This window comes from Passer montanus, unplaced genomic scaffold (assembly GCF_014805655.1).
Source record: "Passer montanus isolate IOZ18808 unplaced genomic scaffold, ASM1480565v1 scaffold49, whole genome shotgun sequence".
NCBI lineage: Eukaryota > Metazoa > Chordata > Aves > Passeriformes > Passeridae > Passer > Passer montanus.
This window is the reverse complement of record NW_024369818.1, coordinates 6701377-6771832: the sequence shown is the minus strand read 5'-3', so window position 1 is coordinate 6771832 and position 70456 is coordinate 6701377. Positions and strand designations below refer to the sequence as shown.

Genomic DNA, 70456 nt, shown 5'->3' with positions numbered 1-70456 from the left:
GGATGGGCTCTTTGGAGATGTGGTTTTCCAGAGACTTTTAAATGTGAGGAGTCAGAACTTGGGAGAATGGTGATTTGTGCCAGCGGGGAGCCTGGCAAGCTGAGGCCTGGGAAAAGTGATGCTGAGGCAAAATGTTGCCTTCCAAAAGGAGAACCCAGATCTGGTGGTCAGAAACTTGCGGATTTGTCACATTCATCTTTGGAAGTGGTTAAAGCTGCCAAGTCTCTTGTTGGCCTGGTGGGTTTGAATTCTTCCTGCAGTTTTTATTTCTACCCCCACCCCAAACAGCAAAAAACCCCCCAAACCCTGTTGCTAAATAATTGCTCTGCTCTCACAGGTGAAGCAGCGAAGCTCAATTAATTCTGCTTTGTGAAGTGCTTCTGATCCTCTGATGGAAACATGTAGGGGCAAAACACTTTTATTTTGCAACTTGCAAAGGCTGATAAGAGCGATGAAAACGGAAAAGCCTCACCACTGAGGGGGATTACAGCCCCACGCTTTTTCCACTCGAGATCTTAGAGATGAGTTGATGGCTGCTGCTTTTCATTTAGAAGGGTTTTTCCCCCTCTTTTGAAAGAAACACAATCACTACCAAGTATTCTAGAGGGACTTCATCTTTAAACAAATAATGTTTTTCTTGTTGGGTGTGCACTATTATTTTCTTAATTATTCCTGGATTTATGCCTGTTCCACCAAGAGTTTTCTCAGATGGCAGAAACAATTGGTCCTTTTTTATTACGCTAATAGCAAAAAGTATCCCTAATAAAAAGACTCTGTACATCCCATAAACTCAAATGGGACACATTTTGCCAACAATCACACCTCTTCATTGAGGCATCTTATATGCTGCTTCTTTTTTTTTTTAAACTTTTTTTCCACATTACTATTGTTTACTACTCGGCCTCACTGGCTGGCTAAGTCTTGGTGCCAAAACGAAACGAATCGAGTCATTTATTTAGCACCAGAGCCCTCCCACTCACCCTTAGCATGAATGCTGAGATCTCAGCAGATGTGGTAGGGAATGAATGGGCAAAGAGATTCACCTACACAGAATCACATCTACTTGTGGGTGGCCTCTAATTAATTTGGCTTCGAGGCTCCACTGCAAGGTAGATGGGTTAGGAAGTCTGGCCAGGAGTCATCTGGTTGAATCATACCTATTCTATGGAGAACTTCATTGTGTAGCTGTGTCTGACTCCCACCCTTGTGAGAACTAATTAAAAATTTTTTAAAAAGCGCCCCACACTTATTGGAAGTCAAATATAAATGTCAGCGTTTCGGATGAAATGGTATCTTGGGAGGCTCCTGCACATTTAATCAGCTGGTTGCGCCATGTATATCATGGCCTCAAAAGCTGCAGTGAGAACCACGAAAGGCACTGGCTTAACATCAGCAGAAGTGTTTGCCAAACTTGGATTATGTCACTGCTTTATGATCTTGCTTTGTAAAGGGAGAATACTCTTGGGGAGAAAGGACTCGGCATGCCGGATCTACAGCGAGAGCGAGGAATGAATGCTGCTCACAGAGACCGGGGGGAGGGCGAGGGGTTCTGTTTGCTGGGGTGTTTTTGCAGATGGATGCTGTATGGTTGCTGCTGCTGAGCAGAGATGCACCCCACGGATCACTGGGGCTGAAAACAAAAAGCCCAAAATACCCCAGCAGAGCTGTTTGCTGCTCGCCCTCCCACGGGCACACCTGTGGGGGCCCTGCCTGGGTCCCGTTTGTCACTGTCCCCTGGCTCTCGGGGCATCTCTGTCCCATTCCAGGGAATATGGAGATGCTCTGAGACCCTCTGGTTTTCCCTTGCCTCAGGATACAGACACCCAGCCAGGCTGGGGCTTGTCAGACACTCAGAATGTGATGCCCTTGCGGAGGTGGCAGCCATGGAACTGGTTAAAAAAATAAACATCCCCCACCACACATCTGAAATGTGGCCTGCTGAGATGCTTCTGTTCCCTGTCACAGGGCTGAGCTGTGGCCACTCCTTCTGTGCTGCACGCTGGTGGTAAAGGCAGGAAACTCTTTGAGGAGACCAATTCTGCTTGCCCAGCACCAGCCCAAATGCTGGGCTTGCATCTGCTTCTGTGAGTGCAAGAAGAATAAGGAAAAAAACTTGGAGGTTACCTGTCCTTTGAGGAGGGCTCTTGGTAAGACAAATGACATTGGAGGGGACAAACAGCTGAAGAGAAACACCTCTTCAAAAGCAGCCCCTGGGGTCTGAGAGCTGTGCTGCCATGCTGCCCTTGCTTTCCTGTTGCAGCAAGAGCCTTGGGCAGCCCCCAGTCCCAGCCGGCCTCACTGCCCGAGCATCCTGCCCAGCCTGGAAACTTTCCACTGCTACTGGGCTAATAAATTGCTGCTTCTGGAGGAGTGTCTAGCCAGTCCCTGACTTCATCCTAACACTGGGCTTAGCATGGGCAAGGGGGTCTGTGTAGGGCACAGGGAGTGCAGGTGGGACAGTGGAAAGGACCAGGTGTGGGTCCAGCCACAGCTCCTTGTGTTTGCCAATGAACAGAACCGGGGTTCCTGGTGTGTAGGATGGGGAACAGGGTCTTTTATTTAGTGCATTACCCCTCCAGCACAGTAAACTGAGCTCTGACTTCTGCACTAACCCTTCCTCCAGCCTTTCAGTCCCTTGTGACCAGGCTGAACAGTGGGTTAGTGCTTGGTTTCTTTCCATGTCTCCTTCATCTGCCCTTGTGCACCAGCCCTGGCGTTCCGCAACTCCCCCAGCTCTGTGTGTGGTGTGACAGTCCCAGCCTTGGCTTCCTGGGCCCCGTTGGTGCTCTTAGCCTCCTCAGCCACTCTGCAGTGTGGAAGATGGCTGTGGTGGCCATGCTGGTAGGGTTTTGGCAGCATCTCCCGCCTTCCTTTGGCTCAAAGAGTGCCCGGAGCGTAGCACTGTCTGGACAGGGATTTCACCACCCGCCATCCAGCCTGCCAGTGCAGCCTTGTCATTGCAATTTGTCACACGTATCTGGTGTGAGGATCATGGAATTGCTCCTTGTCTGGCGCGAGGAGCGGCCGGGCCTTGCCGGGCCCACACGCGGCTGTGCCAGGCCTGTGCTCTGCTCTCGAGGTGTGAACCAGTAGCATGACATTCCCTCCCATCAGCCTCCTTCCTTTCACTAGAGAGAAAGAAATTTTTTTCTAGAAAATATGTGGTTTTTATTGAAACACTAATTTTAAAGGATCTTTTTGTTGTTTGGAGATGGAAGCCTTCAGCAGAGGCACCAGCTCCCCAGTCCTCCCCTCCTTGCCTTTGCAGTTATTTGCTGTATTTATTTACTGCAAAATGTGCTGTATTGCCTGACATTTTTTGGTTATCAAAATATTTTGATTATGTGCAGGGGAGGGGGTGGGTTGATAGCACGGCCGACATCTCGATAGAAAACTGCCTGTAAAACATTCTAACTAAATTCAGGGCGGGGAAGAGTGAGATATTCCAGCCTGTCCCAGGCAAGCCCTTGGCACTCTGAACTGGCTGTTCAGAGCCTGGGCTCAGCTCAGAGCCGTTTCCCTCTATATTTCTGACTCTTCTGGGAGCTCTCCCCATGCATGCATCAACTACAGCAAGCATGGAAAGGAGGGCAGGGGAGAAGATGCTGCTGTAGGATTACAACCCAAAATCACTGTTTTCCCATGGAGTCTGAGAGGGGACAGAGGCAGGATACAAAAAGCAGAGGTCAAAGGGGTGAGAGGGAAGTTGCACATCAAGGTCACTCCAGAAAGGGCTGAAGCACTTCCCACTTTTTTCTCTCTGGCAGAAGTGTTGTCTGTGTGAGATGACCATCAGCCTGTTGGCTCTGGAGGTATCTGCTGACTGTCCTTGAGCAAATGGCATCAGCTGAAGATGTCCCAACTCATGAGTGAAGAGCTGCTCACATCTTGAAAGCAATTTTTGCATTTTGATTTGAAATAGCATTGAGCAATTAACTGTTACAGCAGCTCTCCAGCTTCTTCATGCAAAAGTGTTTACAATTTTGAAGATCAATATTTATCAGCACACAATAATTTTGCCTGTTCCTGTGATTGTTCTATATGTAAACAAGCTCCTCTGACTTCCCCAACGCCAGCACGCTTAAAACTTTTTCTGACTTGTGTTACCAAACCTGCAATTTGTCATTGATACAGTGTTCTGTCAGAAATACAGTGTTGTGGGCATGTACATATAAATATTGTACTCTCTTGGCAAAGCCAAATGTCATGATAGGATAATGTGTTATTTAATACAGAGCTGTAGATTAGACAAGGACATTTGCAATACAAACCAGTCCCAACATCAGACAGTTGCAAAAGTTATTGTTATGCTGATACTGTAGGAAAACTGATATTTCTAGCTGAACATTTTATGTATTGTGCTCCGTGACCATCCCATGGACCTCTGCCATGTGACACATAGTCTTAAATTATACTGTCCCAGAGCCATTTTGTATAATTCAAGGCAATAGCTCCAAGAGGAACTCCTTAGACATGCAGGGAGTCTGAAATGGTAGATTAGTGGTTGTCTTTAGATGCCCTTGGCCCTGCTTCTAGGAAAGATGGTCTGGCTCCTACCTTTTCACCTGGAAAATGTATTAATTCCTAAAGCGTAGCTCCTAGAATAGTCCAAAAAAACCCCAAGCAGTGCATTTCAGAGAGATGGGCTGGGCTTGTGCAGGACAGGAACAAGAGTCCAAATGCAGGAGAGAGCCCAGCATACCAGTCCCAAGCTCTCTGACTGCTGCCATTTCCCTGGTTTCCCACCCTGGGATGGAATGGGAAGGCTTTGGGAAGTGTCATGCAGCTCTGTGGCTCTCCAGCCCAAGACCACTTGCTTTGGTGGCTTTGGACCATGCCTAGGGAAAGTTTATCTCAGGAGACTTTGATTGCTTTTGAAAATCCTGGGGTTTGTTGATGATACTCCTGGAAACTGACATTTTTCTGAAGTGAGGTGTTGCTTTCTAATAAGGCATTTTTGAGCTGGTATAACCATTTTGTGCTGATCCCAGCTGCTTGTGCTGTGTTCCGGGGGGGGAAGGAAATCATGGCACTGGGTGTGCAGGTTGGCTGTGCTCCAGTCATCCTATTAGCAGAGTTTTAACAGGAAGACAAGCATTGCTCCTGGGGATATACATTAATTAAGTTTCTATATGGCCAGGGCACAATATACCTTTACACAAGCTTTTTACCCTAAATTGCTCAGGTTTTTTTAATTACTCAATTACCTTGAGTTGCACCTGCTGTACTACAGAGTGTTTTTCATTCTGAGGAGCAGGATGAAGAATTGTTGCTCATACCCTACCATCAATGCTGGCAGAGCTCACAGGGAGGCACTTTGTTCACATATTCCTTTCTTTTAAATGCTTTTAATCTCACGGTGCCTCCAACTAGCATGGAAACTTTGGGGATAAATCTGGAATTTAAAGCCATGCAAGACCTGACTTTCTGTGTAAGACTGCAGGTTTGCACCAGGAATTAGTTCAGCAACTCAAAGTGCAGAAGCAAAACAGGCTTCAAATTGTATTTCTCATATTGTCCTGGGTGCAAAGAGATGTTGTGTGAGCAGGAGGCCAAAGCCTGCATGTAGATTGACTGCTCCACACACTGCTTTGCAAATTCACATACAATTGTGTCTTTTGGGACAGAATATCAGTCACTTAGCTGCCACGCCTGGCCCAATTCCAGTGAATTCTGTTAAGAGCTTTATCCTTGCCATTGAAAATGCAAACTGTAACATTATTTGTAGAGAAGGGAGTAGTATTATATATATGTGTGTGTGTGTGTGTGTGTGTCTGTTTCAATCATCACTGAACACTGTCTCTTGAAAGCTGCAGTCATCCCTGGGGCTTCCCATGCCTTGGTGTGTCTGTACCTGTGACCCACCCTGGCTTCTGTGACAGTGCAGGTGTTCAGAGCACTGTGTGCTGGGGAAGGATGCAACAGCCTGGGGAGATGGAGGGAAGTCCTGCACCCAGTCCAGGGGCAGCCAGCACCCCCAGACACCAGGGCCCAACAGCACAGAAATCCCCTGCAGGGATGGCTGTAGGTGCTGGGAAAGGTGAGAGAGGAGAAAAAGTGTGAGAAAGGGAAGCGGCAGCAAAACCTGTCTAGCCCAAAAGGCAGAACGCCAAAATGAGACCACCCAGAATACGTCTAATTAGTGCTTTTCCTAAATTAGTGCTTCTCTCTGCTCGTCTTTCATTAATTTTTCTCCTTTATGAAATGTCAAGCTTAGTGGGTGTGATAAAGCTCTCATGGGGAACAGGGAGGATGTGCAGGCAGTGGCAGTGCCTCCAGGCTGCCCTCAGGATGGGGTGCAGGATCAGGCCCCGTGCCAGCCCCAAAGCCTGCCCTGCTGGGAATGGTGCTGCTGGGGGCAACTCGAGCAGGTGTGAAGGGACAGAGCAGAGCTCCCTGCAGGAATGCACGTGTGCGTCCCAACACTGTGCACGGCAGAATCCCCACCCACCCTGAGAGCTGCACAGCTTGAAAAGTGTGTGTAATTATGTCTGCCCAACATTATTTATTTCAGCGGGTGCTGAAAACTGCGAAAAATAATTAGTGTCTTTTAATGGAGGGGGCATGGAGAGTGTCTTGTGGGGCAGCTCCTGTTGCTGTGCCCTGGCTGCAGCCCAGGAGAGTGGTGAGATACCCACAGCTGCATGGCAGTCACTGGGTTCCAGGATCAGCTCAGCCCTTCCCAGGAAGCCCATCACCCCAGCAGACACATGAATTGGATGGTCCTGAGTGTCCCAGCTTCGTGGGAGCACACCAAGGGGGCAGGAGACACAGAAACCCAGCAGAGAAGAGCTGTGTAACCCACAGGGGGAAGCCGAGGAGGAAAGCAAGGTGACCTCCCTTCTCTTTTGCAGACTGATTTGTGATTTGGGAGAGTCAGTGATGAGACAGGCTATTGAAGCTGCTGCTGCCTTTTAGTTTAGTATTTTGCACTGAGTACATCTGACAAAGTATTCTAATAAAAAAAATAATTAATTCTCAATTTTTCTTCTGGGAAAAAAAAAATCTACGTTTCTGTACTTCTTGCAGGGAAAAAAATCCAATTTTTTTGCAAGAAAGAGAAATTTCATCCTCTTGGTGAAAATACCTAACTGTAAAGAGACAGAAGAAAAAGCCCAAATTGGTTTCATGATGTCAGTAAATGATACCACGAATTGGGAAATCTATGAGTTTCAGTGAAACCAGTCACGGTTTCCATCTCCCTCTGCCTCCCATCTGCTTCAGAACAGCTCAGTCTTGAGCCTGGAGGAGTGCAGAGGTAGCTAAATATTTCCACATCTGGTTTGGGGAAGATTTGGAAAAATAATTTTGCTGCAGAATTAACAAGAGCTTATGTGTTTCTCTCAGTGTATGGCAATATATTGTAGAACTTCTCCTTGAGCACCTTTGTGCCAGACTGCCCCACTTGGTGTTTACCTACTTACCTATTCTTCAGAGAGGAAAGTTTGCTGCCTCCCTGAGAGATAACAGGGCTATTCTCAATCACAGGAAAACTTTTTCATTTTAGAAAGTTTCACCATCTGAGCCCTGATTCTTCTATGCTTTCACTTACTTTGCCTTTGTGGTTTCATGATATCCTGAAAGGATATCAGCTGTCCATGATACCAAGGAGAATTAACATGGGAGACAACTACATGTGTTTAACTGTTTGTTTGCCCCCAGAAAAACGCTCTCTGGAGGAAGCAGAGGAATCAGTTTTGAAAGATGAGGGATTTTTCTATGGAAAATATTTTGCCTAAAAGTCTGTATGAAGTGAAAGGGTCAGTGCTGATGCTTCACCTGGAGGATGCCCTGTGCTGTAGAACACCAGTTGTGCCTGTCTGGTCCTCTATGGCTCTGCAGCAGTCAGTCAGATGTGGAGTTTCACCTCCTCTCAGGCAAGGACCAACCTGCAAAATGCAGAAGCAGCTGGTTCCTTTTAGCAGCACAGCTCGGGGTCACGGTGGGTGCCTGCACTGATGGGTGGCTGTTCCCTGCCAGTGTTGCCAATGCAGAACAGGACACCCTAAAGGTACTTGGGGTGTGAGGTGGTGGTTAGATGGGAGTAGCCCTGTGATGTGCAGAAACCGACTGTGAGCTCTGCACGAGGAGAAATGTCTGCAGGGCATCACCCAGCACTTGCAGCTGGTGTTGGCAGAAGCACCAGCAGCTCCCCATGAAAGGGCTTCAGCAGAGTGCCCCATGGGCAGGCAGGTGCCTTGGGGCTGGGGAAAAGCAGCAGCTCGTGGTGCTGGTCACCCCTGGGAGCAGCTGCGTCAGTGAAAGGCACTGAGACCTACTGAAACTTCTGTTCAGGTTTTGTTTTCTCCAGCAGTCACAGTTTACAAACTGGAGCCAGCACTCACCTCCTCTCTGCCGCCTCTGCCGTCCCCCCGGGAGGGCGGTGGGCAGAGAGCCACCACGCTCAGGAAGAGCCTTTGTTGCAGGGCTCAGCCATTGAATTCAGTGACTTTCAGAGAACCCCACACTTATTTTAAAGATTTATTGTTTGCTCTGGAAAGCAACTCTCAAATACTGTGTCTGCACCCTCTGAACAGCAACATGCGCTGTTGGGAGCTGCTGGGCTGCCTGTTGCCCTCAGAGAAGGCTGGACTTGGACACTGCATCAAGTTGCCTGGATTCTGGGGTGGTGGTGGCAGAGGCCAGAGTAAAGGCTGTGCCCAGCACTGCCTCCTCAGTCAGTGATGCACAGTGGGTCACTGTGGCTTCCAGAGTGCAGTGGCAGTGCCGGACAGGAGGAGAAGGCTGTGTGAGGATAACAGCATTGTTTTTGTTGTTAATTTTACGTCCTTTTCCTTCCCCCTTGCTTTGGAGTCCCCTTTCATGTTGGGCTGCTCCTGGGGCACAGTGAGTTTAACTTGCTTGGGGCAGGTATTTCTTCCTTTGCTAAGCAGTAACTCCTGTCTGAGTCCCCAGAACCTCAGGAACAGGACCACACCACGGCAGTGAGTGGAGCAGCTAGACATCAGTGCATGGACAGGGATGGGGACACAGCACTTTGACCTGGGGGGGCCGGCTGTGCTGCAGCCTCCCGTGCTGGGTCACTCTCTGAGATGTCTGGCTGAGACGAGGCAGCCTGAGCCATAACCAAGTTATTATGGGGCCTTGGAGAAGGTGTCTTGGCAGCTGCCATTTGCGCCGTGCAGAGTAGCTCCCCCACCTCAGTCCCTTGTTGGCAATAACCGCTAGAAAGCAGCCTTAAAACAACAACCAGCTTTCTAATAAAGCTGGCAAGTAATGCTGAGGCAGAAAGAACAGGAGAACCCCATGCAGTCCTGGAGCACAGCCTGCAAACCAGACCTTGCAGCACAATGTCCTGGCCTGATTTGGTGTGTTCTTGTCCCCTTCAGCAGGCTGGTGTCTGGTGGCCACTGTGCTGAGCTGCAGCCTTTGCTCTGAACTGCTGTCCTCCATCTCTGCTGGTGGCAGGTTGGTGGCCAGCTGTACTTGTACAATGTCAGAGCAGGGCACATCGCCTCTACCAGTGGTGATAGCAACAGTGCAAGCTGTGGAGATGCTGGTGCAAAAAGCTACCCAGTGTTTTTACAAAACTGGGCTGATAAATCCAGTGTCCTCTCTGTGTAACTTTAATTTAACACCGTGATCACTGCAGCCCCAATTCACTCTTTGCTGTCTTCTTCATAGCCATGTCTTGCAGTATGACTCCCGAGAGCACGTTGTAAAGTTTTTATTCTGGACATGCGGATCCCGTCTGGATGCTGGCATGCCCTGCTTGGAGCAGTCCCAGCAGCACCGTCTGTCCGGCTGGCACTGGGACCTCTCCTTCGGGAGACACGCTTAGGGTGCTGCTGGTGCTGGGGAGCCCGGGGGGAAACACGAGGGCTGGGAGGGCCGAGCACAGCGGGGTCTGTGCGGGAGCGGTGCGGGAATGGTGCCGGGCTGAGGACCAGCAGAGGGAGCACAAGAGTGCAGAAATCCCACCGGGAAGCCGGGGATCGAGGGCTCCGGCTGCTCCGGTGTGTGCCGGTGTGGGCGAGACCCTGCTGCCCCATCCCAGAGCCTGCAGGACCGGTGGGGAAGGGTCCGGGTGTCCCACGCAGCCTTCATTGCCCTGGCTCTCCATCAGCAGCCCCCGAGCCGCTTTATCCGGTGAGAGATGCCGAGATAACAGATCCTGCAGTCAGAACACAGCCTGCGAGGACAGTCCACATCCCTCCGCATGGCCGGAGCTCTGCAGTGACTTTGCGGGCTCATCAATTAATATTTCCCCATCTCCTGAAACACAGTCCTTCTCCTCAGGCTGCCGGAGTGAGCAAACCCCTGGCTGGGGCCGGAGGGCAGACAGCGGGTGCGAGCAGTGCCCCAAAGTGCCAGGCTGCCTGCCAGGCCCTGCAAAGGAGCTTTCAGCACCTCCAAGCCCGGCTTGCTTTTGGAGTTCACTATGAAAAAGACACCGTGACAAACCCCAGAGGGTTATTTTTGGCAGAAAACTATATTTGAAAGAAAACAGAGCAGCCATCCTGTTGCAGCCAGCGGAGCCTGGGATATCCCTGCTGCAGCTCAGTGCTGCCTTTCTTGCTGTCTTTTCTCCTGGAGACAAAAATGCCATGAGACTCTGGTTATAACCAGGTTATTCACATGGGAGTATCTGCTCACACTCTAAGTGTCCACAGCCTGCTTGTCCTCATTGAATAAATTTGCAGCTGTCTGAGCAATGCAATGACCCACGTGGGACCTCCTTCAGCACCCTCTGAAGGGCAGTGACAGCAGGGCAGGTCCCTGCACTGAGTAGGCTCTGTCCAGGCCAGGGGATCACAAACTAAAAAGACAAATAATTCACATCACATCGCTGCTGCTGGTGAGGTACCAAGGGCTGGTTTTGCCAAAAAGAGGTGAATTCACCCGGGAGGAATTCACTCTTTGCCTGTGCTAATATTAAAATGTGCTGGATGATTTAATTTTAGGCCTGGTTATCTTTCTCACCACAGAGTTTAACACAATTGTGTGGCAGGATGTCTGCAGCAGTCCGATGGGAATAATAGAGGTGTTAGTCACTCCAGAAAAGGAATTAAATTGCTCTGGGCAGTTTGCACAGTTACTTCTGGTTCTGCCACAGGGAGAACCCCTAGGTCTTGTCCAGCAAAGCTTCAGCATTTTTTTAGGAAAGCACAGCCAGAATTTTTCACATCTTTGTCTGTCTTTCCTAGCAGAGCAGTGTGTCCATGTCACAGCTGCTGTGGGGACTGTCCTGCTGGCGTCCAGGCGCCGAGGGAGGGTCATTGTCCCATTGTGTGGATGGGAAATGCGAGCACAAGGATGCAGAGCTCTGCTTGGAGGCTCTGAGCTCAAGTCTCTGGGGGCCTTGGCCTGAGCTTTAACTACAAAACCATGTTGCACAGTCCTCCATGTGCCGAGCAATGCATTTCAGAGCATCCCCCTCTCTACCCATGACCCTTTGTCAGCAGCTTCCCTGTACTTGCTGCAGGCTGTCCCTCTGGAAACTCAGCCACTCTCTCCAGCTTCGGCAGCAGCATGGATAAACCTCCATCACAAAAGCTTGAGCCCCAGCCAAATTTCCCAGAGACCAGCCAAGCTCCAGCAGAGCAGAGACAGTTCTGGCTTGTCCTGGCACCAATGCCCAGCTCCAAACCCCAGGGGCTGGTCCCTGTGATGTGGGCACAGGTGCCACCATGCATGAGCTCCATGAAGTCACAGGGACCTCATGACCCAAGGGCTCAAGCTGTGGAGCAAAGAGCACATCCTCCTGGAGCCACCATGGAGGAGAGGGACTGAGCAAACCCCAGCAGAGGGGAATGGCAGTTTTGGAAATGTGAATTCACGTTTTGGTCTGACATTCCCGAAAAAGAGGCTGTGCTGGCTTCTTCCACGGGTGACAGGGCTCTGTCAGGGCTCTGGTGGGCACATCCTCACGGGGCTGGCCTCACCACCCTGGGACATCAGACACACAAGAGCAATTGTGGCTTTCTTGCTGTTGGGCAATGAACACTGAATGGTGGGCCTGAATCCTCTTGGGGATTTCAATAAAAAATGCTCTCAGATTGAAATGACCTTGATTACAGCTGGTTGAATAATTTATTGTGAATAAGGTTCAGTGCAAAGTTTGGCATTTTCACATTCATTATGTAGCACTTGGTGATTACATTTTTTTCCAATTTTTATCCTGTGCTGATCTTGATATTAGGCTGAAATGCCAGCAGTGCAATGACAAGAGACAGCATCCATGCCAACATCCTTGCAAACATTCATGCCAGCTCGGGCATTACTTGCTTTTTATAGGTGAGGGACATCAAGCAACCCAGAACTGCTCCTCCCTCAGAAACATACAACCCACTGATGCTCATTTGGCTATTTTTAATTTGATTAAGGGCTCTGCTAGTCCCCTTGGGGGGACGGATGCAAATGGGGAGATGCATTTGTCACTGTGAACAACAACTTTCTGTAAACATATATCCATAGAAACCAATTTATTAAACCAATTTATTCCCAATTTATTCAGCAGTTTATTTTGTTTTCTTTTCCATCATTATGGGATTATGGCTTTAGTAATAAAAACTAGGATGAATAGTCCCTGATAACTACCCTGACAATTTACAGAAGCAGAATTTCTTGCCTTCTATGCAATTTCTGGCAGAAATGTGTCAACAAAATTACTTAACACAATAATAATAATAAGTATCAGTCATTACTCAGAGAAATATTGTGTAGATTCAGTGCATACTTTTACGTGTGATATGGATATAAGGACACACATGGAATTGCACTGATTAAACTACAGATGCAACACTTAAGGTGGGAAAAAACCTATGTGACCACCACCGTGTCTTAGTCTTAAGCTGAATATTAATTTTAATTGTTTGGAAGTGGGTTTTAAGTAAGCCACAAAAAAAAAATTGCTTTAAACCATCAGTCCTGTCTGTACAGGAAGTTGCATCAGTGTCTTTTAGCCAGTGCAAATCTGTGTGCAGACAAACCCCGCGTGCCACGTCCTCCTGGAGGCACATTCCAAACTCACAGCACACTGTACCTTTAGTGCTGACAGGTCAGCACCAAGAGCTAGGGCAGGAACTTAAAAAAATGGGAGATCATTCATTTTTTTCTGTGGTGATCAATGAATCCAAGACAAAAAAAATTGCACTAAGTTATCAGCTTCAGTGAATTAATCACCCAGTATTTGCTGTTCTGCTTCCTCCACTGGGCTTCACTGAATAGTAGCATCCACAGGACCTTCATAGCATTTGTAAAAACTTTATGTTTTAGGTGAAATATGATTTCTTTGAAGGATAACTATGAACTGCAGTCAATAACACCAATGACTTCAAATCCTCACTCTGACTGCCATTGTGGTGGGCTGGCTAACAGGAAGATGAGCCTGTTGGTCTCTGTGTGTGCTCAGGGGCTCTGGGACCTGCTGCTGCTCTGAACCCAGCAATGCAAAGGGGTAGCTCCAAGGATCCACAGGAATCAGGTGAGAAAGGTGTTGCCATAGGTTTTTTAGAAAGGCATCTCCAAGGGACTGTGCTGGCAGGTGAGCTTGTGCCTTCCAGCAAAAAGAGATGGAAACACAGAGCTGGAAGGTGGATTTGCAGCAGCAGAGCCCTAAAAGAAGGGCTTGTCCCATGCAAGAGTGGGAGCTGAGACCCCTCCAGCTTCTCCAGCCAGGACCCAGGGCAGCCAGCTCGGCTGTAAATGTTATTGTGTATTTATAAACAAGAGCAGGCTGGAGGGATGACATGGCTCTGTTTACCCCAGTGGCATGCAAAAGTAAACACCCCAGATGAGCTGATCATTAACTTGCCTCCCCTGCTTTCGTGCCTATGTGAATAGAACATTCCCCCTCTCTCCTTTGCTTGGTCTGGTTTTGTTTGCTCTATCTCCACAGGGCTGATTTAATAGCCCTCCTTGAACTCAGAGAAGGCTATCATTTGCCTGCAGATCAAAACAATGCTGACTGCCTTACATTTGAAAAACCCCCAATTTCTGCTTTATGATCAAGATAAAAATCCTCCTCTCAGTTTCAGAAAACAGGCAGTGAAACTTTGTGTGGTTCAGGACAACCCCACAAAAACCAGGACTTTACTGAGAGGTTGGGAGCAAGCCAATTTGATGCATTAATCCCAAGAAATAAATCACATAAATAAGAGATAAGCACATGTTTCCCCCCAAGCAAATAGAGGCCACTTGGCTGTGAAAGGCACGTCCTTCTCAAATAATGAGTGGGAGACTCTAATTCCAGGCTTGCAGTCAGTATTTCTGTAGGGGCTTGCAGGCTGCGAGCAGAGGAGTAGCTGAGCATTATCAGGCATCTATTGAGAGGGTGTATGTCTGACACAGCTCACAGAGCCAGCAGAAAAGTCAGCACAGATTATTTTCCCACCCACACACTTTCACAAGGAGTCAACGGCGCCACTACTGCACAGGTCTTGTAAAGGGTCAAGGATTTATTTTTCTTGAGTGAGCAACAAACTTCTTTTTCCATCAGCAATAATATTTTGTGACAGTGAGGCACCATCCCCAGGATCCCAGTAGTCTCTGACCCCACCACAGACACTGAAACTGCAGGCACACTGTTGGGTAAGTGCCCAGCATTTGGTGGCTCACAGAAAAACCCCCTTGCACTGGGTGAGATGTCCGAGACAGACACTGGGAAGGTGAAACACCTGAAATGCCCCTGAAATCCTAATTCACCTCCTTCATGTTTCATTGCAATGGCCTCAATAATGAGGGCTTTGCAGGAATGCTGGTTGGGGTGTCAGGAGGGGCACATGGATGAGGCTGGTCCAGCACCAGGCACCAGAGGGGCAGGTCTCAGGTATGGGCTAGTGGGTACAGAGGCAGAGGCTGTCTGGGCTGTGGTACCCAGCATCCACCTTGAGCTGTCTTTTCCATTTGGACAGTGAAAAGCCAGGGAGTTCTGTGTGGAGAAGGCACACATGAGGTCTGGTACAGACTGCATTTGCAATCCTGAGTGCTGTAAGGTGACTGTGGCAGCAAATTTGGGTTAATCTAGAGTTTGGCTTTTGTGGCTCTAGGAGGCACTTCATGAAAACCCGAACCAGCCAAGTCAAATGAACAAACACCCACATCCTTGGTAGCCTGGCTCTACTAAAATTAAATGCCCTCAGATGTGCTTCTCTCATCAGCCCTTTCCTAAACTTGTCTTTATTTCCTTCCCTGTGCAGCAGCCACGAAGCAGGGCAGCCCTGCAGCTCCCCAGGGTCACCCTTCCCCAGGTCCCTCCCAGGCAGTCCCATCTCTGCAGTGTTGCTGAGGTGGCCTGGGCTCTGTTCCTTGGCCCTGGCGTTTCACCTCTCCATCCCCACAGCCCTGTTTCAGCTTTCTCATTTATTCCAGGCCATACTGGCAGCTGGCTTGATTCTTGCAAAGCTACCAAACCACACCTCATGGAGATTGATCACAGAAGCCATTGTTGTCCCGTGGAAAGCCATTTATTTGCTGGTCAGTCCCCAGGGTGTCTCTGGAGGGAGTGAAGGGTCCCTGCTCGGCTCAGGCTTCCTCGGGGATGTGAAACCCCAGCCAGCCACAGTGTGCTTCCACTCAGACATGGGGCTATTTTTAGTGCAGCATTTCAGCTGGGTTCCTGTTCCCTCTGCTCAGAGCCCAAATGTTCTCTCAGGCACTGACTGTTGTGAGTGGCTTGAGGCAGGAGGGTGGCACAGCTCTTTCCTGCAAGCTGGGCAGCAGTTAGGGCTCAAAATCAGGGCAGGTGGCAGATCCAACAGCCTTACCTGCAAAGGGCCCTTCAGGGCCTCCTCTGCTGAGGTCTGGGCTGATAATTCACAGCACAGGACAGGCATCTGCTGCCCTTCTTCCTCTGCTCAGCTCTGTTAAACTCCTGAACTGTGAGTCCTTTGCGCTGGACCTGCGGAACCAGCCGGGTGTGCAGAGCAGGATGTGCTCAGAGATGCTGGAGGGCTGCAAATGACACAGAGGTTTGGCTGCTCTCAGATGCATCTCTCCATGCTGTCAGCTTGTGTCACACCTGCCTCGTGGCAGCTGAGGCATTGCAAAGGGTATAATAGAAAAAAACAAGATCTAAAACCAATGCACCATTGATTGGCATCAACTCTTTTCAGGTTCTTCCCCCACCTGCAGGCAGGGAAGTTCTGGGAAATACTTTGACCTCCTGCTCAGAAGAGCACCCCAACTCCAAACCAGGTCTGTTTTTGCCTCCTAGCCAGCCCAGTATACCTTGCCCTCCTCAGGAGCTTTCCCCATCAGTTGGAGACATCTCCTTGGGACAGTGTCTCTCCTGCTCATGGGGTCACAGGGACAGGAATTATTGGACTGCTGGCTCTGGGACATGATTGTATCCTCCAGGAGAAACAGAAGGAGATAGGAAATAAATACTCTGTTTTACTGACTGGTTATGGAGACAGAGGTCATCACCATAGCAAACAGAGTCTCCTTTGGGGAAAGATGAGGTTGCTGAGCTGAGCTGGGTTCTTTCCACATGCTGTGTGCTCACTGAGATGTTTGGGAAGTGCTTTGTGCCAGTGAGCTCTGCTGTGTGTGCGTGTGTCTGGTTGGGCACAGGGCAGCTCTTCCTGTGCCTGGGCTGGAAACATTTTAAACAGGACACTGAAGAGTAGCAAATAATAAAAACCACACTCCAATCTGAGATTACTGGATGAATAATCACTGGTGTTGAAATACACAAAACTCTGTGAGTCTGGGCTCTCAGTGCTTCCACCAGTACCCAGTGGATGTCCAAACACAAACAATGAGCAACCACAGCAAACACAGAGGGGGGAAGGGGAGTACCAGTTTGTTCTGTCACTGGGCAAGGGGACAGGGACTTGCAGGTCTCTCGGGGGTGCTGTGGCCTCTGTGTGTCTGGGCTCCACAAAGGAGGTTTTGTGCCCAGACCCCCTCCCCAGTTGCTGGTTCCCTCTCCCTGTGCCTGCCTCTTCTGCTGCTGGTGGGCTGCAAACCTGGGTGTGCTGGCTCCAAGGGGCTCCCAGCCACACACAACTGCCCCATCTGTGCCCAAGTGCTGTGTCTAGAACTCACCCAGAGCTTTGTCCATGAAGAAATTGGTCTGGGAGCCCAAGGCCATGGCGAGATGGTTCACACTCCCTCCAATAACCTTTGGAAAAAGTCCATAGCCAGCCGAGTGTCGAGCTGCCAGCTCCAACCAGAGAAGCAGGTTACAAAACAGAGACAGATGGCCAGGGTTTAACTCGGGCACTTTTTCATTACTTCTATCACGACACAGCCATCAGGAGTGCCTCTGCTGCCTTTGGTGTAACTGAAAGTCTGGGCTCCCTCTCACCCCCAGCTCAGTGGCACCCTGTGCCCTTGCTGGATCTGGGGGCAGACCTGATTCTCCCTGCCAGGACTGGAACCAGTCCCTGTATACACAGCCATACTGGGAGTACTGGTGCAGGGGCTGCTCTGTTCAAAGAGGAGGGGAGGGCAGGGTGTCCAACCTGCAGGGTAAGAGCAGTGTCCTGCAGGGATGAGGAAGGAGGTCGGTCAGGCAGGGAGGGATGCAGGGATGTGCTGGAGCTGGTCAGCACTGCCTACACAGGTGTACTGAAGGACTTGGCTGCCAGACTGCACAAAAACCCCACTCCAGGCTGCTGTCTGGGTTTAGGGAGGGCAGCAGAGGGTCCTGGGCCTTGTGGAGCACCCACAGTGTCTGGTCCCATATGCTGCAGGGGATCACTGCACTGCCCATCCCATTGTTCTGCAAACTGGAGCTGCCCACCCCTTGGCCATGCCTGGCTGGATCCCCCCACATCCCCAGTCTGTGCAGGACAAGTCTGCAGTGGGGAGCTGTGCCACTCGTTCTCCAAACCCCACTGCTCCAGGCCAATCCCCCCTCAGTCACACCTGGAGTCAGTTGGACCCTGATTCCAAATCCAAATCATTGTTAAATAAAACCGAGAAGGATGTATCAGTAACAACATGAGAGAGATTAATTCCTTGCACGGGTGGAGAGAAAATACATGCCAGGCAATGTCTGTTTTCTATCAGCAATTTAAATGGCTCTCTGGATGTAAGATGAGTATGTCCCCTTGCTGGGGAGCACCACACTGCACTTGCAGGGCTTTTCCCTCTCTCAAGCCCAGCTCTGCAGAAATACAGGCAGGCAAAATTGTCCAGGGTCAGGAGGCACCAGCACTCAGTTTTTAAATAGTTTGGCTATTTTAAATGCTGGCAGTGTTTGTTGGCTTTTTTGACCACAAACTTTGCCCAGCCTCCCACTCCAGCTCCACCTGAAGCACAGCTGGCCACTGGCACAGACGCTGCTGTGGTGGCACCGTGGTGTGACACATCTGCCCAGGGCACAGCATCACAGCAAATCCTTGTCCAGAGCCCCTCCAAGTGCTGGCTGCTCTCGTGTCCCTGTTGTAGGTGACCCTGAGTGACACCTGGCCACGGGTGTTCCTGGCTGGCACTGGAGCTGCTGGTTTGTGCTGGTCACGGTGCCTGTGCTGGAGTTTTGCCAGCAAACTCCTTGTCCAAACATCAGCTGTACTAAATTTGTGCAAAGCTTTTCTCATGCTGTCCAGATGCCACTGCTTCTAAAAATAGTCCAGTCTAGTCTGTTTTCCCAGATTCTTGCCTTTTATCAGCAATAGTTTTAATAGTCTTTGCAATATTTGAGGAGTCATTTGTCCATGTCAAGCCAGCAACTCCTGGGAATAAGAGTCAATCCCAGTTGTCCCATACTCCCATTCATGCCCTACACAAAAAAAAAAGAAAAAAAAGACCATGAACAAACTTTTTTCACTGGAAGGCAGAAGTTTTTGATGCACACTCAACAGGAGCAGGGTCACATCCAAGCTTTCCCTGCGGAACTGCCAGCACACAAAAGCTGCTGTGGGTCCTTCCCTTGGCACTGGTGCAGCAGCTGGAGTGGGAGCAGGACACCCCGGGGGATCCCATGGTGAGCTGTGCAGTCTTACCAGGACAAGAAGAGCCACAGGATGGGTTTGGATAGGGTGGGAGGAGATAAAGAACATGGTATGACATGAGATTGAGGGGGCTGGGGGTGAGTTGGGATGGGGATGAGGCTGGGGTAGGAGGGGTGCCTGGCCAGCATCCAGGGGCAGTTTTGTCCTGCTGCCAGTTTGGTGGGAGAAGCTGAGGCATACATTCCTGCCTCAGTTTCCCCATTTCTCAGTGGGTATCAGTGTGCTCTTTGAGAGCCTGGCAGCTCTGTCAGGCTGAAGTCACCACATCAGCTGTTTGGAGTGCCAGACACAGACGCTATCTGTGACACTGCTGTCTTGCTATTATTTTATTTCACGGAAAATTTGTGCCATTTCTGAAGCATTTCTGCAAACACAGCTCGTAGCGACCTTGTCATCATTTAAGTATCCAGTGATATGTCCAGTTCTTGAATGTTGTGGCTCTTCCTGTGTTTATTTTTCCCCCCCTGGACCTTTTGCTCAGCAAACAGGCTGGTTTTTTGGGGAGATTTTCTGGCTCTGTCTGCCTGGAGTGAACATCCTAGGAGGAGCAGCATTGGCAGAGCTGGTGCAGGACTGTAGGGGTGGTCACAGGGATACCCAAGGGACCAGAAGGAGTGTGATGGGTGCCTTAAAGAGTGAGTTCAAGGGAAGAACAGGGGCAGATCTTTCCTGAAACCCAACCAGCGTCAGCCTGGCTGGCTCTGCTGTTGCATTCACATTTCAAGGGGTGATGGATCTGAAGAGACAGTTTGGGAGAGAAACACCCCTCCTCTGAATGCTGCACTGGGGTGGTACCTGCGAGCCTCCAGCAGCAAAGCCCTGCCTGTTCTCCGTGCAGAAGAGCCTTTGGGAGCAGCGGCGGGCAGGGCTGCTCTGAGGCTCAGCCGGGTCCCCTCTGCAGGAGCTGCTCCCGTCCTCTGCTGCCCTTTATTCTGCCTCTTCCCGGCTCGGAACAAACAAGCCGGGGAACAATGCTTTCCAGGAACCCCGCGCTTCCTCCGGCAGCGCCGGCTCAGGGCTGCGAGCGCTCTGCGCCCCGGGGAGCCCGCCCAGGGGGAGCAGCCCTCCTGCCAGGGCTTTGGCCACAAAAAATACATTAAAAAAAAAAAGTGAGTGGTCCTCCATCCCCCAAAAGGGCGTCTGGATTCCCGGTGAGAGAACGGGAGCACGGTGGTGTTTCAGAAAGTGCTGATGAAGCATTCGGATTTCGGGAGTTTCAGCTGGAGGGGAACACGCGTGGTGAGAGGCTGGTTCCCACAGCTCCTCTAAAAATAAAATTAAAAAAAAATACATGCATTTTGTGCGTTTGTGGAATGGGCTGCATATAAATTATCCATAAATAAGCTTAACTTTAGTGAGCAGGTGGAGCAGGGCAGGGTTCAGGAAATTATACAAAGAGAGTGGACAAAGAGCCAGGCTGCTTTTGCTCTTTGTGTTGGGGAGCCGGGCTCACTTTGTGCAGTCACAACGAGTTAGTGCGAGGCACAAAGGCGGCAATTTTGGGTTTGATTAAACTCTCTGACAGCATTCATATGTTAAATGATTATGGGCTACTGTCTGCTGCTACAGCGTGCATATCACAGGAGAATCACAAACAAATCTGCTGAGGCCAGACTGCAGTGTCACAGGAGATGTAATTAATAAGCCAAACAAGAGCAGGGTGAAAAAGCAAATTTGTTGTGGCTCTTACTCAATGACCAGGCACATCAAGTCAGGAAGAAATGACTAACATGGAGCAACACAGATGTACGTCCTGGCATTTGAAATTCCAATCCAGATGCAAATATTGTAGTCAGGATCCTGTCTCCCACCTTCAAAACTTCAGACACACAAGAGCTGTGTGGCATTCCTCGTGCCAGCCAGTGCCTGCAGAGCCAGGCCAGGGCTGTGCAAAGGCATTCCCAGCATAGGAATTATTTTGCCTTTATGCTTGCTGTCCATTCAGTCTTTTGTGAGGTGCCACAGGGAATCGAGTGACATTTGAAACAGAAACAAGGATTAGACATGTCCCCCTCTGTCCTGTGGGTCTCACAGTGCCTGGCAAGGTGCTGCCAGGCAGAGCCTCTGCACACCTGGATCACACAGGAGGGGAGAGCAGCCTCGTGTGCTGCCTTCAACCCCTGCCTCCACCCCCCGGTGGAAAGGGGTCTCTGAAACCCTCCCTGGTGGGCAGCAGGAGGTGAGTGGGCAGGTGGTGGCTGCAGAGCCCCAGTGTCCCTGTCCCTGCCATGGCCCATCCTGACTGGCATTGATGTAGGTCTGGGAGCCATCTCGTTTACATTTCAATAACCACAGCTGCCCTGGAGAAACAAGATTGCATGAAACAGCCAGCTCCACACAGGCTGGGGATGCCCAAGTCAAAATTGGGTTATGGGGGCTGTGGAGGAATTGCCCCAGCTCCCAGGGCCCTGGAGCATGGCTGGGTGGCTGCCCAGGGACACTGGAAATTCATGCACCAGTCTTGTTATGCTGGTTGGCAGCTACCAGGTGTGGGTTTTTTGTGGAGGGATTCACCCAGGGCAGGCTTAGAAACATCCTGATCCCCAGCAAGGTGCACAGGGTCCTGCAATGTCACCCTGTCACCACTCCTGGTGGAGGACAGAATCACAGGGTGGTTTAGGATGGAAAAGCTCTCTAAGATCATCCAGTCCAACCATTAACCCAGCACCACTGTGTTCACTGCTAAACCACGTCCCCAAGTGCCACATCCACACACCTTTTGAACGTTCAGGACAACACTCCCCCAAAATCTTTCCATTCCCATTCCCCTATTGCCAACTTTCTTCTCGCAAAGCATTTTCACCTCCCCTCAAAAGAGCAAATTGGAATTCAAGAGTGCACAAAGATTTTTATCTGGAGCCAGAAGGCTTTGGGAGCGTGTCTGCCTGCAGGGAGGGCAGGCTCTGTGGGGAGGGCAGGCTCCGTGGGACCCCCAGCCCTGCAGGGAGCCCTGTCCAGCTGCAGACCTCGGCACAGGGCTGGCCAGGGCTCGCCATGCACCAGACTGCAGAGCAGGGTTTTATTGCCCAGTCAGCTCTCCCGTATCAGGCAGCTATTTGGCTGAAGGGGAGGCGTCCATTCAAAGCCGGTTTACAGCAGAGGTTTTATTTTTATTTTAAAAGCATCTGGAAATTAAAAATCCCCTTTGGCACTCATCCAGTTAGGAGAGAGAGCCAGGCCTGTTGTCTGGCCAAGCAGCCCTGCTCTAGCTGAGCTGGGTGGATCCAGGGCTGGGACATTTTTCTGACTCGAGCAGGAGTGGGGTGTTGATTTTCTTCCAGCAGCTCCACAAACTCCCCATGCCGAGTGTTGGTTTGGTGCTCACACCATGTGTGTCCCACAGTGGGGTGTCCCTCAGAGGCGTTCAGGGTGTGCTGTGCTCCTCCCCAGCCCAGGGACAGCCTTGAGGTGCTGCCTTGGCCAGGACAGAGAGCAATGGGACGGGTGCTGTCAGGTGAAGGGCAGCCATGCAAAACTTGGGTTGTTTATTCCCATTGTGGGATGGCTGCAGGTCTGACAGGTGACTCTGCCCAGAACTGGCTGAACCTGGTGGCAGAGGTGTGCTGAGTTTATAGCAGAGCCCTGGTAAGTTCTCCATGAGAGTGTACACCCTCCAAATCCACAACATTTTATTGAATTTTTCCTTGGCAGGGTCGCAAATCCAAGGTGGGGTCATCCCTTGGGTCAAGGGGTTTTTTGGAGAATGGAAAAAAATAACCCAAGGTCAGTAAATCCAATGCCTGCATGCAGTTGTAGTTGCACAGACCTGGTTTGCATCCTGCAGGCAAACACTGCACTGGAAATCTGCAGCCTGCTCTGGCAGCTGGCACCTCTGGCTGCCCAGCCCCTGTGTCCCTTCACCGTGGCTCCTCAGCAGGAAGGCAGGTTAGTCTGGAACAAGGCAGAGAACAGAGTGATGACAAGGATTTATCCATTCTGTGTCACAGAAAATTGAGAAGCCCCTGTCCAGCAGCTTGGGATTGCCACTGTGGAGACTGAACCTGCTGAGTGCATCAGCTGCAAGCCAGAACAGCATCTTTTATCCAAAAAGTGGGTGAGGTGAGCAAAACAGAGTGCTCAGCCAAGAGCTGAGGATCTCCAGACTCAGCTTTCACCTCCCTCCCGGGGGCCTGGGCTGCCCTCCTGCCCTTGAGCTGGGGCAGCTGCAGCCAGAGGTGTGTTCCCTGCCTGATCCATGCCTGGAGGGAGTGGGGATTCTTGCTGGTGAGTGTCTTTTCTGGCAGGAGAGGAAGGAATACCCATCAGGCTGCGAGAAGGGATCAAACAGGCAAAGAACCACAACCTCTCACCCTATCCCTCCCAGCCTGCCCTGTCCCACTGGCTCCTTCTGCCAGGCACAGCCCCTGTCCCTGCTCCAGCAGGTCAGCACTGCAGGGCAGGGGCTGCCCCTTGTCCCTCCTGCTGCACAGGAGATGAGAAAAACCAATTCCACCACGGGCACAGGCCAGTGAGGGCCAGGCACGAGGAGACACGAGCAGAGACTCTTCTCTAATCTCAGCTAAGCCCTTGCAAAGCCCTGCTGCACAGACACAAACTAGACTTCTTCAGAGCCTCATAAAACTGAAAAAACTCTGGCCAGACCCTTGTTGTATTGTACTCATGGCAATGGCAACACACCCTCTTTAGCACAAAGCCTATCTTCCCACACTGGAGTGCAAGTCCCCATTTCAAAGTATGGAAGCATTACATCTTTGCAAAGAAAGGATTTCCTGAATTATTCTAACACTGAAAAAAAATTAATATATTCTTCCTTGGCTCTTGCAGGCCGTTGAAGTACTTGGCTGAATTTTTTTTCTTAACAAAACCCCAGAAGTCAGAGTCATGACATAAGAACAGGATCTTGTACTTAGAAAGGACATGAACCTCCAGAGCAGGCTGTGCTACCAACTCTGCCTCTAATAATAGCTGCCAACTTTGTGAGCATTGTACATTGTTTAAAGAATCTAATCAAGTTATATATTCCTTTTGAAGTCAGACAACTTTGATTTAACAATGGCTTCGGAGCTTTGAAAAACCCAATCTTTTCTAGTTTGTCTTTCACGATAGTTCCTTACCTGTCTCCCATTGCTGAATAAATCATTATAAACATAAACCAGATGCCTAATGCTAACAATAACTTTAGAGAGCCCTGCTTCCCCCAGGATGTATGGGCAATGACTAACACACTTTTAGCCTCCAGACTTAATTTAAAGCATTCTGGAATTGTGCACTGGTGAGATGAAGGCTGCCCAAGACAATAACTTTTACATTAAATATAATCTCTCTCTTTAGCAGCAACAAAGTCAAGGTTGTTCTCCTTCAGCCCTGGTGTCTCAGCCAGCCATGGGCTCTCTGTGAGCCTGGGGGCACTGCAAAAGGAAGAACAACTTAAAGAAAATGGAGTGTCTGGGGAGCAGGAGCTTATGTGACTTGCAGTGAGCATGCAGCAGCTACTCTCAGTCAACTCAGTGCTGTTTTCAGCAGAGGTGTGACAGGGGACAGTGCTGAGCCTCCAGGTGTGACAGGGGACAGTGCTGGGTCCCCAGGTGTGACCAGGGACAGTGCTGAGCCTCCTGGTGTGACAGGGGACAGTGCTGGGTCCCCAGGTGTGACCAGGGACAGTGCTGGGTCCCCAGGTGTGACAGGGGACAGTGCTGAGTCCCCAGGTGTGACAAGGACACTGCTGAGCCTCCAGGTGTGACAGGGGACAGTGCTGAGTCCCCAGGTGTGACAAGGACAGTGCTGAGTCTCCTGGTGTGACAAGGACACTGCTGAGTCCCCAGGTGTGACAAGGACACTGCTGAGCCTCCAGGTGTGACAGGGGACAGTGCTGAGTCCCCAGGTGTGATAAGGACAGTGCTGGGTCCCCAGGTGTGACAAGGACAGTGCTGGGTCCCCAGGAATGACAAGGGACAGTGCTGGGTCCCCAGGTGTGACAAGGGACAGTGCTGGGTCCCTAGGTGTGGCAGGAGACACTGCTGGGTCCCCAGGAGTGACAGGGGACAGTGCTGAGGCTCCGGACACGCCGTGTCCCTCTGGCAGAGCAGCAAACACTCGAGCTGCCCTCAGCCTGTGCCAGCAGCTGAGCTACAGCACTTTGGAAGCTGGGACTCACCTTGCCTGGAGCCAGATGAGGATGTGGAGCAGTGCTGGGGGAGAGGAGCCTTCCTGACCCAGGGACCTCAGCCTGCAGAGCGCCTGGAGCTAACAGCTGCTCCAGAGCTGCTCCACAGGGAATATATTGCTTAACACAGGAACACATTTAAATGCATTGCTAGCACAGCTAAATTAGTGTCTGGAGATTGAGCTCTGGCAAAGAAACAAAGTTTTGAAAGCTTCCTTCAGTATTCTTTCACTTTCCTATGTCTGTGTACACTAAGCTTGCAATTGGGTTAAACTTGCTGTTTTATTTTCATGGTTGTATCAGCCCTGTTCTACAAGGTTTGCTGTCTTTCTTATTTGAAGCCATAACCAAAAAGTGGAGAGAAGAAGAAAGGATGGGAGGAAATCCTTGGATCTGCCAAAGTTAAGGAAATTAATATTAGATAAACACTTTTATGCCGAGGTGCTTTGCCCTTGTGACGTTGCTGGCACAGCATGGCACAGTGGGAAGCTCAGTACAGAATTTCCTGACACAGACTGAGCTAAAAGGAGCCATTGCTAAAAATATACCAAAAAGCAGGCTCATGGGGAGCTTGATGGGGATGATTTCTCCTCCCTGAACTTCACAGTAAGATCCCTGTTTTTTTGAGGGACCTTTTGTGGCAGTCTCCCAAGCAACCCGGTCACACTGAAGTTCAAGGATGTGTTTGAAACCCTTGTAAAGATACCCCATGAAAAAGAAATGCACCCCAAAACAACCAGAGGGAGATTTTTCCAGAAGTTCAGCCCTTGTATTAAATTCGTGTCACCTTTGCATCACAGCTTAGCCTTTCCTAATTCCCAGCTGTTCTTAAAGCTTCAGCCCTGGGTGGGTTTTTTTCCATTCTAATTTTCAAGTGAAACCTCACCAAATTATTTGATATGGGGGGCAAGGTAGAGCACAGAGTGGCTTGAGAGGAGGAAAGACTCCATACCCAGCATCTCCCAGGAAAATTTTGCCACCTGTTTCACTTTTCTGCTCAACAACAGGAGAGCTCCTTGCCAAACCAGACTCCACCAGCTCTCCAGCCACACTAACAGCACCACCAAATCCATCTTCAGAGGAGGCACTAGGGCATTAGAATATAAAAGGCTGTAATTTATGTACTTTAAGTCATATTTTTGAATATGGTGGATAGCAAGCAAACCCTGAAAATCATCTTTTACAGAAAACATTAATTCTAGATGATGTTTTTCCCTTATAAAGAATGATTTACCTGTCTCTGTGGGGTTGTACTTTTTGTACAATAGAGCACATGTCTGTTCTGGTTCCTTACATATGAGGTACAGATCCCAGGCAAGCAGCTGTCCTGGAGTATTGTGGGGTTTCCATGACAAATGGGAATGCTTTACAGGCAGCTTTCATTTTTTCATCTGCAAGCCTCAGTACATGGCAGTTGTCAGAGTCCTGTGAACTTTCAGATCTATTATGCCTTCACCACTACAAATGCTTTCAAATTAACAACCAGTCACATTTCCTCTCTATGACCAAGCAGGGAAATGAAGAGAAAAGACAGAAATTATTACATTACAGAATACCTTCTCCTCATTCCCACTTAGCAATCACTTTGTAAAGTGATCTGAAAGGTTATTTACACTGGGATACATCTAAGGGGATGAATAAGAGTGAACACTCCAAAAAGGGATCACAGCTGTTTCCTTTCCTGTCCCTGCCTGTCTCTGCTCCCAAGCAATCATCCTCATGCCAGTGTCAGGCAGAATCCTCACAAAATAGTAAGAAACATGCATTTTAAGTAATCTCATAAATACATTTTTATTTCAGTGTTTAGGTTATTGCTTTTTCCAGTTCCTGTTTGCCTTTGAAAAGGGGTATCTTAAATTTGTGCATGGACAAGGGCAGGTGATGCCCTGAGAAGGCTGACCTAGAACAGAGGCTGGACAGAGTTAAAAAATAAAGCAGGTATGTATTAAAAGGCCTCAATGGATCCACCTTGGGCAGCACAAGAGCCCAGCCAGGGCTGCACCCAAGATGAACCAAAATGGTCACAAAATGCACGACTGGTCATGGGGTCTCTCACTTTTGTAAGTTCTGCTCCACTTGCAGATTGGAGTTAATTGTCCAATTACAGCTTTACTTTATGAAGTTCCATTTTTCTTGTTTTTCTCTCTTCAGCCCACTTTGTTTGTGCTCTTGGGCCTGAGATTTGGGTCGGTTTTCCTTGGTCCACAGCTAGAGCAGGAATGGTTTTGTCTCCCTGCTCTGTGCAGAGAGCTCACCATTCTCTGATATGAATCTCAGACCCACACACTAAAGCAGCACAGAATCTGAAAAATAGAAAAGATAAAACCTGAGGCATCACAGGCTCATGGAGAGCAATCCCTTCTGTAGGAGCAGATCCACTGCTGCATTGGCAGTGACAGGAGGAACAGAAAAACAGGAGGAATAGAATAAAAAGCAAGGCAGCACTGCAGGAGGAAAGTTTTCTAGCAGTATATTGCAGAGCTGTCCCACCATTGCTGACACAGGCTGCCAGACATGCACATATGGTGGGATGCACAGGAAAATCTGGAATGCTGGAATCACAGCCCAGCACCTTTTCTGAGAATAACATTGGGGTGCATCTGGAACAACAATCTTACATCTGAAAATAATGAGAGAGATATTCAAAAATTAAGGGCATTCACTATTTCCCAGTCTTTTCTCACGACTTTGAATTCTTCCTGTTAATTTCTCCACCTTTTGACAGTGCCTTTTCAAACCATGATCAACGGCCCCATCTGCTTGGCATGAGAAGTGGAGTCTCAGTCTTTGATGAGGACTTGCAGGGCTCCAAGACCTTCCATGGTCACTGGTGGGAGATCACATTCAGGCAACCCCAGGGATCCTCCTGCTCTGGCAGCCTATGGATAAAATCTGTGTGAGTGACTTAAAAGCCTCAAAAAATTGCCATGGTGAGTAATCCCCTGAGATTTGGTGTTGCCCTCATAAACACAGGCTGTCCTTTTTTATATTTAAACATCAAAGGATGCCATTTGCTTTTATAGTGATGTTTGGTGTTAATATTCTGCTCCTACAGGCCAGTTGGATCATGGGGAGGATGCAGTCATCTCAAAATAAAGGTCTGCTCTGCTGACTGATAGGCTTGAAAAATTGTGCTACAAATGCTGATGCTCAACTCATTTATATGGGACACTAGTGGTGGCAGATAATATTCTGTCCTGGAAATGTGCACAAATGTTTTATTTCTACCTCCACTGAGAACAAAACAGAATGTTATGTTCTTATACTTCTTATAATTTTTCCCTCACCCTGCTTCAGGGTTACAATTTTTCTATTGTGGGAAAATTTTAGTCCTGAAGAACTGCAGTGGGGGAGCTTTCATCAAGGGGTCTCCTTTATGCCACAGGTTCAACCAAAAGGAACTGTCAGGGTGTAGGTTCAGGCCAGATTTTTCTGTCCAAATGGTGATGCAAAAATCAGAAAAGTAGCAAATTTTATTATGCTTGTACTTCTGGGGCAGGCTGTGGTTCTTCCATGACTTTTGATGTCTTGGGGATGAAGCTGCCCGGGCTGCTTCTTCTCATCCCTGTGCCTTGTATGAGAGGAGATCACAGCAGAGAGAAAGGAAGATACAAACCCCTCTTTTCTTAGCCTCTTGGCTAAACTCCAAGTATTTTAAGCATTTCTGGTAGGGGTTGATTCCCCCAACGAGCCCCTGAGCTCTCATCTCTGAGGGCTGTAAATCAAAGGCTGTTCACGGGAGATCAGCACATGCCAATACTGCTTTAGGCTTTATGGCATGCACACTTCATACATCGATAGCAATGGGCCATCCCTCCCTGCAAGCCCTTCAGTGATCCCAGGATTGTGTTTTGATTTAGTGGGCAGGGGAGAAAAGCACAATGAAAGTCGTACAAATGATTACATGCAAAGATCTGTTCGTCTTGTGAGACCCCTTGTAAATAATTTAACAAAGATCTTTAACAAGTCGCCCTCTAAAGGAAAAAGTTGGTCCACTTTAAAGCCTGCTTTTCCAATTTGGATGTTTAAATCAATACTGCAGTCTTTTAAAACAGCCAGACTCTGTAGAAATTGCCACAGAGAGGCAGACGCAGAGCTCTGGTTGCCAAGTGTAAAGGAGAAAAATGTGAGAAACTCTGTAACAGGCAAACACAGGGTAATCTCCCTTCCCCCAGGAGAGCTCATCCAAGCCTTGGAGACTAGTTAAAATATTGAAGCTAGAGGTTTTGCCCTTCCCAAACCACTGTTCACTTGAACTCTGCAGTGATGCTTTTCTCCACAGGAAGATTCAGCAAAGCTTTTGATAATTTTATGGGAACACCTCGTTGCATATTTTAAGTATTCCCTTTACCATCTCTCTTCCAGAAGGACACGAAGCTCTCCAGTAAAACACAGCTGGAGACAGCCCATCTGAAGGCTGCTGGGCTGCTGCCCGTGTGGAGCAGCCTGCAGTGGCACAGCCCTTCCAGGGCTCGTGGATCCTCCCCAGGAGACACCTGATTCCCAGGGAAGGGAGGGCAGGTTAGAGTGTAAAACACTCTAACCAGGCTGAAGAAACAGCAATTGCCCGTGCTGCAACAAAACCAAGTGCTTTATGCGGCTTGAGATGCAGTTGGAGGAATCTGGCTAATCTTCTGCTCTCCTAGTAAATCATTCATTGAGGCCATCTGTGAAATATGAGAGGAGCAGCTTCAACCCAAGATTCCTGCTCAGCCAAGCTCTCACTGGCTTGGCCGGAAAGAAGCTTTCCTGATAAAGCTGATAGCTAGTCCAAGCCCTCACGATTTCCAGAGGCAGTAATCCTGCTGGGGAGATTAGAGAAGCAGCCTTTGGAAGTCCTGAAGTATGGCCGTGCACTCCAGCAGAATAAAGGGAACAAAAAAAGATAAAATCCTCAGCACTCGCCAGGGCCTGGCCCTGATGTGCCCCTCGATGCTCGCGGGCCCAGTGGCCTCTGCAGACAGGTCTGACCAGCAGCCCCCAGACATTCACAGCCTCTCTGGGACACAGCTTTTATGGAGCTCTGGAACAGCATCAGGGAAAATGTCCAGTGCCTTGATGGTCAAGATTGAACTGGGGTTTTCTTCAAGAAGTGTGGATGCCCATCTGAAAAGTGATATTCAGCTGTCACAGCTGAACACAGAACCCAAAATTCCCTGCTTCAGGAAAGTTCGTGCTTGAATCAAATGAGTACAGCGTGAGGTCGTGTAATAATTCATCCAAAACACACCAGGCTGCTTGTCTGTGTCCTTTACCAGACTTGACAGATTTTTAAGAAGCAGTCAGTCTTTCTCCACAGGCATTACTAACTAACTTGGGGATAGAAGGAAGTTCTTGGGCAAATATTTCATATGGCAAAATAAACAAAATTTCAGTTTACAAGAGAAATGGGCTGAGCACCTAAGCAGAGCATTCAAGGACACGAGTTACAATCCACCTCCTCCGGGAATTAAGACAATACAGTTTTTAAAGGCTTTATTTTTTTGTATCTTGTAGCTTCCAAACTCTTAGGATCTGCAATTCCCAGGTGACTCAGTAGCTAGTAGGAACAGAGAGTTTCAAAGTGAAAGACGAGATGCACCAATTCCTAGAGCCAAGAGCTTGAAGGGAAATGAAGCAAAGGCCCAAATAGGAGACAAAATAAGAGCTCAGCAGGGCTGGAGGCAAAAGGCTCCAGTCTCACCTGGAGCTGGACTCTCAGGGAAGGTGAGGTTTGCACACAAGGAGGCTGAGCACATCCCACCTTTGAACTGTGTCAAATCCCTGCTGGATGAATCCAGGCATTTCTGTTGTTTGGGTGCCCTGCAGAACTGCAGCCATGGAAGGGAAAATCCAGCCCCTCCTGCCCTGTGCTTCAGCTGAGCAAAAACCTCCTTGGTTTAGTGCTGAAGTCTTGGTCCAAATTACAGCCCTCCTGATGACCAGGTAAAGTTGGGCAAGTGATTGTGGTTTGGGGGACAAACAGCAGGAGCTGCAGTTCCCAGAAGACAAAGATCCTCTTTGCCATGTGAACTTTAACCAAAGTTTGCTGTGATAATCCATCCATGTTGTGGTTTGTAAGATTTTTACTATTCTTTCTGTTCTTCTTGGCTTCCTGGTGTTCCTTCCACTGATCTTGGGGACAGTGACTCTCTAGAATACACCAAATTTTCTGCTTTCTCCCTAAAATCTCCTCAGATCTAAGTGAAACAGCATCTCATTGACCATTACCCCAGCAAGTTTATTAGAGATGCATTTTCTGCTGTGGAGAGAAACAGGTCAAGACAAGTAAGTCTGGAATTCATTTTATTTTTTTTATAAAAGTGAGAGATTTTTCCTTGCCACTTCCTAAGTATCTAACTGCTGAAGAAAGTATTTCACCTAGTGCATCAGCTGAGGCACTAAGGAAGCACTTCCTCTAGTCCTAATTAAGTGTAATAAGCACTGTAAATGCCCCTTCCTGTAGTGCTGTTTCTGTTCTTAGCACATTCTGCACCACCCCAGGCAGTCAGGGCTGTGGGGGCACAAACTGCAGCTTGGATCACTGAGAACAGAGCCAGTCTGGGAGGAGCAGCAGCAGGGAGAGCAGCTGGCACCCCCAGGGCAGAAGTGAATAAAGGAGCAGGAAGGTGAAAACCAAAGGGTAACAGAGAAGTGCTCAACCTCAGCAAGACCAAGGACTTGGCTGTGGCACTGGACACTGCCTGAGCAAAGCTGCTGGGATGTGCCCCAGCACCCCAGAGCTCCTGCAAGGGGGGATCCCTGTGCCAGCTGGGCTCTGGGATTTTCTGTTTGAAAATCCTTGTGTTGTTCAGCAGAAAGCTGCCCTGGCCTCCCAGGCACAGCAAGATTGGTGCATCCTCCACCTTCCAAATCACACAATGCAGGCTGCAGGAGCATCTGTTATAAATCCTCTTCTCTGGGCAAAGGCAGGAAGCACAACTTTCACAAGACTCTCTTAAACTGGAGAAAGTCATCCAGGCCTTTTCTTTGGAAGTGCTGCACCCCTCCTGGAGCTCTTTGTGATCTAAGTTGTTTAGAAAGTAAATGAAAGGGAGTGAGCCAGAGAGACAGTAATGGTTATTTCTCCAAGAAGAAAAAGCTTAATTTTACCATGGGGATCTTGCCTTTGCCATGACCTCTCCAACAGCTCACAGGAACACTGGAGGAATTAACCAGCAGTGAGGGCTGGTTCATCTTGCAAATTTGTAAAGAGTTTCTTCTTAGTTCTTAACAGCAATCCTTGATCCTGAAAAAAACCCAACAAACAAACAAACAACCTACCCACCCCAAACTCAAATCAACAGCACCTAATCCTCACCTAGATGCACTCAGCTCTTCCATAGCTTATAGCACCCTCCTTTTTCCATCTAACCAAGACAGAATTAGGGCCTGTGACCTCTTTGGAGACTTGTAACATCTTTGGAGATGAGATGGTAGGTGCATGAAGAGCAGTGAACATTTCACAGGCAGCAGCCCTGGAGGGGCTGGTCCCAGAGAAGATGGGAGGACAGGGAGCAGGATGAGGATTACCAGGCTCAGAACCATTTGTGGTTTGCTCAAGGTTGGGACCTGTGAGCTGACTGGTAAATGAGATCAACAGGATTTTTCCATCTAATCTAAGCAAGCAGTTGGGTTTTATTCAAGTAATTCTTCTAAGGGATAATAATGTCTTATTGTGACTAGAGGGCTTATTACTAGAATGCTGCATTAAATTCAATAATCTGAACTCACCAAACATCATCCCTCTTGTGGAAGCTTCAGCTGTTTGAGAAGGAGCCCCAGAGTTGCGTGATCATCCCTAAAACCTTCTCCCCTAAGTTCCAGCTTTGGAGAACAAGTTGTTCATCATATGCTGAATTCAGCCTTGGAGTAACTCCAGTGAAAACAAAAGGAGTAACAACAGGAATGGATTAGGCCCAATTGCTTTCACATTTCTCCAACTTGAATTTTCAATTCCAATACTGAAGGAGGAGTAAAAAAAACCTGACCCAACTGATGGCACAGAGACAAATACACTCCAAAATGTAAGTCTGCTTTGTGATGTGACCTCGTGCCCTTTGGAAGGTGCACCAAGGAGTTCTTCCCAAAGCCTACCTAGGGAAGCAACTCTGTTATCATCTGGCAGGAGCAATATAAATTCCTGTTTCTGCCACTGTGCAGAAAAAATTGTACCAATTTTTGCACAGAATGGTCAAACCCTGCAGTTTTAGGCTGCTATATTTTGACTACTGACCTTACACATGTCTGAAAAAAAACAGTATCTGCCAAGCTGAGATATAGAGTCATGAGGATCTAATTTAATTTCAGAAAAACATACTGGGGAAGATTAAACAGCGTGTTTTCTGCACCAGCCCCATTTTCCAGAGGGAGCTGTGCTCAGATCAGGAGAGGGCACAGTCTCACCTACAAATTCTCATCTGGCAGATCATCACCTTGGCATCTCTTTGGTTAAACAGAAGTGAACAAGAAGAGAGGAAGTGGGATAAGGACAGAGACAGAGAAGCCCAAGCTCCCTGCTGACTGTGGAGCCTTGCTTTCTTGCAGTGCTTGCTGCATCATTCACTCATTGGCTTTTAAGTTCCTTCTAACTTTGACCTGCTGTTTCCTGCCAGGGCTGATGAGCCACGAGTGCAGAGTCTCTTCCTCTGGGCCAGTTCCTCAGAGCACACTTCCAGTGGCTGCCACATGAAGCTAGCTGAAGAAAAAAATGTTGCTCTTGTTTTCACTGGAGTTATTCCCAGTGAAATTCCCAGGCTATTCCAGTGTGTTATAGAGGGGTAACACAATTATCCAGTGATCAAAGAACTAAACTGCAAGTCAGAACTCCTGGGTTCAATTTCTAACTCATATTCAACCAACACTAACCACATGACCTCTCTGTGCCTCCACACACTCGAGGGTTTCAATAATAATAATGATGACACTCACAGCTACTCCTAAACAAGCAAGAAGTTTATGAAACATCACAGAAGCACAAAACACTGAGGCCAGGTTTGACCCGTGAGCTTCACGAGGTGAGTGCAGAGCTTTGTCCAGCTGACAGGCTGGAAGTGGAGGAGTTCAGCTCAGCTGCTATCTAGCTCAGAAATCACTGCACATTGTTTGCAAACTTATCAGGAGTGACTTGAATTGTGAATTAGCTTCAGCAAGGCAGCTGGCAGGCTGCTGAGGCATACAATGCCTGCTGAATCTGCACTTCCTGCTGGAGACGTGCGAAGGAGAAGGCAAACTATGAAAGAGCAGAGAAACTGCTCCCAGCCCAGTCAAACCTACGTGCAGCACAGGCACAACAGGGCCAGCCACGGCTCCAGGGGCCAAACAAGAATTCCCAGCAGCAGCAGTGCTGACAGCACTCAGCACAGCACAGCACTTGCTGTGGGGGGAGCCCAGAGCCCTTTGGGAAGATCATGATGTTCCCCACCTTGCCCCAGCTCCTTTCCAGACTGGGAAAGGCCACAGAGCTGGAGGGCAGCACTTGGACCATCCCAGCCCACACTGTGACCCTGCAGGCAGCTCTGACACACAGCCCAGAGCTGCTGCTGCCCCGTTTTACACCCTGGTTTTCAGTAAATAACCAAATCTGTGTCCAAAGCAGCAGCAGACACCCAGACCCATTGTGGCCAGCCTTACCTGGGCACCCACCTGGCCAGGGCACAGAGCAGGGCTCCATGGCTGGATGCTCTCCATGCAGGCAGACATCCCTGAGTGCTGCAGGTCACAGAGCTGAAGCTGCTGCACATTCTCCAGCATCCAGGTCTGTGTGTGCCCACTCGGAGGAACAACAGGAAGATTCCTGTGTGCGGTCTGATGGGAACACTGCAGCATCAGCACTTGGGAAAAACCCCAGCTTGTACACTGCAGTCCCCTAAACCCAACCAAAATGTGCCACAGCAGGCTCCTGAAAGGCTCCACGGGCTGGGAAAACAGCCAATGTGCAGTGCACTGCTAGGAAAGCTCTCTTACTGGGAGCTATTCACTCATTTCAGGTTGTCAAGTAAATTTGATTCAAGTCCCCTTTAGCATGGGATTGTGTTATCCTTACAGCCACAGAGAACCTTTTTAAAAATCAGTTTTAAGGTTATTAACGTGAAGAAGTCCAAACCCTCACTCTGGGCCAGTAGTGTTGACTCTGAAAGGGAGAGGTTACCTTGTAAGTGAAAAGGAAGAACACATTAGAAGCTTCCAGCACCAGAAGCTGCAGGGTCAGTGCAGTTCAGAGCACTTCAGGCAGCACCACCAAACCCCGTGCTGCTCTTTGCAAGCCGCCAGACGCCATCCCGTGGCCATCCCGATCCCACGAACTCCCCCAGCCGGTCCGGAGCTCCAGCACGGCCAGGGATGCTCTTTGCTGGCACTGAGGCTCGCTCCTGCCCTTCGTGCTCCGTGTTCTGTGTCGCTGATGAAAAGCAAGGCTGAAAAAGTCCTGCTGCTTCCCCCAAAAGCACGCAGAGAGGCTCAGGCTGGAGGATGTGGCCGGGGCAGGTGGCTGCCTGCATTCAGCTCCGCCGTGACCTTTCTCCTTTAGCTTGAGCCTTGTGCTGGCAGCAAGGACAGCCCCGGTGCTCCGCAGGAAAACACAGGGTGTATGCACCAGCCACGGCCCTTCTGCGGCTGACATTCCTGCCCCTGCTCGCTTTATCTGCTGTCCCTCGTCCCCCCAGCTCCCTCCTGCTCTGCCACAGAGCCCGGAGCCTCTGGAGCGCCCGTGTCCCACTCCTGCCCCCTCCATTCCCGTTATTCCTGCTCTGCCCCCATGCAGGACGCATTTTACAGAAGCTGATCATCCCATGTGCTCCCTTCTCAGCTGAAGACACAAAGCTTTGCTTTTGTTGTCCAAAAACCACAACCACAGCCTTTAAGGCTGATGCAAACACCATGTGAAGGGGGTGGTGGGAGGGAAGCTGTGCAATCCCACAGAAATTCAGCTTCATCCTTCCTGGTTGCCCATCCAGCTCGCCCTACCCATGCTCCATTCATTGCTCAGCTGCTGTGCTTTAACACAGGAGGGGAAAAAAAAAAAAAAAAAGAAAAAAAAAAGAGGAAAAAAAATAAGAAGTGACCAGAAGCAAAAAGAGTCCTCAAAGGCAAATGTTTTCTATTACAGCACTGGTTCTTTCAGGGCCTTTGATGTTGCTTCTCCCACACAGAGCTGTTTCTTTCACAGTCTGTTCTTGCACATGAACAAGATGTTACACGTACTCTACATAGCACATCCTCAACCCTTATTCAAAGCATATTTGTCCCAACTCAGTGTACTTTGTAACATTTTTCAAACCAGTACTCATGCATCATAGACACAGAGACATTTTTATTGTAGCTCCCTCTTTTCGTATTTAATTTTCTTCCAAATTCTTGGAGGTTCTGGTCATAAATAGGGAAGTGTTGACATTAACTAGGATTGAAAGAGAGCTGTTAAGTTCATGGTAGTAGATTAATTTTTCCAGAATTTTAGGGGCTTGTAGATCTTTGTCAGAGGCTAGATCCAACATTTATATTTAGATGCTGGATTAGTTAACTTCCATTGCGTTCTTTCTTTTACTTGGGCCCACAGTTTTTATATCACCTGCTTCTTACCTGCCTATCACAAGCCCTAACTTTTGCATACTGAAAACATTGTTGAGCACACATTGCATTGATAAACGATTACAGTTCTCGTGATAAATTTAAATTGCAAATTATTTGGGGGAAGGAAAATATTTTTGTTCTAGCACAATAGGGTTTTCGTAATCTGTGTTATAAACTATCCAAACACAAGTAATAGCTGGGAGCTTCTGCCAACTTACTCAACTTTGGTGGTAGTTCAAAAGTGGTGCCAGAATGTAAGAGGTTTCATTAGGTCATGGAGGGGTTAAGCTACTCATCTTCTGAAAAAAATAATCTCATGTCATTGTCTCCAAGATTCATTTAACTCATGTTGTCAAATAGGACTTTTGCATAAACTACATTCAAACACGTTGCAGAATCAAAACACTATGTATAATTCTTCCAGAAAATATCACATTAGCTGAAAAATAACCAAAAATACCAAACTCTGTTATACCCCAAGATGAGAGACAGGCAAGAGACCACTGGGAATTTTACCACAGCTATTCAGCGAGATAGGCAAATTGTAATAATTAAGAGTAAATAATAATTGTGTTTGTATGAAAGGTAATAAATTTTATGGCCCTCAGAAATAAGCTAAGGAAATGGGAGAGTTTTTGAACTCTTGTACAGTCTAAGATGATGCTTTTTGGAGAGAGAGAGGAACTGCTTGGCAGCCTGGTGTCACTAACTGGCCTGTTGAATCACAGGGACTGTTACTGCAAACTTAGCAGAGACCAAGAGAGATCTGGCCTGGTTGGTTAGAGATGAACAAAACTTGTGGTCTTTCAGTAATAAAGTCTTACTTTACAGTAGGAAGACTTTGGAGGTGGAAGCACATTGGGTTTTGTTGCTGCTACTAAAAATATGCTCAAAAGACTATTGCCTCTGTTTAGAAAAAGAGCCTGGTATCAAACCAGCCAAATTGGTTCACTAAAAATAGGCATTTCTTTTTTCTGTGTTTTCAGGTCTCATTTCTTTTAAACCCCCACAATCTTTTGTGTTCATCCAAGCTAACATGCATTGTTTGTTAATAGCAAGAACCCACCTCCTCCCCATCTCCAAACTTCATAATGCAAGAACAACAAACCAAATTGCTCCAGGTTTAAAAAGAAAATGCTGGCCCTGGCATGATAATCAGAGGCAAGACTCAAACCAAAGGGCTTTAAGATCTAAGAGCAAGTAATAAAAAGCAGCTTGAATGCAAAAAGGGTTTGGATTGAAACAAGAGACTTCCACCAAGTGCCCAGTCCACTCTGAAGGGATAAAGGATAGCCTGGGGCTGCAGGGACCCTTTGCAGTGGCTTCTGTGCCTTTGCATTTGTAGGAGCAGCAGCCCTGTCCCTGCAGCAGGAAGCAAACCCAGCTGCCAGCCTTAAACCAGCTCTGCAACAAAAGTACTGCCTCAGAAAACAGACTTGCCCTAAAAAAAATCTACTTCTGATTTTAGCTTGATGGCAAAGATCCTTGTTGGGAATGAGATAACCAGCCCTTAAGGAAACCCAAACACCAAACCCCTGCCCTCCCCACAACCTGCTGAGAGAATGCTACTCCAGTTCTGATGGGCAAGCACAGCTCCCTCTTTCTGGAGTGGATTAAGCAAAACAGCCCTAGACTTGCCTACAAAGAGCCTTTTCCTCTAAGTCTGATCAGGGCAGACTCCCATGAAAAGTCTCAGTTTTCTGAAAAATGTATTTTTCCTTTGAAAATTATCTGGGTAAGATTAACTCAAGGATAAAACTCTTAACTGATCATTAAGGGAGCACATCACTACTTCCTTCTCACTGGGTCTTCTGGTACCTCCAGTGACCCATCTCACTCTGAATTTGCTAAGGATTAATTAACAAGCCTCAAGAGAGACTAAAATATTCAATGATAGGCAAAGATCTTCCCATCTCCTATGGACAGCTGCCATTCAGGCAATAGCCTTGGAATACGAGGGGCAGTTTGTATAGGTCCAAAAATATTCCTTGGCCTTTACTCCAAAAAAAAAAAAAGCAAATTCAACAGGACTATGACTTCATTAAATTCTTGAACTCATGTTAATGCAAAGCTTTTTTATTATGAAGTTACCAAGAAAATTATATGCTGATGAAATTCCTTCCAGGAAAAACAAGTTCTCATCTTTGTTGTGACACAATGTATTAGCAGGGTCTACAGATAAGAATGTGAATATTTGCACAAAATCATTTCCCTGGGCCAGTCTATTGTGTTTGTGCACCAGGACCTCAGTTCCAAATCTGCCTGAGCCTGCTCAAGTTCCACCTCTGCAAACAGCCCCCAACATGGACCTGCCTGGAGAAACATGCCAAGCTAAAGCCTTACATTTAAAATGTTTTTAGCATTTAGAATTGTTAAAATGAGTTCTCTATTTTTATCATGACTTACAAAATAATTTTTAAAAAATCCCACTCCAGTGTTTTTATGCAGTATAGAGTTCCTTGAGCCTTTCAAGAATGATTTTTCCAATAAAGTCTGCAGGACTCAGATTTACATCCTCACCCACTGACAGTTTAATTACTTCCATTGTAGGAGAAAGTATTTAATCACATACAGTCAGAAAAACAGCCCCTTAAATACAGGCTTTTGGGCCCATGATCCCCCAATTTGAAATTCAATGAAGGAGAATGAAACATGCACACTGTGATCCATTTCCTGATGCAGAACACTTGATATTATCAAAACATACAGAGTTCCACAGCTGACACACACATTTTTCTAACCCATTGGTAAAATCCTTCCAGCATTTTAAGCCCATGAAATGAGGATTCAGAGTGCTCTGGATATGATTTAAAGGCAGGGCTGGTCAATGAGCTGTGCAAAGACCATTGCTGTAATGCTGTGCTAATTAACATATTAAAATTAGTCCATCTAAAATGCTGCTTGAATTACACAGGTATTTTAACTTGGTTCTCAACTATTACAACATTAAAGGTAACTCATCACTGTGAGTCTCAGCAGAAGTTATGCACTGATGATCCCTTTTAAAAAGAAGGAAGTGGGGGAAAGGCAGGAATTCTCAGACACTCATCATGGCAATTCAGCAGCCATGAGTCTGGTGAAGTCATAAAAAAAAATTTAAATGTCAATAGTTATACATTAAAGCTGACTACCAGCACCACCTCCCTTCTTTCCCAACTGGTGTCCCATTCCCTCAGACAAGGCAGGTAACAAATCCAGAAATGCAACTTTCAAAAGTCAGTTTTAGAGTATGCTGCAGTATCAATGAACCCTCCAAGCAGTGGCAACTCAAACGCAGTGAACTGCTCTTTCCCAACTGGTGTCCCATTCCCTCAGACAAGGCAGGTAACAAATCCAGAAATGCAATTTTTAAAAGTCAGTTTTAGAGTATGCTGCAATGAACCCTCTAAGCAGTGGCAACTCAAATGCAGTGAACTGAAAGAATCAATAATCAGCAAATCAGAATGGTTTCAAAACTTGGTTTCAAAATGAACAAGTTGTGCTGGGAGTGTGAAAGAGAACCTGGGCCTGTTGCACAGCGACATCCATTGGCTCTGAAACAACAGACACAGCGAGTGTGGGCATTACGGATATATTTTATAAAAGAGCAAAGTCTTTCACAAGACCTTCCAAGAGTGGGGAACAGCCAGAACACTACAAAACACTGCTGGTAACAGAGTGACTGTTTGTGCGCTCGCTTTATGCAGCTTACATTCGAATGTTTACAGAGGCCAGCACCCACATAGGACTCTCCACTAACAAATCTGGAATACATCAATTGTACAGGTAAATCAGCCAAAATGAAGCAATAGCTATGCTCTTCTCAGGTTTAAGAAAGCATGCAATAGGTTTTCCCCTCCTGCCACCCCTCGGATTCCACATCACAGTACCAGTGAAAGCACGGTAGAAGGGAAGGAGGGCACAGGTAAGGGCTTGGATTTTATCACAGACTCTTTATCAATATTTTGCAAATGGAAAAGCAGCCTTCTGTAAGCACCAAGAAGGCAGAGAAGATACAGGCATTAATAAAAAAATAATTAAGCGACTTAAGACATCGAAAATTCAAGAAATAGCACTGTGCATACACAAACAAAATGAACATTCAATACTGTAGAGCTCATTTAAAAATGGCACCAATGGACAATATTTTACAATATGCACATTTATTTGAAGTGGGGAACTAATGTTCCACAGGTGGAAATGATCATACAAATAATAGTGCCACTGTTGGCCCATTCTGGTACTTCTTACAATTTAATGGAAACACTTTTAAAAATAATCTGGTATGTACATGTCTCCTGGATACCCAACGGCTTCTTCAGAACAGAAAAAACTACAGTTCTCCCCCTCCCTTTTAGCCAGACAGTATTGCCAGAGATTGTGCTCACATCTAAAGCACATAATCTTACTTTAAATTCAGTGCTATTTTCTTTCAGAAAGATCACAAGTTGTACTTTTAGGTAACAAAAGCATTTATGTTACAAACATTCAAAAATGGAAGCTTATGATTCTGGCAGACAATGTTGCGTATTAAATACAAACCAGCCAGCAATTACTGAACATAAAAAACTTATTCAATCATAAAAAAATACTATAATTCATCACCACAGACTTTTTACAGAGTTATAAATAATAAATAGCATAACACAGTAGATTACAAACGGATTTATTTTGCCCCGTTATAGTCTTTAAAAAGTAAAATATCTGTTCCTACCTCAGACTGACCAAGGTACTGTATCAAGACTACTCATAGCTCAAAGGGAACTCCTTCACCAAGCAATTTGCAGAGCTTGAATCCAATCCAAAGCCTTTCCTTAGGAATCCAACATTTGCTGAGCTGTTTGCTCTGCTCATGACCAAGAAAGGGACAAACTGTGCCCCGAGCAGCTGCCAAGGGTCTCACCTTGGCTGCCCCTCAGAGCTGGGGCTGCCCCAGCACCTCCACACCTCAGAAAGGAACACAAAGGGAAGCAGCACCCCCGACAGATTTGGGTAAGCACTCTATAAACAAGCTGTACACAAAGGACTTTCCCCACCCACCCCTCTGGTTTACATTCCATAATTTTGTAACAATGTCCCCTAAGGCACAAAAATACTTATGACCTCAATGCCACAGGAGACATCGATGGTGCCATACATGGTTCTCCTACACAGTAGTTTAATTAACTTAGTTATCTGCACTGTATGTCTTCAATAGAGGTGTGGATTAATTTTTCCTGGCCAAATCTTGCTGAATAATGACCTTATTTCATACAATCTGTAGGACAAATGTTCTGGGAAGAGAACTATGCAGCTCATTTAATTGTTTGCAGAGTATTATTATTTCTTCACTGATGGCAAAAGTGACAGTCATCAGTTATTTTGCTGTGGGGTTTTTAGTTTAATGTAATAGAGTGAGATTTCCACACTCAATGTGGTCTTCTGTAAATGAATTCATAAAAATGACTAGCAGCACTAAGGAAATAAAATATTTTTTTCTCCCTTCCATAAAGGAATCTGAGGCTAGTGACTGAAAAAAAAAAAAAAAGCAAGAGTAATTTTACTCAATAATAGAAGTGCCAGAGAATAAATTAGTATTTTTAAATCCTTCCAAACCAAGTTATTTCCCTAGACATAGCGACCATGATAATGATAGAAGTACATTCCTAAAAATTGCAACACTAATAGGTAGATACCTATTCCTGGAATCAAAAAGTGTATGCAAGTTCCTGAAAGCAAAAGTTAGTATAATATCAGCAGACATCTTGTTTAAAAAATAAATTCGCAAAACCAGACATTAATATGGTCTACAATGTCCATTAAATGGATAAATTAAAAAAAAATCACTGGAAAGTAGCCAAAGATTACAGTAACAACAATTTTTCCTTTTAATAAACCTCATACGAATGGTTCAAGGATCAGAGTTCATTTCTCTGTACAAGTGTACAGGAAGGGGACAGCACAGCCAGACACTGACTCAGGACTTGGTAAAGTCACTTGGGTGAGAAGTCATCCATCAGAATGAAGGAGGAGCAGGAGTTGGAGCACGTCACTGGAGACTCTGTGGTGATGCTGCCTTTAGTCAGGGAATCAGAGGAAGAGCCAACGCTGCTGCTGCTCCCGTCGAGAATATCCGAGGACAGGCTGGGGAAAGGGAAAAGGTCCTTTAGGGCAGGGGCACGAGGCTCTGGACAAAGCTGACGTGCTTCCCCCTTGGACAGGACTTGTAGGAGACCTATACTACCACTCAGTCTTTACTGCAAGACTGGCAGCCCTGAAAACTCCTTGTTTTCTGTAGCATGTTAGAGATATTCATGCTCCTCATGGGGACGAGGAGCAGAATTATTGGGATTTTTTAACATGCAGAATAAATGATGAAGGTGATTTTAACCAGACGCAGAAAGGAGGTGACAAAGCTTATAGTAAAGGAAAAATAATAAATTAATCAGCAACGCAGCAAAGATGTCATTAATTAGCTGGTATGCTCTTTAACATAGCACTACTCAAAGCAAGATTGAGACCTATTTTTCTCACAGAATTCCTGTATTTGGATTTTGAGGTCTAGATAGAATATCCCAGAGGGCACATAAATTGATGCTTTTCCAATTTAGGGGGAAGCAACATGGAAAAAACCATCTAGGCAAGTCTGATGAAAAAAACCATCTAGGCATCTTTCAAGTCTGTAGGTGAACTGAAATTACAGTAATAACAGCTGATATTTTTGAATACTTAGTATCTGACTCAACACAATAAAACCCTTGGCATTTTATGATTATAATAAAGAAAGAGAAGTCTAAAGATCATGAACTTAGGGACTAGAACAATTAAGTACCCTCACACCTCCAAGTATTCAGTGAAGTGCTATAGAACTATATTACCAGTGCCTACAACATATTGTAACAATGAACCAAAGTAACTTTGTTTATGAACCAACAGGGATTTGTAACAATTATATTCTGTGTAAATGCTTTGATACCCAAAATCTGGGCTAGAGTCTGTTCAAGAACTGATCAAAGGAGAATGACCATTGTCACAGGACACTACCACAGGACAGCTTCCATTAATACACATCCACAAGATACACACAAAGTACTTTTTTCCTGGGGAAAAAAAAAAATAGAAAGCTTGTGATAAATGCACATTCCCTGTTTTGGCATTTCAGGGCACATGAAATATTTTACCATGAACTGAGATCTGTCAGATGTGTAACATCTGGAGAAAGCATGTTGGTTGTTCCTTGGAAAAGTCTCTTTGGCTGACTTTCAGTTTCCATTTCACCTAAAGAAAACAGTGCAAATAATCAAAGTCACTTGAGTCTCTGCAATATCCATTTAATATTTGTCTGCTGTAAAAGAGAGGTTTGACCTACAACACTCCAAGGCTGCATTTGTAACACCAATTCTCTAATTCAGCCAACCAAGGCTAAGACATCAATTTGATGACAGCTCTTGTTAGACCATCCAGTCCATCCTTAGCTAAAACTTCAGCAGCATCTGAGGGGCTACAATGATCTCAAAGACATAAAACTTGCTACTTGTACTGCAATCTGACAAAATAACCTAAAGCAAACTAATTACCATGAATTAATTTTAAGTAAACAGCTGGTAACTGATTTAAGAGAGGTAAGTGATTTAAGTCAAAATATGAAGTTTAAAATTGTTCGTGATTATGAAAGTAAGAATGACAGCTGGGTTCAGTTTCACCCTCCCCTGTACAATGAATTCTGATGCATGGGTACATTTTTACAGGGAAGCTGGATGGAATAAATCTGCCATGTGGGAGCACTTCCACTTAGTCATCATGGATCAGACTATCTTTGTACCTGTAACCATCTAGAGACATTAACAGATTAAATATGATGGGGAGAATTCAGGTAATCTGTTTAGTATAATCTCCAGTGAGAATGAGCTGGCTCACTAATAGCTGCTTGACACACGTTTGAAAATATCATGAACTTGAAAATAAATTGAAAAAACCCAAACCCTCTCACCTACAGTATATTTTCATTTTTACTTTGGGAAAAAAAAGCATGAAATGGTAACAAATTTTCTGGCTTTCACCTACACTTTGCAGTAGTTGCAGAGTCAGCTCAAAAACTTGACAGAAGCTGAACATTGTACCAAACCACTCTATACATTCTGCAACAGAATCACACTGCTACATTTTATAGAACACTGGTAACTTCTAAAAGTTTAATTTCCTTCAGCCCACAGGGATACATTCCTATCTTAAGGCAGGGAATAATTGGTTCTAGCAAGCAGAATGGGCAAAAAACATTTATAAAATATTTGGTCTTGCAGAAAAATGAACAAAACACCAACTTAGGTAACACTTCTGCCCCTTAAATTTCACAGAGACAAATCTGCACTGATACAATACATTGCAGAGTCCACCAGTATAAATCCCCTATGGCAGTGAAAACTCTTCAGTTCATGGCTTTCTTTCTACTGTAAATCTATGGCTGAAATCCAGAAAAAATGAGGACCACATACTTAGAAAAAGAAAGTAAGTTAATTTACAAGGATTAGATGTTTCAAAATTAAGCAGCATTTTGAAAATTCCTTGATATTTCAAGTAAGAAAAGGAAAACTCACATCTCCACTTCGTAAAAGATGCTCCATGGGAGCCACATGGATTTGGTGAGGAAAGGCCTTGTCTCTCTACCTGCACTGCTTTTACAATTTGTATAAAGTGTAAGTGTGGATATTTACTCCTTACTGATCATTTAGCTTAATAAATTTTGTTCAAGAAAATTAAAGCCAAGATAGAACTAACACCTATGAGAAAACTTGTCTCTCTCCTCTGTCAAGTCAGTAGCAGTTAAGACAGTGTTCTTTATCTGACAGGACAAGCAGTACTAAAAAAAAAGCAAAACAAAACCAGTAACTTTTCTCAAAGCCTAAATGTAAGTCTTGTACATTAAAAGGACATTTTTGGTGCAGTTAAGAATGCCTAAGTTAAAAAAAAAAAAAAAAAAAAAAAAAAAAAAAAAAAAAAAAAAAACAGAAAGGATAAGCACAGCTAAAGGCACACTAAGAATATCTCATTTTTTACAGTTCTATTGTGGAGATTTGTTTGAGGATGTTACTTGAAAATCTCCAACATGGAACAGTTCCAGGAAAGAATGCATTTTCCCCCTTCAGGAGGAGAGGGCACTGATCTATTCCATTTCTCTAAACACTCACCTTCTGAACTTTCAGAGTGAAAACAAACATTCAGTACTAAGTTTAGAAGATACTGCATGATAAGCAACATTCCTAAGATGATCTGAAGGGTGTGCACTGTTCAGTGGTACTTGGAGGAATGTTATGAACATTTGCAAGCTCTGACATTTAATTTGATGTATAACAAAGTTTGCCTCTGTCAAGCAGTAGCTGTTTTTTAAATTTTTCATTCCTGTGTTTTGGATTAGCTACTTTACATTGTATTTTTGAGTTATGCCTGGCAAATTCCAGTTCACTGTGGATACAAGTACATTATATTTACAGGATAACAAAATATTTCCCAGCTAGGAAACTACATCCATATAGACATCTGGTAAGGTAAATACACATACCTTTTCTTTTAATGGGGCCAAGAACACTGGGCCTGATACAGTTGATTGGACTTTGACTCCTCCTGCTGAAGAGAGAATACTGAGAGTCAGGCCTGTAAAGGTTCCAATTTGCATCAAATCAACACAACCACAGCATATGAAGCATTCTTCAAAGCTATTCCTGCACAACTGGGATTCTTATGGAATCTAAATACATAAATAACAAATAAGGGCTGCCTATTAGAGCAGATTATCTGCCACAAAAAGTTGTAGAAGATTTTCTAAGGTTTTCTCCTTCCCTTAGTGAATCACATCCTCATTTCAATCCTTCTCTAAATTTTGCAGTGTATTTATATAAAAGTAATCTGCTGACAAAGTTAATTTGAAATACCTGAGGACTTTCCCTTTACCAAGTTCACTTTAAAGTTGACACATGCTTTGTAAAAGCACACACATAAAGCTGCCATTGGTAAAAGTTGAACTTTTACAGCATTTTATGTGGCAGTTCTTTGGCAGTTGTAAAACTGAAGTCTCTTTTAATGCCTTAACATCAACTTGAATTAATCTTTGTCTTAAATTCCAGTGTTAGCATGACAGACACTCATTGCTTACTTGCAGAATCGCCTTGTTGGACTGGGAATAGGGCTTGGGGGTAATCCATTACTGCTCACAAACATCTGCAATGATGGTGAAAAACATTGCTGCAGGAAGAAAGTTCAAATGAAGACAGTTTAGAATTTCCTTTAAAATGCTCAGATGTTACACTCCACCCTCCAAAACAAACATCCCCCCTTCTATTCCCTTTTTATTCTTAAAGAAAAGCTAGCAACAGATTATGCAGATTATCAAATATAATCTTACAAGTATTAGAATTTAACTTAAAAAACATACTGGCCCATGCAATTCTGCTCAGATAAAGCTAAAATTGAAACCTACAAGAGAAGTAAAATTGAAATAGACACTGTTCTCTAAATAAGAGAATTGTTTCTGTTCTTTGTTACATTTAGAAACAGCAGTACAGTACTCAGGACTTATTTCTTTCAAGGGGCTTTTTAAATAAACAAGCTGAGTTTACTTAAAATACATCTGACCTGAAAACTGACAATATTCCAGAGTAAAATACAATATTTAGCTCTGTGATTCTCATGGCTTAGCCCATGAATGCTTCTAGATAACACAAAAATCTTTCTGTCAAGTTATCTGCTAGTGCTTTACAGTGAGAATTCCAAAGGTGCAGAACCAGCTGCAGCACCAGTGTTTTCCCAGGAACACATTCACCAGCACTCACAGGCACCAGTCTGGAAGGAGCCCACAGACTGCTCCTTTTTTGTACAAAAGCAGAATCACACAAGAGGGTGCAAACAAGGTCAAGCAGCTCATCTTCAAACCCAGGTGCCAGCTTCTCTCTGCTACACTGCAGTTTTCCAACCCTCACTGGAAAAGCAGTTTATCTCACATCCAGCTCCTTCTCTGGCATCTGCCACCAGTTTTCAGTACAAGTTCAACACACCCAAGTCCTTCTTCAGAGATAACGTATTTTCATCTCTTACCATACAGATCTGCAGTCTAATTTTGGTGTTTCTTCCCCAAAATCCCCCCACTTCTGCACCTGGAGATGCTGTCTGTGACTATTTTCATGACCTCTTCCAGCCTCCCTAGAACCCCAACCCACCCAACACTGCACAAACAGCAGTAACTGAAAACATCCAGTGTTTCACTGCTTAAACTCTGCAGGCTCCCATATGGCAACCTTTTGATTCTAAGAAACCAACAAAATATGGATTTGGCTTTTTTGGTGCTTGTTTGATTGTGTTGTTCAGGTTTTTTTTTTAATTATGGAACAATTTGTGAAGTTACAGATCTTGACAGCTTAGCTTGGTCCACAATTCTGAAATATTGTCTCAGCCTGGTATTTCACTTATCCTACCTTTCCTATTCCTCTTGTAGGTGAAGGTGCAGGTGAAACTGGAACGAAGTCTATTCTCTTTGGGGAAAAAGATTTCTCAGACTTGTCCAAGTCATTGTCGCTCTGTGAATACAAGGTTCAGATTTAACACTGCACACGACATTACCCTGAAACCCAAGGCACAACCTTCTAATGGAAAGTCATTGGGTCAAATGCACAAAGTAGCTAAAGCAGATGGGCTTAAATTCTTCTTAAATTATTTTCACAGTTAATTCCTCTCTTTCCCTTAAATTTATCATTTGAGTGTAAAAGTGGAATTAAATAGGAAACATCTATAAAAAGATTACCAGGCTCAAGCTTTCCTCCCATGACTGGCTTATCTGCATTGCTGTCTGCACTTCCCTAGAATACAAAAAACCCCATCAGTAGCTACAAAGAGGATAACTCTGGCTATTTTATCACCTTCTTTCAATAACACTCACCTTTCATGTGCTGCTTCTCTGTTCATTAAATCCACTCCTTCCTCCTGCAAGAGATAAATGTCATAAGTTTTCCCATAACATTTCATTCATCACAGGTACTTGAAATAACACTTTTGATTCCATTATTTGCCATCAGGATTGAAATATGAACAGCAGAACCACTACACAGAAAGACAGGACAGCCACCAGTCCAGCTCATTGCTTCTCTTAAATGAAATATTTCTAAAATGCAAGGTAGCTTAAACACAACAATAAGCCTTGCAAGGCCTCTTCCTTGTTGAAATTAACTCTTAAGAAATATTCAGTTTTCATTAGTACTTGAAATAGGAGGAAAGAAACCCTCACTGTGCAAGTACTTCAGTATCATAGAGTACTTTTCATTCTGATACTGAATACACAGATAAAAAATCTACTCACCCTTCTGATCTGATGAAGTCGGCTGCTAGGAATACGAATAGGAGATGATGACAAAAACTGGGAAAAAAAAGTGACAGCCACAATGATTAAATCACACACAACTGCTTGCACACACACCATTTACCATCAACTGCATTCTTAGGGAGTTCAAAATGAGCTGCACAACTACACGTGGATGACTCAATGTTGCAAAAAAGCAAACACTGACCTTCAAGAGAAAAGACTTGTTTTACCACTCACAAATTCCTTCTATCACTCAGCAAGTGGCACAGATCTGACTTGCAGGCAGACACTGCTCAGCATCTCAAGCACACAAACAGCTACAGATGCCATTCAGGCAAGGGAGATGCTACAAATGAAACTGTGATTGTTGCACAATTCCCCACTGCCCAGGAGATGACAAACTCCTGCAGACACCCTACTCAACCTGCTGGCTATTGTAAAGGAGGAATCTCAGTGCTTCAGCTCAGTCCTGAACAACACTCCCTAAAGCTTAATTTCTGCAAGTTTTCAGTTCTGTGCAATTTTATGTATCTAATTTCTCTGGAACTCCAACCCCACATAAAAATGGGCCAACAGTTCCCGCCCAGGAGGGGATGAGTCCAGTGTCACACCTACTGACGTGCTCCAAAAGTCTGCATTATTAAGAAGTCTCACAACAGAAGACTTTGAATTAAAAATCCCTGACACCTTTCCTGAACAGAAGACATAGAGGAAACTTATGTCAGGAATTTAAGGTTTTGAGAAAAGCAATGTTTAATCTTCACTATCCTCAGACAAGACAGAAAAATTTCAGTGGAAGGAGCACATAAACCCCTCACCTGACAAGGAGAGGGTAGGAAAAAAGAAATGCAACATCTTTGGAAAGTTAAACAACTGCAGTAGTGTACACTACCAGACTTATAACAGAGGGCAACAAATAAATTCCCCTTCTTCCAGTGATTTTCTGAGGTCCAGTGTTCTGCCTTTGCGAAAAGAGCTCCATGTCAAACAGGTCAACAAAGAACTGTGACACTGTCCATTTTCAGAACTAAAACACCCTTTCAAGACACTTAATTCTGATAGCATTCCACTCTTCTAACACAGGCTTAAATTAACTTTAAAACTGGACTTAATATGGGGAGTCACATAAAACACCAGCCACTCTTGTCTTCTTGGGGACAGTCAACACACCAGTATTATTGCATTACATGTTGCAGTTAGAGGTGAAAAAAATGCTTATTCTGCAGCTTGGAAGCTTGCTAGGATACTTAGTGCAAATAAAAATCAAGCTTAACTTCATTTCTCTGCTCCAATTATTCCCTGTTGTGTGCAAACATGGCATGCTTAAGATTCCTCACCATTCCATGGCGGCTCATAACTGTTGTGCTGTTCCTGCGAGTCCGCAACACGTAAGGCTGAAACACCTGGGAGTTGTCACTGCAGGGGGAGAAAACAAAGTTTGGTGAACAGCTTTTGTGGGTGCGCTTTACTTAAAGCTCCGCAGCGCTGCGACACGCGCTGCAGCCTCCAGAGCGCTGAAAGCATCATTTTATTTGAAGGGGAGCACTGCCGGGAGCCGAGGGGGACGGGGGGCACTGGCGGCCCCGCGGGACACGGGACACGATGCACAGGCCGCAGAGGGAGCGCCGGGCCGGGCCGGGTCCCGGGCACCCCGGGGCTCGATGAGCGGAGGCCCCACCGCGCTCCGCGCCCGCCGCCGCGCACTGCGCCTGCGCGGGGATCGGGGCGCAGGCACCGCCGCCCGCCCCGCACGGCGCATGCGCGATAGCTCCGCACCCCGGCACTGCTTCGCCGGCGGGAGAGCTCCCGACAACGCCCGGGGCCGGTGCGGGCGCTGATTGGCTGCGGGAGGAGCGCGTGTGTGTTTGAAACGCCGCAACGGTCGCTAGGACGCGCGCGCCGCGGGGGCGTGGCCTTGCCGTGACCTGGAGGAGGATCCGGGTTCGAGTCCCACCCCGGCACAAACCCGGCGCCTGTTTCCCGTCTCAGGGGGGAAAAGATCTTACAACCTCCTTCAAAACTAGGCCCTCTCCGGCCTGAGCCGGGAGGAGCGCGTGTGTGTTTGAAACGCCGCAACGGTCGCTAGGACGCGCGCGCCGCGGGGGCGTGGCCTTGCCGTGACCTGGAGGAGGATCCGGGTTCGAGTCCCACCCCGGCACAAACCCGGCGCCTGTTTCCCGTCTCGGGGGGGAAAGCTCTTACAACCTCCTTCAAAAGTAGGCCCTCTCCGGCCTGAAACCCGCAGGCTCTCCCAGTGTTCTCCCCAGCCTTCCCTAGCTGCCGAAACACCTACCAGGGCTTCGGTTGCAATGAGAGTGGGCTGGGCTTTCAGAAATCTGCTGTAAAACTCATTATGAGACCTGATCCTAGATCTTGACAGTGTTCAGGTTTGGACTGACTTGACCAAACCCACTCTAAGTGATCAAAGCATCAAAGTTTGTGCTTATTTTACCGTATTTTTCTGCAGTAACTGTTTCGTCATACATTTATTTCTTACATGCAGAGGGCTTCAGGGTCTTTCCCAGCACCATATTTTAAAAGGTCTTCGTTTTCTCCCAGGATAAAACAGTTATTTTGCCAGAGTGCTAGGTGTTGAAACTGTTAGGATAGAAAAGTCAGGATTTTTCAACATTTCAACTACCTTAGTTGGGAACACACCTAGATGAATTATTCTCTTAAACAATTGAGGGTCAATGCTTCTAGATAACTGATTAGAAGAACTCTTGTTTCTGTACCTTAATATTTATTTTGGTACCTCCTTGCATTTTTTGTTAATCAAGACTGACTTGAATATATTCAATTTTTCTATGTTTGGGGACTCTGTGTCTCATCAACTGTTGTTGATGCTTACATTTCTTTCACTGAAATGATACTACTAATGAAGAACTTTGTGCTGACATGCACAAAGATGCATGGAATTGAGTTAAAAGACCCACAAGATTGCATTTAAAATACTTACAGGATTTTAAAATATGTATTTATATTGAAAAACCCAGAGGAAAAAATCCTTATCTTGTATTACTGCAGAGGAGAAATACCTTTCACAGTCCCGTGCCCCTTACACTATAGCCTCTCACAGCCCATAATGACACCCTCTGTGAGGTGCTACAGAATTGCCATCTCCTGCAAAGACTGAGAACGCAAATATGTAAATCATTTTGCTTAATTTCTAATAATTATGACAGTCTGATTCATTGGAAAATTAGGATCTGCAGCTGTGAAAGGAATATACTGTAAATCACCTTTTGCTGCTGCCATTCTCTAAAAGCAATGCAACACTTTTACAGAACTTGCACCAAAATCCTTGTCTGGTGCTTCAGCACAAGCATTTCACAGCTTGGAACAGCTTCCATACCTTCATTTTCCGTGGCTAGAATTGTCTAAAAGGCAATTCAGGTGAAAGTTCCTAGCAAAACTTCTAGCTCTGAATGGAAATCTACTCACAAATGTGCTGGTTCTCTTAATACAAAAGCCACCTGCAGGATCTGACTGCAGCACTAAACTATGTGGATCTTGCTATTTATTTTTATTGTGGAGTTATTATATTATGTCCTTGCCACCAAGGGCAGCAAGCGGCTTCAAATGCCATGCACCAGGATACTGTTAGGGAAAAAGCCAACAATATCCAAAATGTGGCTGAGAGCACAAAAACATCTGCTCCATGTTCTCAAATTTTCCAGTGCCAGGCACACCATCCTGCTGTCTGACCAGGATTTACTGTAGCCAAGAGAACTTTAATGGGAATATATGTCCAAAGGAAAGTGGAGAGTGTCGGGGTGACCCTCAAAGGGCTGAGGAGGGTAATGAGGGAAAGCTGTGCTGTGGAACAGAACTATGGAAATGAGGAAATCACAAGTTGTTGAGTTAGATAAACAGCACCATGGCAAGAGGGGTTAGGAAAGGAGAGAACGTGTCAGAAAGAGCCTTGGGAGGGTGAAGGATGGGTATTCATAGTGGGGAAACAGAGTCTGGGAGAATGAGATACGTGAGTACAGTGATATGAAGTGGGTGATGATGTGGGAGATATTTAATAGTGTCAGGAAAATATTTCACCTTGTGGGTGAAATAAACACAGCAGACTGGGAGAATGAGATACGTGAGTACAGTGATACAAAGTGGGCATGAAGTGAGTGATGATGTGGGGGGTATTTAATAGTGTCAGGAAAATTCCCCTGTGAGTGAAATAAACACAATCACAAAATGCCATCAGCCTTAGATAAATTAGTAAGCATGGAGCCCATGAAAAAAATGTTTAGCTTTCTACAATCTACCCTCTTTCTCTGGTTATTTCTGTTCCTAAAGACTGCCTGAAACTCTCAGTATAAACAGGCGAAGAGATGGAGCACCTTTTTTTATGAGGAAAGGCTGAGATAATTGGGATTGTTCAAACTGGAGAAGAGAGGCTTTGGGGTGACCTAGCTGTGGCCTTCAGGTCCCTGAAGGAAATTGATAGAGAGAGATTATTTACAACAAAGATGGAGAGAGAGTATTTACAAGGGCCTGGATTGACAGGACAAGGGGGAATGGCTTAAAATCAAAAGCGAGTGGGTTTAGACTGGATATTAGGAGGAAGTTCTCCCCTGTGAGGCACAGGGTGACCAGAGCACTTGTGGCTGCTCCATCCCTGAAGTGTCCAAGGCTGGGCTGGACAGGGCTTAGAGCCACCTGGGATAGTGGAAGATGTCCCTTCCCATGGCAGGGGATGGATCAGAATGGTTTTTAAGGTCCCTTCCAATCCGAACCATTCCATGATTCTGTGGTTAATGCCCTGTTAAGGCAAACCAGATTTCCCACTTCTTCCCAAGAGTTAGGAGCCTCAGCCCTGCCCCCCAGCCAATGTGGCACTGCCCTTCCAACCCATTTCACCACAACTTCCTCTAGGTATCAACTAGGGCCACACGTAGCTGTTAAAGCATTCTGAAAACGTTTGGTTTTATCCTTTATTCCCGGAGCCGCCTGGGCCTGCACAGAACCACCCGCTGCTGTTTCTGCGGGCGGGCACAGCTCGGTGCGTAATGCCCTGTTAAGGCAAACCAGATTTCCCACTTCTTCCCAAGAGTTAGGAGCCTCAGCACTGCCCACCAGCCAATGTGGCACTGCCCTTCCAACCCATTTCACCACAACTTCCTCTAGGTATCAACTAGGGCCACACGTAGCTGTTAAAGCATTCTGAAAACGTTTGGTTTTATCCTTTATTCCCGGAGCCGCCTGGGCCTGCACAGAAGCACCCGCTGCTGTTTCTGCGGGCGGGCACAGCTCGGAGGCGGCATTTTCGCTGCGTGCCGCTCAGCGCGGCGTCCCTCGGCCGCAGAGCTCTGCGGGAGCAGCACGCCCCGCTCCCCTCACGCCGGTCCCCTCACGGAGCCGTGCCCGAGCGGCCGCGGCCCGAGCGCTGCGCATCCACGGGCTCAGGTGAGGGGCCCGGGGGGCTCCCGGCTCGGCCCGGCCGTGCGGGGGCTGCGGGGATGCTCCGCGGCGCCGCGGGGAAAAGTGGGATCCTGAGCGCTGTCCCAGGCTGGGAGGGATTTAGGGAACATACCAACCTATGGAGGGGTGCGAGGAAGCCCGGGAAGACGGGCTTTGGCTTTGCTGAAACGCTTTGTTTTCACCGAGGGCTGCTGTGTGGTGCAGAACACCGTCCGCAACGTCAGAGAGTTGTGGCTGTTCTTATGCATCGAATAACAATCGCGATGATTTCCGTAATGGATCAGGTCTGAACAAAATAAATCACTGCTCTGTGTATGATTACAACAGCAAATGCTTTCGGAACAATCAGGCAAATTTGGTCAGGAAGGGGCATTTCACGGGACCTTGACGAAGTTTTACATTTAGTGTAAAGCGGTGTGTCAGGTGGCCAGGAATTTTCCTGGTGGTTCTAATTTCTGCAGTGTGCATTACTGGGAGAAGTACCGTGTGCTGTGTAGGCAGTTGTGCCTGGATGGTGCCACCAGCCTGTGGCAGCTCTGTTTGCAGCAGGCTTGGGTGTTTGCCAGGTCTGGCTCTCCTCAGCCCACAGGACAGAAAGTGGCAGTGGCAGGCAAGGGCAGGTGAAAGCTTTCAGACAGGTAGGGTTCCTTGCACAGTTTTGTTTGGGTGAGTTTATAGCCCAAAGGGCTGTTGAGAACTTGGGGGATGCCCCATCTGCTACATGCTGTGGCTTCCATCCAGCTGTAAGGTGGTCCATGTGCTGCTGCTGTTAGTAGCATGTCTGCATTTGGGGAAAGGATATTGACAATAAGTTTCATAAACTGTAGTATATTAAATGATAAGTACTTCCTGCTGGATTGATTTTTTTCCCCCTTTCTGTTTCTGTAAGGAACTGGCTATCAAGAGATGAACAAATCTCACATACATCTTTTACCAAAATTGTTAACAATGTCTGACAGTTCAGATGGAATACTACTTCTTGCCTATTCTATTGTGATTTAATGCTAAGTGAATGTAATTTTAATTCTTTTCATAATCACAATGGAACAACTCCCATTTTAAGTTTTGATGCAGTTTGGAAGGGTTGTGTATGGCAGCTCTCCCCTGGGAGGTTTCTGAGTAGGTAAACTAATTGTGTAACTGAGACAAGACATTTTTTAAATCTCAGCCTTTTGTAAACTGGAAATTGTAAGACCCTTGACTCTTAAAAAAAGCCTCGAGCAAATTATTTAGTTCAGGGTTTGGGCAGATAGAAGGGTAAGCCTGAGCTCCTGCCTTGGCACTGTGCACATCCTATGGGTTAGGTGTTCATACAAATAAAACTGAAATGCCATTGAACTAATCTGAGGTGGTTCAGTGGTTTGCCTGTTAGTTTGGAATTTTCCACCAGAATACTGTTTTTGCAAGATTGCAGCTCTTGGCAAGAAACTTCAGTTTTTCCCAGAATGGCTTTGTTGGGTAAACTGAAACAAAAGCTCTTGCTCTTACACAGCTTGCTTTTTCTCCTCTCCCTCCTGTTTTGAGTTCTTCATTTTTTAGTTAGGAACTTGGAAAATGAGTTGCAATAGATCCAGAGAACAGTTATAAGTGGAATATTTTAGATCATAAAAGTTACATTTCACAGAACTTTTAACTCTTGTTTTTATGCCAAATAAAATTGATTTTTAATGGGAACTGTAGTTTTCTGTGAAAAGTTAGTCTGAGATCTGCCCAGTTCTGGTGTTTTTGCAAGGGAGATTAAAGATAGAATTATTGGTAGGTCTTTTTTCTCTCCCTCTCTGCCAGTTAACACTGAGTACTGGACTCAGGCTGTGGGACAGGATTGTTCCAACCTGCTTTCTTGACTCAGACCCTGGATTTCAGGATGTGCTGTTTGTCTTGTGTTTGCATGCCAACCAGTACACTTACACTGAAAAGAATTGTGGCCTCAGCCAAAACTCCTCTCTAAACATCATGTCATGGATCCCTTCAGTTTCTCCTCTTCCACCTCTGTCAAATGGCAGCTGTTTGATCTCTTGTGGGTGTGAGCTGAGTGAAACTTCTTGGAAAATTGGAAATTATGTCTGGTCCCATGTACTTGACATTTTGGAGAAGGAGAGTCTATGCATTTTTCTTGGCAGAAAGTACAATGCCTATGCCAATTGCTGTTGGCTTTTATTTCACAGTATAAATTGTATTTGTTTTATATTTACAGCTAAATAAAAGCTGTCCAAAACTTATGTGTCTAACTGGTGTGTTTGAAACTAGGGGATTCTGACAATGGTGTGTCATGAAAGTGCAGTAGGATTATCAGTCCTTATGGCAAGGTAGTGCTGTGGGTCAGGTTAGTTTTAAATAAATTGTATTTTGGGGGGCTTTTGTTCATCCCAAGTTAGCAGCTGAAACAAAAAGATACAATGTGAATTCTTGTAATTGAATCTTATTACAGTCTCACATTTGGATTTGTTCACCTTTGCAGTTCCTCATTGATTTTTGGGCATGGGGATTGTAGGGTTGTAGCTCAACATTTTTTTATGGTTGCTAGAAAAAAAGTTTATTTCTGCAGTCACATTCATTAAGTGCTGATCATTGGCTGTTGATAACATTGATGATGACATGACCAGTAAAACTTGCTTTAGGAATCAATAGAACTAAAATTGCCTTGAGAAAGAAATTCGTTTTGTGTCGGATAAATAATCCTATACCATTTCAATGGATACATTGCTGTGGGGCCTTAAAAACTGGGTTTACTGTGAGTTTAATTTAACTTCTGCTGGAAAAACGTTCAGAAGATATTAGGTGTGGGTAGTGATAAGATTTATCAAGATGCTGTAATTTTTAATTCTGTTTTATCTGTGGGATTGAAGCTTGTTTCAGTTACTGCTTACCAGCCATTTATACATTTGTTCTGTTGAATGACATTTGAGGCAATTTACAAGCAGCAGCCATTCCAAACATAATAAATCCCCACAGTCTAAACAATTCTTCAATTATTCTGAAGACACAGAATGATTAATTGAAATCATTAATTGAAGTAGCTGGGAATTGGAGGATGAACAAGTTGATTTGCACTCTCTGCCAACAAGCTAAAAGAGTTCTTACCTGCCTGTCTCTGGAGTGCTTTGTCTCGACAGGAGAGCTGTCACAGCACTTGGAGCTGAGCTGATACGAAGAGGTGCTTTGTTGTGCTGCACTAAATACACAGATTCTGACAGTGCTTTTTGCTGGGAAGGAAATGGCTTTTGCATCTGACGAGTGTTCCTCTCCCTCCGCAGCGATAACTGCCAGGTGTTCCAGGCCAGCGTCCTGCGCACCCGCAGGAACAGCACCACGGTCATGAATCGGCACAGCCTGGTAAGGACACTCCCTCACCCAGCCCACAGGTGCCAGGCAGAGCCTGCAAACAGGAATAAACACAATTAGATTGCAGTCTGTGAAACTAATACCACGTGGCTTTCAGAAACGGGGCTCTACACTGTGACATTAATATGCTGTAGCTGCAACGAAATGTTGCTTATAGATCATTGGGCTTAGAAAATGCCTGTATTTCATTGTGATCATAACTTTGCTTGTAAAATAGATGTTCCAAGGTAGAGTGAGAAATGTAACTGCCTAAGAAAACTACTTATATAACTGTACTGTTAACAGTAATCAATGTCTTAAATTATTTCTGATGCTTAAGAAAAAAAGTACAGATAAATACTTCAGCAAGGTTGCATCTGAGCAAAACCAGAATAGTTGCATATAAGAAAGGCTTTTCCACCAATCTTTCTCCTGCTGGGATGAAAAAAACTGAAAGAAAGTGTTATGCTCAAGATTTCTTAATCAAGTCTCTTTCTTCATAATTTTAGGATAGCAGCTTAGTGTAAATCTGTTTGGGCTTGTGGTCAGGCGAGAGGAGAAAAGAACAAAGGCAAAAGCTCAGTTCATTGTATTTACTCCTGAAGATCCTCAGATGTTGGGCTAAGAAGTGCTAATTCAGGATGCCTTGCCCAGAACTTGCTGGGAAGCAGGAGCTAATTCACTGATGGGCTGCTCTTCTGCCTGCCCCTCATAAATGTTGCAGTCTCCTGGACTTAACCAGTGTTTCCATCTTCATGGGATGATGTTCCTAACCCTTCCCCTCACACTCATGTTATTAAAAAGTGTCCTTCTTCTTCACTCCCAACTGACCAGATCCTGACAAAATACATGAAATTTTACTTACACTGAAAATCAAGTTCCCCACTGACTGCTAGATCAGTGCCTTGTCTGCTTTGAAATGCTCCTTTGAGTTATGATCTGGGTTATGGTTCCGTTGAATATGGCAGGGGGGATGGAATTGGAAAGGATCTTGGAGATTCTCGTCCTTCTGTGGCCTTAAACCAGGATCATCCACAGATAAATGATTTTGTGACAGAATTAAGCTTTCAGCATCAAGGACCCTAAGCAACCTTCCCTGGTATTCTTCCTATAGCTAACAAGTACATTTAGTTTTATGATGTTAGAGATAGTCTAAGGAGCTAGATCACATCTACTTTTGTAAATTAAATTTTACATAAGAAGGTGATAAAGTGTATTTCAAAACCCCCTTCTTTGTATTTAAGAAAACTAATCCAAGTTTTACTGCAGTGTAAACTGTAAGAGGGTTAAAAGATTCAGTAACTGAAACTTCTTTATTACAAGCATTTCAAGTACAGCTTAAATTGTATGTTCTTTTAAACTTTGTGAAAAAAAAGTTGATTAGTGGTTGTCTAATCTGTGTGGTGTTCCCTGTCAGGGGAACAGCAGGAGTTACTAAAATCTCTGGTAACTGGAGGTCATACACTATCAACTCCATTTTCAGTGCTGTCCCAGCTGCTCAGCTGAATTCCACATTCTGATTTTGGAGTAGCTTCTCCAAGTGTCAGACTTCAGCTGGTTTATAGTGATGACTGCAAGGGCAGTGGTGCCATTTGGGCTGGGGCTTGATCTGCAGTTCTCTGACACTGCATGTAATTGCCAAGGAAGGGTAACCAGGCTCTGCAGTATCTGCAGTTTATTTTCTTCCAGGAGATACCAGTGAGTAAATGTTTTGGTGTTTTTTTGATTTGTTTTGCACGGCTGGGGTTTTTGTTTTGTTGCTTAAGCGGGGCAGTTGGGTCTGTGGTTAGATGTTTAGGTGCTATTTCAGCAGAAGCTGATGTTAAATTTTTTCTATTTTTTTTTAAGCTGGGTAGCCTCCTGGCTGGGTTCAAGTGTCTGTGCTGCAGGAGGCAGAGGGCACTGCAGGGCAGGGCAGAGGCACTGGGGCAGTCCCTGCTCACCTGGGCAGTGGCTCCTGCCAACCTGGCACTGCTGAAACTTTACCTGCACTGGAGCACAGTGTCTGACACACTGGGGTAGGGGGGAAGGTCATAGCATAATAGTTTGTAATGTTTTTATTAAGCTTTTTGCTCTCTTAAAGCAATGGGGATTTGGGTAGCATAATTTTAATATATGGGTTCAGTTTAACAAGTAGCCTTTGAAAGTGACAGATGTTTCTTTTCACAAGAATTAAACCAAAGGCTGCAAACAGAGCAAAAGTGAGTTTTACACACTGGCAGAGCAAGGGTGATGACTTGTTGGAAATAAGATGTAGGATCCTCAGAGTTGTGTTAGTGCATCAGACCCCGCAGAGGAACACTTAATTGTCTTTTTATATTTTTTGTTTTATACTGCAAGCCACTGTTTTTTTACATATTCTATTAATGTCAAACCTTAAAGTATGTGGATCACAGTCATAAAATTAGAATATAATGAGTGGAACAAATGCATTTCTACTGTGGAATGACAGAGTGAATAGGCAGGAATGCACTATTGTCCAAATCCTTTTCTATGTGTGAGAATCAAGGTCAACTCAAGGTCTGCATTGGCTGGTGCAGCTTGGAGGAATTTTTATTAAGTGCAGAGGATTTTTGGGAGCCCAGTATAATAGTAAAGCTGACCTAAACTGGACCTTAAAATTAGCAAATCAAGATATTATAGTTGCTAGACTTTAGTATTCTATATTATGATGACTAAATTCTGGCACAAATGTTAGTCATCCTCTGTGTGAGCCTGATAGGCAGGATTCTTTTGTGAGAAGCAGGGTGTGATGTCTTCATGTTTGTTTTTTCAGAAGGAGGGTTCTGGATGTGTGAAGCATTAATAGTCTGTGTTAACTTACCCTGCCAGGCAGCAAAATCCTTGTGTTCTCTGTGGCACTGAGTAGAAGATGGTGCAGTAAGAGTTAACTGAATGTTTGTTACTTCTTCAGCTTCAGCATGATGAAGAGCTCTAGTAATGTTTTGTGAAGCAGATGGAGCCTTATAATGAATGAAGTATAAAAACACCTATAATAATGCAAGCCCTACTTGCTGAACACATCTATTACATCCATTTTGAAAAGACACCTTATTTTCTGGAAGGATTGTCATCTTACAGAGAAGTTAAACCTCTATTCAAGGCTTCAGTTTAGATTTTTTGTTCTCTGAATGGCTACTACGTAAATAAACCGAGGGCTGACAATGTGAGGGGTGGGAAATTTATGAAAGAAAATTATATTTTGAGAAAATAATCACTTTAAATTACTCGGTTTTGGATGTGCAGTTTTAGATCATAGCATTCCAGTGAGATCTTGATGCAAAACTGTCAACATTAACAGAAGACCATTTTTAGTGACGTCTTCTCTGATTTCACCCAGATTGGTGAAGCTCTTGAGAAACATAAAGAAAGTGTTTAACTCTTTGTTAGCCTTCTAATAGCTGATTTTTTTCACCTGTCAAAGTACTCATTTATAAGCAGACAACAATCCAGGAACTTTTTGTACAATTTGTTGTTTTGGCTTTGTATTTTAAAGGATCTATTGGGGAGCTTTCTGGACCACTTAAATGAAAATAAATATTCTGAGTCACATAAAGGAAAATATATATGCCAACATACATACTAGGGGTGGTGTGCTAGTGAAAAGCAGCTCCATTCTGTGGGGAAAGCTGTCAGTTCTAGTTGCCTGGAAATGGAATGGAAGCCAGGCTGATACCAATTAGCATCTGTGAGCTTACGAAGCTGTATAATGTGGAAATACATATTAACATGCAAGAATGCATGTTAACATGCAAGAATGCAACCTTCTTGCAAGTAAGTAATGTAGGTTATGTATACACTGAGAATATTATAAATTATATGGGGTTTTTTTAAATTAGTTTCTTTTTAGTTTGGGGCAGCACTAGTTTACTAACATTTCCCTCCCTTCTGCTGTACTTTCAATTGTATGTGACTTTGTTTTGCAGTTTGTGCCATCATCTCCTATCCGTATTCCTAGCAGCCGTCTCCATCAAATCAAACAAGTAAGCACAGATTCTTCTAAAAGCCTTTTTTATAGGTGGCTGGGGTTTTTTGCAGTCGATGTTTAATGTCCTTCAACTGGCTGTAGATTTTATTTTCAAACTGCCTGCCCAGTTCCACGTTTCATGAAGCAAAATGCATCTTATAGCAAGGAGAAGATTTGAGCAGAGAGAGGATTCTTAAAATGGACATTTTAGAAAGGAAACCTTTAATGTAAACCCTTAGGGTAAAGTTTCACCAAGTTTTTGGCAGCAGTGCCAGCATAAATATTCGGGGCCAATAACAAAGTGTTCCTTAACTTGTGTTGGCACAAGACTCTTGTGCAGCCAGAAAATGAGCAGGATAAGGAAGCACACTGGCTGAAAAATAGTGTGTACTCTTCTGGCTGGGCTATTTTTCATCTGTATAATTTTCTTATCCAGATCCCTGTACTTGTGCTGTCACAGCAGGAACGGAGGGGGAAGGGCAGCAGAGCAAACACTCGGGAAGGGGGGTGGTGTGGGGAATATCTGAGCAGGCTCAAATAGCTCTGCTCCCAGCCAGAACACTGCACGCTGAAGACTCCAGCTTTAAAATCAACAAGCTCCAACTCTTGTGTCTCCTTCATTTTATATCTCCACTTTTTGACAGTAGAATGGTTATAAAATTGGCTTGAAGATTCTTATTTTTTAAATTTTTTTTCAGGTGGCTAGTTTTCAATGGACAGGCTTGATTTTTGCAGGGTCAAAAGTTAAGAAAACAATTTAATGCTTCAGGCAGCATTTTTAGGATATGGTGCCTGAGTGGTAGAAGGCACTTCTGCTTCCTACCTCGGTTATTTAAGGTAGTTGCACAGTAATCCTGAAGAAAATAACTTCTTGCTTTCATTATGTAAATAATTTACTGGCTTGAGTAGACTCTGAAGCACTCGGGTCCATTGTACAGCTCTTTTTATCAATATAAAAACGCTTAGGATTAATATGTAAATATCACAGAATCATAAATCAGTTTGGGTTGAAAGAGACCTTTAAAGGTCATCTGGTCCAACCCCCCTGCAGTGAGCAGGGAGATATAATGAGAAATATGCTGAGAGCAAAGGAATGAACTGTTGTGGCTCTGCTCTATTACCTGAAGTAAAATTTGATAATTCAGTCTTCTGGAAAATCCTTCTGCATTCATGTTTTGTCCATTTATTGAAGCAAAGAGTGTAATTTCCTAATTTGTGTTTGAGCATTAGATTCACTAGTTGGAATTAATTCCATGTCCTGTATAGTCACTGAGAACCTGTGTGATTCACTTCTGACCTCTTTCAAATCTGAGCAAATTGTCACACAGGTGAAGAAGTTAGGCTCTTCCTACTTATGGTGAGGATTGTGAAGATGTTTACTTGAACTTTTACTCTTGAATTAGGGAACCTACTCATTCACTGAACAAACTGGGTAGCATTCAGTTAATTTTAAGGAATAGTGTCTGCCTAAGAGGAGATTCAGTCATGTTTATTATTGGTGTTAATGTTTAGTTTAATTTTATATATTTGATCCCTTTTAATAATATTTTATGGAGGTTTTTTTAGAAAAAAAACTCACTGACTCCTGAATTTATTGTGTGCAATGCAGTGTATTGCAAATGAGATGCTGACAAGTGTCTAGTTAGTCACTAATCCATGGAGTCAGGTAAGAATCCAGCCATGTTTTTGAGGTTTATCTGTGCTAGCATCCCCTTTGTAAAATGGAATTACTCAAGACTGCATAAAGACACTCTGGCATGTGCAGAATTTCTGGTTCATACTATCATTATTCAGTTTACTTCTTGGTTAGTAATGAAAATAAAGCTGCTTGGGAAACAAGCAGCTCACATAAGCACTTCTTATGTGATGGTCTCTCCTGCTTCATCTTTCCCATCCTCTCCTCCTCACTGCTTTCCATGGATGAGAACTTGAGGTTATTGTTGCTTAACCGAGTTGAATTAAATTTTCCACATGCCAAAGTGAAGTGAAACCACAGCTTTTCTGATTTGCTGCAACAAAGTGGGGGTTTTTTTGACCTTACTTCTTCATGTGCTAATCTTTTAGGAGGAAGGAATGAATTTGCTGAACAGGGAAACCGTTCGTGAAAGGTGAGCTCTAAGGCAAAGCAGAACAGTCACTGCAGCCATCTGTGGGCCCAGGACAATACATTTCTTTTCTTCTTTATAGAGAAGTGCAAGTAGCAATGCAGATGAGCCACTCATGGGAGGAGAGCTTGAGCCTGGTAATGCATTCATGCTTTAATTTGTGTTTCTATCATCAGTATCAGGACACTAGAGACTCTCTCATGTCAACATTTCCTTTGATAGTTTGACCTACAGTTAAGTTGTTAGTATAGTACTGCTTTTGATCAGCAATTTATCACACTAACAAGGCACAGAATTAGCAACTGTTCAAGGTACCTGTGGGTTCCTTGGGCTGCTGTGTCAAAAGGAAATTGCATGATGTCTGCCTATTCAAATTTTCTTCCATGTTCTGATACTCTCCATGTAATGTTTAAGGCTTTTTTGTTTTTGTTAAGCATAAGCTCATAAATGGCTGCCTAATAATTGTTGAAATGATGGAGGATAACTTTGGGATTTCACACCAATCAGCCCTTTTCTTATTAAGGTACCTGCTCATAAGATTAATTAAAATGTGTACTGTTTACAGAGTGACAATGATTTTGAAAAATCACTATCACCAAAGCAAGTAGACTTTGTTCCAGTTTCTCCAGCTCCTTCACCTACTCGAGGAATAGGAAAGGTGAGCAAAATGTGGTAATAATGGTTTTATCTTAAGTAGAGCTAAATAAATTCAACCAAATTAGTAGCAAAAGATTAAGCCACCTGCTCCTTCCTACCTCAGCTGCAAACAAGAAACTAGAGAGTAAATAAAACCCCTAAAACCCCAAACCAGAGAATACCAGCTGCTCATGTTGTGGATGTGAATTTCTGTGGAGTGTTCAGCTGTTAGGCTGTGGTTAATAAAAAACAAATAAGTCTGTTTAACCAGAGTACAGTGAAATAAGTCTGCATGAAAATGGAATCTGTCCAGTTTTAATTTTTTTTTCTCAGTAGCAAAAAGTGATGTCTCAGTATAGCTAATGGCTGGTTGCTGAATTTGATACTGGGTTTATTTCTCTGCAGTTCAGCATCAATTGTTACCTGGGAATGATACAGTATTTCTAATAACACAACTCTTTTCCTCTCAGCAATGTTTCTCACCATCTTTGCAAAGTCTGGTGAGCAGCAGTGGGTTGCCTCCAAGTCCCAGCCCAAGTCCAACAAGGAGATTTTCAAGGTAAGTCACCAGATCATAGCAATGATACAAAGTTGATGAAGCTTGTTTATGGTAGGCATTTGAAATACAGAATTTGTTGCATCCATAATTGATTTCTGAGCACAAACACAATTTCATATACTCATGTAGACTTTAGATTTTACAGTGATGTAAAACATTTGTCAAAATCCTCATGTCATAGCATTGGGAAATGGGCTGCATTGTGGCATCTGTCTTCCCAGCGCAGTCGCTATGTTGCTCTCATTCACATATTTGGTAATTGAATTCTGAGGGAAAGAAAACACAAACAGATTTAGGGTTGGTTACTCCTTTGAGTGATGTGGGCATACAATTAAATTTTACTAGGCCCTCACAGTTCAGCCTGTCAACTGAGATGCAGTCAGTGCCTGGATGAGAGTTTTAGACTGCCCCAGTTGTGAAATAATGTAATTAAACATTTCCTGCTCAGTTCTGTGCTCCCTGGCCTATCTTCAGAGGGGGAAAAAAGAGCTTGTTTTGGATAAGCTGTTTTAATGCCTATTTTCTTAGTGGTTTCCACCCTGTAGTCTGTTTTCTGAATATCTTTTGATTCTTTTTTCAACCTTTCTCTTTCAATGGTGATCTCAGTGCAGCTTTTGTCTTCTTTTAGCAGGAGAAGCCAGAGCCCAATTAACTGCATTCGACCAAGTGTTCTTGGGTCAATCAAAAGAAAAGGTACAGTATTTGGGTTTGGCAAATACAACAGGCCAACTTGTTAGTTATATAATAATTCATATAACTTTCTTCATAATTCTGTCCAGTTGGCTGATAGTTCAAAAAGAAACTAGAAATAGTACATATTGCACATAATGAAACAGATAAATCATTACATTAGATTTTACTATTCCATAAAGCTTTTAATTCCATAAAGCTAATAATTGTTTTGTTCTAATTCCTCCCCATTGCTGTGGGCATGTAGATGTGAAAAAAAATCTGATGTAACCTGCTTAACAAAACAATAAATACAACTGTTGGTATATTTAACTTAAACAGAACACTTTGAAACTCCTGGTTAACTGTAGCACACAGGTACTGTACATTTAAAATAACTCTTCAAAACCCAAAGCTGGTGCACAGGCCTGGTAGGCACCTTACAGCTTTATTAGGAAATGTTCTTCTGGCTTTGTGCATTTTTCTTCAAGTTTAACTTCTGGAAATCTTATTGCACCTATTTTTATATCTTCAAGCTTCACCTTTGTTACAGAACATCTCTGGCTCTGAGACAACTTTTAAAACACTTTCATCTGAGTTCTGTCATAGCCTTTTTAAGCATATATCTATCCTCTCCTCTTCCAGAGTGTTTGGAAATCAATGTCAATGGAAAAGTTTTGTGATAATTCTGGAGCTTGTTCCTTTTCCTTGTTTTCAGCTTCTCTACCCTGTTGGATCTGGTTAGTGAAGTGATAGCTGGATAATCTGAAACAAAAGGATTATTCTTCACTATTGAAGAATAAATATCTGGTATCTAAGCTTTAGTTAATTATTTACTAAACTCTACTGAAACTTGGACAAAATGGCACCAGAAAATAGTCTTTAAAATTTCAGCATCTAAATTCTATGTTCTACATATGAAATATTGTAAGTTTGAACCTCTATTCTGTTTGCTCTGTAGAAGTACATTGAAAATAGGTTTTAGTTTAAGTGAGTTGTAATTGTTACTACTCGGTATCTCTTCCCAAAGGTGTGACAGAGATGGAAGATCACCCGAAAAGATTATTCCAAGGATCCACCACCATGCTAACCCCCGAGGCTGCACATCAGGGGGACCTTGGGGCATGGTAAATCTGTGCTCTTTATTGTCCCTTTCAGCAGAAACATTACAAATCTTTTTTTCTAGCAGTGAGAATGCTTGAAGTTTTTTGTGCTTGTTTTTGTCTTTTTTAAATAGAGGTATCTCATAGTGTTACAGCACTGAAATTATCACAGTGAACAGGCAGCAATGTTCCCTAGAATTCTGCAGTTTCCAGGCCTGGCTGATAACATGGATTATGAGCACGTTTAGGAAAAGACACCTCATGGATGATAGCTTTTGGAGTCTGATTCAAATTGCAATCAAATGTGAATGCTGATGCTTTTTGGATGAATTGGGTTTTTCTTCTTTTCCCTTGTTCTTAGTCACAGAGGAACATGAGTCTGTCTGACCCTCCCTGTAGGGTCAGAGGAGCTGGGAGGAGATAAAAAATACTTTGTTAAAAATTGAAGTGATTGGTAATAGCAAGGGATTTTGATCTAGTGTTTTAGTCAAAAGGTTAATCATACATGGGGTGTGCCCACACAACTGTCAAGGGTTGTTCACTGTATTTCTGTATTTTGCCTCTCAGCTGATGTACAAGTCACGCAGAAGCTTTGAGTAGCAATAGCAAAATACATGTTTTAAAGGTACTTTAATAACATATCTTTTTTGCACACCTTGTTTACAGTAGGATAGCAGTGTGGGTTCAATTACTGCCTCTTGGTGTAGGAGATGGTAAATTTTTTAAAAAATCACTTTGCTGCTATCACTGATGATAGATCAGCTGTGGTTTTGAATTTGTGTCCTGTGAAATATGTAGTGCAATGGAAGATGGACAATTTATCATTGGCTCTCTTGGCAAAAAGGCCTCTGGCTGTTGTGCTGGCCCAGGGCTTTGAGGATGGAGTAAAAGTGGAGTGGATTGTTTGGTCTGGAACTTCTGATCTGTGCCCCATTTTGGGTGAGCAGAGGAGAAAATGGGCAGTGTCCTGTGTGGGTCTGGCAGTGGCTGTGTGTGTAGCTGCAGGGGTGTTTCAGATCACAGGGCTTGCTGCTCCTTCAGAGCTGCATGTTTGTGTTGAGAATGGCTTTGTGGTGATTTGGGCTGGTTTTGGGCACTTTCCTGAGCCAGTGCCTCAGCCCTGGTGTTCCTCTGTTTTCAGTCTGTCCTCGCACGCCCTGGATGACAACAGGAGCAGTGCAGGCTCCTCCTGTGACTCCCCAGCTGAAGCTGGCACCAGCTCAGACTCTCCAGTGTCACTCTCTGACTCCAGATCCCCATTTTTGCCAGTGGATCTCATGGCCAAGTTACCAATGAACTGAGGAGCAGGATCTGCTGGTGGACACCGGGATGCAGGCGGATATCGCCCCGACTTTCTGTTGTGTGTAACCCATTCTGTTCCTCATAGGAACTTCCAGCAATGCCATTACTTCTAGAAAACTTCCAGAATAGTTCCTTGAGGAGGAATTCACCTTTCTAGTGATTTGTATGACATTTACTACAATACAGAAGCATTTGGGCTGCAGGCACGTTGGGTGCTCACGTCGGTCAGGCTGCTGGTTTGCAGTGGATGTGATCTCCTTGGCATGAGTTACAAACACTGGACATGTCTCCTGCTTGTGGAAGACTTGGCTTGCCAGCAGCCTGTGTCCTCCCTGCCTGTGGAGGAGCAGATAACTCACATTTGTCCTCAGCCTAAAACCAATGAAACAGCTTCCTAATTGTTTCTATTCCCAGAGTGTTAGATCTTTATATTTTTTTCGTCTTCATATGAAAGGGAGAATATTGAAGGGGGGAAATTGATTATTATTGATATTATTGTGTTCTATTATGATTGGCTCTTAATCAATTTTGTGTTCCAGTGGATGTCAGAAAATAATGAGTTGGTAAATTGTCAGATTTATATGATGGATTTCATTCATGATCATGACTGCTGTTGTGACTAAATCTAAATCAGGTGTGGAACATTCTTCTGGGGTTTTTATATGGCATTTGTTTCTTTTTCTTCCCCATTTAGATGATGTATAGGAGTGGTAGATGCTCTGTTAAAGGTCTTTTAATAGGGAAAAATAGTGACAATATTTGGAACAATGCATTAAATCTTGAGATTGTAGTATTTAGTACTTCAGAAATGCATTATTTTAAATCAGTATTTGTCCTCATATATGACAGACATGGTGAGGAATCTTGAATGCCTTTTTACAGCTTCAGGCCATCAAACATATTTAATCTGTGTTTAATTTCCTGATGTTGCTTCCACAAGCAATGACATCAAGTAATTTCTGCTGTTGAAAACTTCAGATGCTGATTGGAAGCCTGGAATCTGGTAATCTGAGATGCTTGAAAAGTCAGTGTGTTGAGACATCCTGATCTCAACTCTGAAATTCCCCAACCAGGAGGAAGAATTTGCAGACCCCCCTTATGGACAGCTGTCTGGGATTTTGCAGTGACACCCTCACTGGGGCTGTGCAGCTGAACTCCCCCAGCTGAGTCCCTTTTTGTACATGTCTGTGCATCTGTGCTATGTGGTTTCCAACCTTCTCTCCAGAGAGGTTAAGAATGAAGCAAAATGTTTTATTTTTAAACGCTAAATCTTTGTAGTGTGTCATAAAGTGAGAAAAGTATGGAAACTTCCTCAAGTAGGAGAAAAATGTACCCTGATCTCTGCTGTGAAAGATTCACATGGGTGAAGCTTTGACTGACAGCAGCCATCAAAATGAGAAAGGGGTGACTTGGAGTGCAAAGACCTGGTGACCTGAGGGCCAGTGACCCATTTCTGTGTGTCCTTATTGTAGAGAGAAAATAGAATGTATTTAATAGTCTGACTCTGTTCTAGTTAACATACGACATGGTTTACTTCTGGTATCATTCCTCTTAAATTATTGTAATAATCACCCTGCTGGTTGCAGTCCCTCCCTGAGTCCAGCTGCCCTTTGTCCCTGAGCAGAGGCACACGGGAGTGCTGGGCTCTGTTTGCTCTCTCTGCTGAGGCAAAGTTTGGCTTTGCAGTTTCAGGTTTGTGCCAAAGAGTTGCTGTGCCACCACTCTTCTCTGGTGACAGCAAGACTCTTTTTTTTTTTTTTTTTTAATCTTGCTTATTTCTTAAGAAGGAACCTCCTGGTGTCTCTTCCAATCTTTGCTAGAAGACACATCAGTATAGGGGGGTTTAATAGCTGAGTGTGGGTCAACTTGTCTCTTTTCTGTTGAATATTTATGCTATTTTTCAAATAAGTGCCAATAAATGGAAAAATAAATGTGTTTTGCTGTTTCTGCACTTTTTTAGATAACCATAGTCTTGTTTCCATCTGGGATTAAATGCTTTCTTTTAAAATCAGAATATCTATTGTAATTTACTTCCACACAGTCTAGCTAACATGCAAGCAGGTATGAAAATCTGCAGCAGACTTACCTTGTTTTCCTTGTGCAATGCTGTCTTGCAGGTCTGTGACAACTCTAGGAATAAAGAAGAATAAACCCAAACACTTTTGAATACGAGTTATATGTGTCTCTATACCTAGAGGAAGTTGTAGTGAAATAAAGAAGACAGAAGCTTCTGCCTGCTGGTGGGAAGTACTGAAGGTCTTAACTCTTGGGAAGAAGTGGGGAGTCTTTGTGGTTTGCTTTAATAGGGCAGTTAATAATAGAATTATGGAATGGGTTGTGTTGGGAGAGACCTTAAAACCTTCTCATTCCACCCCCTGCCAGGGATAGGGACACCTTCCACCAGACCAGGTTGCTCCAAGCCCTGTCCAACCCAGCCTTGAACAGTTCCAGTCATGGGGAATCCACAAC

General features: G+C 45.0%; 2 protein-coding genes, 1 long non-coding RNA gene and 1 other non-coding gene across 6 annotated transcripts; 1 reads left to right on the top strand and 3 right to left on the bottom strand.

The window, feature by feature from the left end:
• Positions 1 to 40157: 40157 nt before the first annotated feature.
• Positions 40158 to 50358, bottom strand: LOC120508730 (protein FAM122A-like). Its single transcript, XM_039722612.1, has 9 exons — positions 50236 to 50358; positions 48896 to 48952; positions 48479 to 48522; positions 48344 to 48398; positions 48018 to 48119; positions 46703 to 46791; positions 46112 to 46176; positions 43737 to 43833; positions 40158 to 42699 (listed from the first exon to the last, which is right to left on the bottom strand). The coding sequence occupies exons 1-9, from the start codon at positions 50251 to 50253 to the stop codon at positions 42549 to 42551; spliced, it is 678 nt and encodes a 225-aa protein (XP_039578546.1). The 5' UTR covers positions 50254 to 50358; the 3' UTR covers positions 40158 to 42548.
• LOC120508782 lies at positions 42778 to 42921 on the bottom strand. Its single transcript, XR_005629085.1, has one exon. It is a non-coding gene; the product is annotated as a small nucleolar RNA U109 (small nucleolar RNA).
• A 3935-nt stretch (positions 50359 to 54293) lies between the features above and the next one.
• On the top strand, positions 54294 to 70144 carry LOC120508778 (protein FAM122A). Of its 3 annotated transcripts, none has more exons than XM_039722694.1 (10): positions 54294 to 54310; positions 57580 to 57658; positions 61573 to 61629; positions 63678 to 63721; positions 63801 to 63855; positions 64284 to 64376; positions 64825 to 64913; positions 65545 to 65606; positions 66613 to 66709; positions 67827 to 70144. In XM_039722694.1, the coding sequence occupies exons 2-10, from the start codon at positions 57641 to 57643 to the stop codon at positions 67984 to 67986; spliced, it is 675 nt and encodes a 224-aa protein (XP_039578628.1). In that variant the 5' UTR covers positions 54294 to 54310; positions 57580 to 57640; the 3' UTR covers positions 67987 to 70144. The 3 variants fall into 3 exon arrangements, with proteins under 3 accessions (XP_039578628.1, XP_039578626.1, XP_039578627.1); XM_039722692.1 differs by having other exon boundaries at positions 65542 to 65606; XM_039722693.1 differs by lacking the exon at positions 54294 to 54310 and adding an exon at positions 54432 to 54609 and having other exon boundaries at positions 65542 to 65606.
• Positions 54622 to 57573, bottom strand: LOC120508780. The gene is made up of 2 exons (XR_005629083.1): positions 57407 to 57573; positions 54622 to 55106 (listed from the first exon to the last, which is right to left on the bottom strand). It is a non-coding gene; the product is annotated as an uncharacterized LOC120508780 (long non-coding RNA).
• Positions 70145 to 70456: the final 312 nt, after the last annotated feature.

Bases quoted from the DNA above. Each gene is read 5' to 3' on its own strand.
- LOC120508778 (XM_039722692.1), top strand. The intron at 61,630-63,677 runs GTAAGCACAGAT...CTAATCTTTTAG, and splicing joins GTCTCCATCAAATCAAACAA to GAGGAAGGAATGAATTTGCT. The intron at 64,377-64,824 runs GTGAGCAAAATG...TTTTCCTCTCAG, and splicing joins CTACTCGAGGAATAGGAAAG to CAATGTTTCTCACCATCTTT.
- LOC120508730 (XM_039722612.1), bottom strand. The intron at 48,523-48,895 runs GTGAGTAGATTT...TATCTCTTGCAG, and splicing joins GACTTCATCAGATCAGAAGG to GAGGAAGGAGTGGATTTAAT. The intron at 48,399-48,478 runs GTGAGTGTTATT...TTTGTATTCTAG, and splicing joins AGAGAAGCAGCACATGAAAG to GGAAGTGCAGACAGCAATGC.